Source organism: Artibeus jamaicensis, unplaced genomic scaffold, assembly GCF_021234435.1.
Source record: "Artibeus jamaicensis isolate MK-2021 breed Jamaican fruit bat unplaced genomic scaffold, CSHL_Jam_final contig_47, whole genome shotgun sequence".
Lineage (NCBI taxonomy): Eukaryota > Metazoa > Chordata > Mammalia > Chiroptera > Phyllostomidae > Artibeus > Artibeus jamaicensis.
In genome coordinates, this window is record NW_026521848.1 from 1,674,625 (window position 1) to 1,744,553 (window position 69,929).

Consider the following 69,929-nt stretch of genomic DNA (forward strand, 5'->3'; position numbering starts at 1 on the left):
TCCATGTTCCCTTTCCTGTGGTTTGGCAAGGAAGGGGGTTCAGCCTGGGCTGCAGTAATCACAGGTGCCCAGTTTCCAGTCCACAACCTCAGAGCACTGTGCTGCCTGCAGCCTCCACTCCACACAGTTGCTCTGGGCTGGTGCTGATAAACCACCTCACTCTGCACCCCTTTGATCAATCTGTGAGGTGCACTGAGTGGGAGCACATCACGCCCACAATCCTCCCTCCTTGATGGCCAGGCAGATACGTATCCATGGTCCTTGCCCAGTGCCCCTTTTGAAAAAAGTCTCTGGGTGCTGCTGCTGCTCCGAGCCACTGTCCAGCTTTCCACACACTCCAACTCTCTGGCAAGCCCAGGGTCTATCTCAGTCATGGCCAGTCACGGCTGACCTCTTCTCCCAGCTCCCAGTGCTGCCAGGATCCCCCCTGCTCTTTGGCACTGTCCCAGCCAACGACCTCTGCCCCAGCTTGGGTGCGCCACCAGCTGTGTTTGTGCCTGTGTACTTCCCCCTGCCCTGACCTGTGACTTTACATGTTCAAATCTCTCCTGGCATAGGTCTGGGACTTGCCTGCTCTGGGAGGGGATGGAGCCATTAGGATGCTATCACTGACCCGGCTGTGCTCTGATGCTGTCCCCACAGCAGCCATGGTTTCTGGGTCGGGGAGGTTCTTTCCACATTTGCCTATAAAACCTCCTTACTGTCTGTTTTGAAGCTCCTTCTGCATATTTTGGCTTCCAGACTTCATATCGGCTAAGATTCTGTTGACTGTTCACTTTGTTCTTCAGAAGTTCACCTAAGTGTCCCAGTTGGGCACACGAGCAAGTGGGCTCAGCTCCCACCTGCTCCGCTGCCATCTTCTCTCCAGTCAATGACGTGTTCATCAGCTTTTCTACATGTGTCCTTTCAGGGTTCTGGTCTCTGCTGATGGATGGGCAGCACCAGGGTAGCAGGTCATTGGCCACTGCAACTAGTCCTGATGTCAGCCATGGTGTCACTTATCTGGTTTTGCTGCTTTTCTGGACCTGGAGCTGAGACACAGCTAAGGCCTAGGTGTTATCTCTAGTGTGACCAAAATTCTCTCTGTACTTAACAGAACTGAGACGTGGTCCTTAAGGTCATTGGGCCCTGGCAGGTGTGGCTCAGTAGACTGAGTGCTGGCCTGTGAACCAAGATGTTGCCGGTTTGATTCCCAGTCAGGGCACATGCCTGGGTTACAGGCTGGGTCGCTGGTTTGGGGGTGTGTGAGGGGCAACTGATTAATATATCTCACACCTCTCATACACTGATGTTTCCCTCTCTTTCTCTCTCTCTTTCACTCTCCCTTAAAATAAATTAAATCTTTTTTTTAAGAGTTATTTGAGCCCTGACTGGTTTAGCTCAGTGCATTGAGTACTGGCCTGCAAACCAAGGGATCGCAGGTTGAATTCCCAGTCAGGGCACATGCCTGGGTTGTGGGGCAGGTCCCCAGTAGGGAACACATGAGAGGCAAACACACACTGATGTTTCTCTCCCTCTCTTTCTCCTTCCCCTCCCGTCTGTCTAAAAACAAATAAATAAAGTATTTAAAAGAAGGATTGTTTGAAGTGTTTCAGAACCTCATTGTCCTAAGGGCTTACTGATTAAGGGAGTGGTTGTTCAAGGGCTTACATGGGAGTCATATGAGGCTGTTCTCTGGCCCCCTTCTTTCTCCTCTAACAATATGCCAGGGGACGAAAGGTCACCCTGGGGGTGAGGTTCCAGCCCAGCTTTGCCCACTGCTAAGTACCCAGGGCTTTCCACTCTTGTGACCATTTCTATTCTGCTTGTCTAACTGCCTAATGTATATATAATTCACACACACACATACACTCACAGTGGTACCTTGGTACTCATAAATTTGTTCCAATGAGTGGCAAGCAAGTGACAACTGATGAAGCATTTTCTCTTGCAGGGTGGTGTAGTGGTTCATACAAGTTCTAAAAAGTGTGATGAGTGGTGAGCAAGCATCAGGTGCTGAAACAGATTTTTCTTGTAAAAATGTGACGAGTACCAGGTTTGATGAGTTCTGCAGCCAACAAGTACTGAGGTACCACTGTGTATGTATATGTGTGTACATGTACATGCATATAAAATATATATTTGTATATAAAAAGAGAGATTAAATATATAATTCTTTTGTTTCCTGGGTTCAGAGGCATGGGAGCAGTAGAGTAAAAATGGCCACATAGGATCCTTGGTGGGTAGGGATTAGAGGGGATAGAGCCCCAACCATGGTTTGGGGAACCTGTGAGCTGGGCTGTGTGTCTGAAGTGGCCAAGTGGGGATGGGAGCATGGTCATCTCAGGGAAATCATGGCAGCTGGCCTTCCCCAGAGTGAGAGTCTCAAGAGAACCAAGCAGAAGCTGCCTCAACCTTCTCTGATTCAGGTTCAGAGGTCAAGTAGCACCTAGAGTTACACATGACCCACTAAGGCCAGCCCAGATTCAAGGGAAGGGGACAGACCCACTTCTCAGTGTGGAAAGTGTCAGACTTTGAAAACTTATTGTTAAGTTACAGTTTACCCTCTGGCCACACAATATTTGCATTTCTTTCACATGCAGAATTCACTCATCTTTTCCCTTAATCTCAAAAGTCTTATCTATTTTGCACCAGGCTCACTGTCAAGGTTCCCGACCACATCACCTCAATCAGATCCTTGTGTTGAGGAGGCTGTGCTGTTGGGGGCAGATACAAGAACTGTCCAGCACTTCCGGAGACAGGGAAGCAGGTGCCACCACGTGGGAGAGCAATAGATGAGTACTCAGACCTGCGCTGCCCTTTCCGGTAGCCACCGGCCACACATAACCATTCACTTAAAGGAGAATGAAAGAAACTGAACATTCAGTTCCTCCATTGCACTACCAAATTTTAAGCACTCAACAACCCACATGGTTGGTGACTACTGCACTGGACAGCACAAATGTAGAACACTCCCATCATCGCAGGAAGTTCTGTTGAACAGCACTGACTAGACAGTACAAGTGCAGGTTTGCCCCGTGGCCCAGAAATCCTCTCCTGAATATACATGTATATCTTAGTTTGGGGTCTCCCAAGAGCATGACTTGAGCCAAGGATACCAGTGGTTTCTTTGGGAGGTGACCCCAGAAAGCAGAAGTGAGTGGGGAAATTGGGATTGGGAGAGAAAAAAGCCAAAAATAGTGCAGAGTCTGGAATAGAGGGAGGCAGGTGAGGTACTTAAGGCACTTGCCTGAACCTGAAAGTGAGGGCCTCCTCAGGTTTTAAACCCAGACACCTCAGCTTTCCTGCCCTAGTCCCTGCCCTCAAAGGCCACTGCTGTGAGGAACTAGATTGAGTAATCCATACAGGGGCTCTCCAAGGACTTGAGGAATCATGGAGAACACACCTCAGAACCGACACACTGAGGAAAAGGGGAGCAGAGTTTGTTTCCTGGCTCCCTACCCACATCAGATGTGAATTGCCTTTGAGGAATTAATCCTGGTGCTTCCGACCTGTTCTGCATGCAGACAGAAGAAAGAATTCGAAGGAGAAGCAAAACAACACCAGAATACGAGGTGTGTGGGAACTACCTACCATGTCTACATGCAAGTGAAAAAAAACAAGCTGAGTGAATGTGGTGGGGGGCACCAGCTGGGGTGCTCTGATATACCCTAGAAAATTCCCCACAGAGAAGACGTGTGTGAGCCTTATTCTAATGGGGAGCTGAAGACAACTGAAGTGTGCCTCACTGGGGGACTAGATGAGAACAAATAAAACTTGGGTTGACCAAAAAGTTCATTTGTGTTTTTTCACAAAATGAAAGACCCATTTTTTATTTTCACCAATAACTTTATTGGTTTGCATATTTTGAGTATGTTGGCTGCCACCTGCATAGTATAGCATTGATTGTTCTCAATTAATGTCTATATTTGATCGCTATCAACTTCCACTGGTCTACCTGACCACGGAGCATCGTCCAGTGAGAAATCTCCAGCACGAAAGTTCACAAACCACTTTTGACACCTTTGATCGGCCACAGCACCTTCTCCATACACTGCACAAAACTTTCTGCATTTCACTTGCATTTTTACCTTTCTTTAAATAATAAAGCATACTATGTAGAAAATGTTGCACTTCTTCCACCTTCAATATTAAAATACCTACACAAAAATTCACCAATTTTAATAAATTTCTAATGTGTGCTTATATGACAGCTGTCACAATACAATCTAACAGAATTGTTCTGAGTGAAGTTAAAGACAACTAAGTGCTACTAGAGCCAACGTATGGGAAAAAACAAACAAACTTCTTGGCCAACCCAATGAGAGTGCTCTGGGGACACTGTGGGACACAGTGCAGTGGTGGGAGGCAGAGAACTCGGTGCACACAGCTATATAACATCTGAGAAATGTACTGCTAAGGTTTTCTTTTTTAAGAAAGAAGTAGCTCTGGCTGGTGTAGCTCAGTGGATTGAGTGCAGGGTGCAAATCAAAGGTTCAATTCCTGGTCAGGGCACATGCCTGGGTTGCAGGCCAAGTCTCCAGTGGGGGCTACGTGAGAGGCAACCACACGCAGATGTTTCTCTCCCCTTCCTTCTCTCTCACTTCCCCTCTCTCTAAAAATAAATTTAAAAGAAAGAAAGAAATGAAATGAAATTTATAACACAATCCCATTTATGTAAATTGGAAACATATACATGCACAAAATTGCAAATTATAAAAATACAACTTTGTAGCTGTATATCAAGTGCATTAAGGTGGGTGCCTGTGAGGGGAAAGAGTGGGAGTGGGGATTGGGCATGGTGGTGGGGGGGCAGGTAAAAACCTAGACGGTACCTCATGGGCCTGTTTGTGATGCTGTTATATCTGAAGAGTTTGATTAATACTCTTCTGCACCGAAGAGCCAAGAAAGAAATACAGTAATGAAACATAGAAATGCCCACATAAGAAGAGCAATTCCCTACCTGCTACACAAATATTATTACTGTGGGGGGGCTCGTAGGGGGGACAGGGGCTGATAGCAAAGCAACCAGACTCTGCCTGCCTTCTGCAAACCCTCCTCAGGGTCTTTGCCCCAGACAACCACTCCCATCCCAACCAAGCACTCCTAACCCCCGTGAATGAGGAGCTCCCCACCCTGTCATGCCACCCAGAGGGAAGGAAAAGAGAGTTAGCTGTCTGTGACTCCCAGGGGTCCCCAGCTTCTACTCTGACCATGTGCAGAATAGGGGGTATACACATGGGACTCCATTCAAAGCCCAGCTCTGCCATGAACCACCTGGGGGATCTCAGGCAAGTCACTTTGCCTTCCTGTTCCTCAGTTTCCTCACCAGTAAAATGGGGGATAATTTTGCAAATAATTACAGTGGTCCTCTAATAACATTTCATTCAGTCATTTTGTCATAATGGTTGTCAATTAAAAACAAAATTGAGCCCCCACTGGGGACACTGTCTCTGGGGACACTGCAGGTTCTCCCCACGTCTGCACGGGTTTTCTCCAGGGTCTGGGATTTGCTCCCACAGCCCACAGATGTGCTTACCAGGTGAACAGTCGTGTCCCATCTGAGTGGGAGTGGGTGTGTGTGAGAGGCCCTGCGATGCAGCGCTGCTGTCTTGGGGGGGCGCTGTCCTGGGGGGCACTGTCCTCTGCCCCAAGGGGTCAAATGGGCTCTGGCCATGCCACCCAGGACAGAAGAGTCTGAAAAGATGTTATCTGGCCTGTTTTTATGAATCTTTCTTAAACGATGTACAGCTCACATTTTATTTCAGTGTTTAATATTAGAAATGCTTTGGGTCTTCATTTAGAACTTTGGGGATGTCTTGTGACCAGAAACTTGCTGTAGGAACTTAACTCCCATTTATGTCAATCAGCCAGTGGTCAGATAGGTTTTGTTACACAAGTTACAAGAACCTATTGAGGACATGAGTGAGGACTTCCTGCACTCAGGAATGTTCGGAGCATAAAGTGAGTTAACAAAACACGCTTAAACCAGTGGGGGAAGCTCCCTGGCTGGCACTCAGTCATCCTCACCACCGTCCCTGCCCTGCTGGACAGCTGCCCATCCTTCTTCTGGTCACAGAATCAGTTAGGGGCTCCCCGAAGTCCCAGGAACTCTTAAACTAGGCTCGGGGATTTCTCAGGGTCCCACTTGGGATTGATTTCAGTTTCTGTTTCCTCCTCTTAGAGCACTGGACTCACCTGGCGCTGCCCACACCTGTGAGCTCACCTGGCTCAGCAGCGGGCCCCACCCACTCATGCCTTTTGAAATTGCAGTTTCCATTTGCACATTACACACATCAGCCACGATTGCTCATTTAGTGTGCTTAAAAAGCGGAGCCATGCAGCAGGGGAAGCAGTCGCAGGTGGGCCATGGCTGCAGCGTGGTTCCTGGTGATGGTGGCCTCGGGCCTGGGCTTGGCCAGAGCAGGTCCTGTCCCCACCCCCAAGCCCCATTCAACAGGGAGGGGCTGTGACATTGGCAAGTTCGAATATCTGCTACCAACGGAGTGGAATGCCCTCAAGAAAGCCAAGGATGCCTTGGTGAGTACCTATTGGTTTTCTTTTTCTTAATGGAGGTACAAATGATACACAACATTATATTAATTTGAGGTGTACAACATAATGATTTGATAATTGTATATGTTGCTAAATAATCATCACAATGCCTAGTTAACACCCATCACTGTACATAGTTACAGAATATTTGTTCTTGTGATGAGAACTTTTTTTTTGGCTTGAAGCTAATCCTCTTGTTAAATTCCCTTATTAATGCTAATAGTTTGCCATAAATTATTTTAGTTTTTCCCCACGTAGAGATATTTAAATGCAAATAACTATTTCATTCTTCATTCTTTTCTTTATACCTCTTATTTATCTTACCTTATTAAACAGACTGTAAGTCCAAGGTGTGTTGAATCGAAGTGTTAGTAGTGAACTTCTTTGTCTTATTCCCAAACTGAGAGAGAAAAGTGTTATTTCGCTATCCATTCATCTATTGGCAGGCACCTAGGTTGCCTCCATATCCTGGTTATTATAAGTAATGCTGAGGTGAACACAGCGGTGCATACGTCTTTTTAAATTAGTATTTTGGTTTTCTTCAGGTAAATACCAGATATGAAATTGCTGGATTGTGTGCAAGTTTTATTTTTAATTTATTGAGGAAATTCCATACTGTTTTCCATACCGGCTGCACTAATTTACAATTCACTAACAGTGCACTAGGGTTCCCTTTTCTCTGTATCCTCACCAGCACTTGTTGTTTGTTAACTTACTGATGATAGCCATTCTGTGTGGGGATATCTCATTGTGGTTTTAATTTGCATTTTCCTGATGATTATTAATGTTGAGCATCTTTTCATGTCTGTTGACCATTTGTATGATATCATTTGGAGAAACGTCTGTCCAGACCGGTGTGGCTCAGTTGGTTGGGGTTTGTTCCACAAAGTGAAGGGTCACTGGTTTGATTCCCAGTGAGAACTCATACCTGGGTTGCAGGTTCAGTCCCTGGTCAGGGCACATGCAAGAAGTGACTGGTCGATGTGTCTTGCATCAGTGTTTCCCTCCCTCTCTACTATCTGCCTTCCCCTCTCTCTAAAAATAAATAAAATATTATATTTTTTTAAAAAAGAAAATGTCTATTCTGGTCCTCTACCCTTTTTTAAATTAGATTGTTGTGGTGGGGGTGTTGTTGTTGTAAAGTTGTCTGAGTTTCTTATATATTTTGGATCTTAACCCCTATTAGATGTATCATTTGCAAATATCTTCTCACATTCCATAGATTATCTTTTAATTTTAGAATAGATTAAACATAATAGATTATGTTTAAGGTTTCCTTTGCTACGCAAAACTTTTTAGTTTGGTGTAGTCCCACTATTTTTTTGTCTTTTGTTGCCTTTGTCCAAAGGTGATATAGCCAAAAACATATTGCTACATCGATGTCAATGAGTTTATTGCCTATGTTTCTTCTACTAGTTTTATGGTTTCAGGTTTGCATTTAAGCCTTCAATCAATTTTGAATTTATTTTTGTACGTGGTATAAGAAAGAAGTCAAATTTCATTTTTTTGCATGTATCTGTCCATTTTCCCCAATACCACTTATTGAACAGACTGTTTTTACCCCATTATATATCCTTGCCTCCTTTGTCATAGAATTATTTACCATGCAAGTGAGGATTTATTTCTGGGCCTTGTATTCTATACCACTGATCTCTATATGTCTGATTTTATGCCAAGAACCATTTTCTTTTTTAAAAAATATATTTTATTGATTATGCTGTTACAGTTTTCCCATTTTCCCCTTTCATTCCCTTCCCCCCTGCACACCCACTCCCACCCAAATTCCCCCACTTTAGTTCATGTACATGTGTAATAAGTTCTTCAGCTTCTACATTTCCCATACTATTCTTGCCCTCCCCCCTATCTATTTTCTACCTACCGTCTATGCTACTTATTCTCTGTACCTTCTCCCCCTTTATCCTCCTCCCACTCACCTGTTGCTAACCCTCCATGTGATCTCCATTTCTGTGGTCCTGTTCCTGTTCTAGTTGTTTGCTTAGTTTGTTCCTGTTTTTTGTTTTAGGTGTGGTTGTTAGTAATTGTGAGTTTGCTGTCATTTTACTATACATGTTTTTTATCTTCTTTTTCTTAGACAAGTCCCTTTAATATTTCATAAAATAAGGGCTTGGTGCTGATGAACACCTTTAACTTTACCTTATCTGAGAAATGCTTTCTCTGCCCTTCCATTCTAAATGAAAGCTTTGCTGGATTGAGCAATTTTGGATGTAGGTTCTTGCCTTTCATGACTTGGAATACTTCTTTCCAGCCCCTTCTTGCCTGTAAGGTCTCTTTTGAGACATCAGCTGACAATCTGATGGGAACTCCTTTGTAGGTGACTGTCTCCTTAGCTCTTGCTGCTTCTAGGATTCTCTGTTTCATTTTAATCTTGGCTAATGTAATGATGATGTGCCTTGGTGTGTTCCTTTTTGGGTCCAAATCCTTTGGGACTTTCTGAGCTTCCTGGACTTCCTGGAAGTCTATTGCCTTTGCCGGTTTGGGGAAGTTCTCCTTTATTATTTGTTCGAATAAGTGTTCCACTTGTGGCTGTTCTTCTTCCCCTTCTGGTACTTCTATAATTTGGATGTTGGAGCATTTAAAGATGTCCTGGAGGTTCCTAAGCCTCTCCTCATTTTTTTGAATTCCCGTTTCTTCATTCTTTTCTGTTTGCTCATTTCTTTCTTCCTTCTGGTGCACTCCCTTGATTTGAGTCTCAGCTTCCTTTCCATCACTATTGGTTTTCTGTGCATTTCCCTTCATTTCAATTAGTTTAGCCTTCATATGTTCCTCTAATTTGTAACTAAAATCAACCAGTTCTGTGAGCATCCTGATCACCAGTGTTCTGAGCTGTGCATCTGAAAGGTTAGCTATCTCTTGGTTACTTAGATTTATTGGCTCTGGGGCTTTGAGTTCTTTTTCTGCTTGAGCCATAATATTTTTGGGGAGGGTCTGCGAGGGAACAATGGTGCTTGCTCTGCTCTCTGCCAGATTTCGGTCACTTCCCCCACTTCCCACAAGCAAACTGGGCCTTTCTGGTTCTGATTCCCGTGTGGTGGGCTAGTATACATTCTAGGACCCGGTGGGTCTCTTCAGTAAACTCTCCTGTGAGTCTGGGAGTCTCTGCCTATGCCTCAATCCCCACAGGTGTTTTCAATTGGTGTTTTGAGGCTTTTTTTCCACTGTCTTGCTCCCCAATTTCACCTGGTTTATCTGCACGAGAATGTGGGACCACCTAGTCAGCCAGCCGTCTTGTGTGCAGTGCCTCACTTCACAATTGCCACCTCACTGGGTCTGCCAGTTGCCACCCCAGGCCCTGGGTCTGCCAGCCACCTGGGTCCACCTGCTGCCTTCCACCGCGTGCCTGACATGCCTTTTGCCCAGTGCCACTGCTTTTTGTGCTGCGACCCCTCTCCATCTGGCTGCCCGGCTCTGCCCCGCTGGTCTGGATTAATGTGTCTATTTTATTCCCTTGGTTGTCCAACTTCTATACGGTTCAATTTTCTGCCAGTTCTGGTTGTTATTTTGTTTCTAAATTGTTGTCTTCCTTATTTTGGTTGTGTAAGGAGGCACAGTGTGTGTACCTACGCCTCCGTCTTGGCCGGAAGTCCCCAATACCCATTTGCTTTTGACTATTTTTGTTTTGTAATATGGTTTGAAATTGGGAAGCATAAAATCTCTCACTCTGTTCTTTCTCAAGGTTTCTTTGGCTATTTGAGGTATTTTGTGGTTCCATGTAAATTTTAGGATTAGTTGCTCTAGTTCTGAGAGGAAAGCTATTGGTGTTTTAATAGGAATTGCATTGAATCTGTATATCGCTTTAGTTAGTAAGGATATTTAACAATGTTAATCCTTTCAATCTCTGAGCGTGGCATATCCTTCTATTTACTTGTACCCTCAATCATTTCTCCAATATCTTATAGTTTTCAGTATACAAGTCTTCTACGTCTTTGGTTAAATTTATTCCTATTTATTTTATGCTTTTTGATGCGATTGTAAATGGGATTGTTTTCTTACTTACTCCTGATCATTCATTATTGATGTATAGAAACACAAAAAATTTCTGTGTGTTGATTCATATTTTGCAACTTTATGAAATTTACTTATTATTTCTAATAGTTTTTTGGTGGGTTCTTTAGGGTTTTCTATATATAGCATTATGTCATCTACAAATAATGAGAGTTTTACTTCTTCCTTTCTGATTTGGATGCTCTTTCTTTCTTTCTTTTTTTCTTTCTTTCTTTCTTTTTTCTCTGCTTACTGTGGCTAGGGCTTCAAATACTATGTTGAATAGAAGTGGTGTTAATGGGCTTCCTGGTCTTGTTCCTGATTTTGGCAGGAAAGCTTTCAGCTTTTCACCATTGAGAACAGTAATGGCTATAGGTTTATCATGTATAACCTTTACTTTGGTAAGATATGTTTCTTCTTGTTGAGAGATTTTATCATAAAATACCCCTGGGATAAATTCCACTTGGTAATGGTGTATGATCCTTTACTGTATTGTTGGATTCAGTTTGCTAATATTTTGCTGAGGATTTTTTGTATTTATGCTCATCAAGAATATTGGTCTGTCATTTTTGGGGGGGTAACTACTCTGTCTACATTTTTTTTTATCAAGGCAATGGTGGCCTCATAGAATAAATTTGGAAGCTTTGCTGCCTCTTTGATTTTTTGAAATAGTTTTAAAAGGGTAGGTGTTAGTTCTACTTTAAAAGTTTAGTAGAATTTACCTGCAAAGATTCTGGTCCCAGAATTTTATTTGTTGGGAGATTTTCTATTACTGCTCAATTCTATTGCTACTAATCAGTTTTTTAGATTTTGTATCTTCCTGGTTCAGTCTTGGAAGGTCATATAATTGTAGAAATGTATCCACCTCTTCTAAAGTGCCATATAACCATTCATATTATTATTAATTTTTAATTTTTTTAATTTATTTCTAGAGAGAAAGGAAGAGAGGGAGAAAGAGAGGAAGAGAAACATCAATGTGTGGTTGCCTCTCATGTGCCCCCCCTACTGGGAACCTAGCCCACAAAGAAGGCATGTGCCCTGACTGGGAATTGAACCAGTGACCCTTTGGTTCACAGGTGGGCACTCAGTCCACTGAGCCACACCAGCCAGGGCCTACTGTTGATTTCTTCTAGCATATTTTTTATTTTGGTTACAGTATCCTTCAGCTCTTTTGGGTTCTTTATTATACTTTCTTAGAGTTTGTTGAAGCGCTCCCTAAGTTCTTCTGTTCCATTCTCAAATTAGTGAGCATCTTCATGACCATTTCTTTTTCTTCTTTATCAGGCAAGTTACTTATCTCCATTTATCTTAGGGTTTGGGGGTTATTCTTCTTGTTCCTTTATTTGAAAGACATTCTTCCGTCTTCTCATTTGGTTTTGGTTTCTATGTTTAGATGAATTAGACAAAATAATTATCTTTCTCAGTCTTGATAAAACTGTACAAGAAACCTCAGCACAGGCTGCTGGTTTGGGTAGGCCAGCTTGAACCCAGAAAGTGCCTATGGAGTCCAGGGAGCTAGCCTACTGAGATGGAGCTGCTGCAGGTGGGGAGGACAGGTGCATGTAGTAATGCCCTGTTGATCCTGCTTGCCCACTTTGTTTGGGGAAAATAGGCTCCCTTCAGTGTTCCTTGGAACCTGGGGCAATGAGCCTGCAGGTAGGACAGAGAACCCAAATGGAGCCCCACCGGCCCTATCAGGTTGGAGAGGGACATAACCCATGGTGCTCGCTGGCACCTCCAATCCTGGAGAGTTCCCACAACTCCCAGAGAGCTCCCAGTTTCCCAGCCTTCCCTACTCAGTCTCTTTCTCTAGTTTGTTGTTCAGAAACTGTTCGGTCAGCCATCAGTTGTGTGTCAGGAGTAATTGCTCTCTATACAGGTGTATATTTCAATGTGGTCCCAGGAAGGGGAGAGTTCAGCATGCTCCTGCACTGCCACTGATTGGACCTGTGAGCCCCTACTGTTGTAGACTAGTCCCTAACTCTTCTGCTTCAGCCAAGCTGCAACCCTGCTACTGTGGACTAACCTCTGTTCTACTGCTGTAGTGTGACCTCTAGCTTTTCAGCTATGACTCATCACTACCTTTTCTGTTGTCAGTTAAACTCAAGTTCTTCTGCTAGACCTTCCTCCTTGCTTCGATGGTCCAGCCTCCTACTGAGTTGTGCTCTAACCTCTGCTCTTGCTCTCTAGGAAAACTCACTAAAAAACCAGAGCTGCAGCCTCTGCCTCTTCCCCAGACCCTGGACATTGACACAGCTACATGTGAGTTGGACCTGAGGTGCCCTTACCCTCTCCTGGACCCTCTCCCTGCCTCCTTAAGTGGCCCCTCGCCTCCCGGATCTCACCAGTACTTCCCTCTCTCTTGTCTCTCCTTGCATGTCCCTCTACAAGGGTTCCCCTGGCTCCATTCCTCCCCTGGGTCCCTTTTATCATCTTTTTGCCTGTTCCGCACATGTCCACTCTTACCTACTTTCTTCTTTCTATCCTCCTTTCTCCCTCAGGTCTTTGCCCCTTGCCCTGCCCAGTTTGTCACTGTTGACTCTCAGTAGTGATTCCCTGTTCCCCTCTCACCTGTTCTCCTCACCACCAACTCCCACCTATCCCCCTCGTCATCTTTCTTCCACTGATCTCTTCCCAACCTACACTCCTCCTTCATCTACCCTTCTTACCTATGCATCTAATTGTCCCCTTTTCACTTGCCTCCCTAACCTTTTCTCTTCTAATCTGTCCCAATCCCTTGTCCCTCAAACCTCTCTGACCCCCATGGGTCATCTTTCACTTGTCCCCATTTCACTTTTTCATCTGTCCCCTAACCTGTCTGCTCCCCTATCTTGGTGCCCCACCTGTATTGTTTTCATCTACATCCTTCTTTATGTATTCCCTCTCACCTGACCCACCACTTGTCCCCCTCACATGTACCTTTAGCACTTGCCCTCCTTCCCTGTACTCCCTACCTGAGCCTTCTTGCTTACCTTTCTCACCTTTCCACCTTACCTGCCCCCTCATCTCTACTTTCTCACTCCAGGTGTGGGAGCGCCCTGTGGTCTTGGAGGCTGAGCTGGCCTTAACACTGAAGGTCCTGAAGACTGTGGCTGACTCATCCCTGGAGGACATCCTGGACCAGCCCCTTCACATGCTGCGCTACATCCACACCAAGCTTCAGGCCTGTGTGAGTGCTCAGGGACCCAGGTCATGTCTGTGGTGTATGTCCCCAATTGTCCCAGGCCCTGGTCACATGACACTCTCCTCTGTCCACAGGTGTCAGCTCTGCCCACCTCAGGCTCCAGGCCCCTCCTCCAGCACTGGCTTAACCAGCTCAAGAGAGCCCCAAACAAGGTAGGTTATTGGAGGGGAGGATGGATGCCTGGGATCTGAGTAAGGGGATGCCTGGGATCTGGGTAAGGGTAATGCTTGGGCAATGGGAAACCATGTTCCCATCTCTCACAGGTGTCCCAAGAGTGCCTTGAAGCCACTGTCACATTCAACCTCTTCCGCCTCCTCAAACGGGACTTGAATTGTGTTGCCAGGGGAGATCTGTGCATCTGAGGACGTGGACCCACCCCCAGCTCATCTGGGAGCCCAAAGCTTATTTATACACTAAGTCCCACCCCTGCCTTAAGTTATTTCCATCCATCCCTTATTTATGGAGATGTAGCCCTGACTCAGGTTCAAAAGAAATACTTATTTTTCTACTTTTATACAATATATGTATATGTTCAAGTAAACTATAAGGAATTGGAACATCCATGAGTAGTGAGTCCTTGAGCATGTGTGTGACTGTGTGCCTGTACTGAGTGCAGATGTCTGTGTGGTGCAGGTGAAATTAGTGATGGTTGTGTATATTTATGTGTGCCGGACTTCTGAGACACATCTGTGTGTATATGTATCCAAGTGAGTGTCTGCATGAATCTGAGTCTAACTGAAGGTGCATAATGGCGTATTTATGCCCGTGTCTGTGCAAAAGTGTGTGAGTATATGCACAGGTTTATATATCTCTCTGTCTCTTCCTGATTGTGAACTGAATATCTCTCTTTTCCATGTGGACCTAGGACAGATAAAGGTCTATACCAATCAGGATGCTTTACATATAATAAGAATCAAAAACCAAACTCAAATAACTAGAACAAAAATGAGTTTATTACCACACATAAAATGTCAGTTGGCAGGGAAGTTCTAAGACTCCTTCTTTCACTCACTCAATAATGTCATTGGGACACCAGGTTCTTTTCATTTCTTTTGACTGATTCTTGTTCTGGTTACCTCATGGTCTCAAGATGGCAGCCACAGCTTCAGCTGCCACATATAAACAACACTCTCCAAGTAATAACAGAATACTCCAAACAGTGGAGTAAACAATAACCATCTTATTATCTTCATTGATTCTGTGGGTCACGAATTTGGACAAGGCCCAGTGTGGACAGCTGGCCTCTGCTTCACAAAGTTTAGGGTCATAATTCTTCTGCAGATCCTAGAAGCAAAGAAAACCTTTCACAGAAACTCACTGTTGGGTATACATCCTTGTCTCATTGGCTAGAATTTAGTCATATGCCCAAGCCTAACCCAATCACTGGCAAGGAAGATGTAATTACAAAGATAATGTTAGACTAATCAAGACCCTGCTCAGAGGCTAGGGGAAACGTGTCCCAGGGAGAGTGAGTACTTGAGCAAATTTTAGAGTTTGGTCAGCAAGGAAAAAGTGAGAGATGGACCTAGGAAGCAGCCTAAAATGGCACAGGTGATGAATCTCTTGCGGGACTGAATGCAGTAGCCCTCCCCCCCCCAACAGGAGCACTGTTTTTATTGTTAAAATACTGAAATGCTTCCATAACAGTTGTCAAATAGCTATTTCCTCAATCCCCCTAAGCAAACCTACCTGCCCCCTGAAGCCCCTACACCCCCTCATGATTCAGAAATGAGAGAATTATAACTTCTGGCCAAGATGGAGGTGTAGGTGGAAATACTGTACCTCCTCACACAAACAAATTTAAGGACAACAAAAATCTAGAAACAAAACCACAACCAGAACAGACAGAAAATTGAACTGTACTAAAGTCCAACAACAAGGAACCATTCATACAGATCAATAAGAGGGGCGGAGTCAGCGGCCAGCAGAGAGGGGTCCCAGCAAGAAAAGGTGGTGGTTGGCGACCAGGGTGCTGGGAGGAAACAGGCAAACCCAGTACGGGGCGCAAGGCCATTGGCTGACAGCAGACACACATTTGTACACAGATAAACCGGACAAAAAAAAAAGGGGGGGGGCAGTGAGACAGACTGTGCAACCCAGGGCCCCAGTGACAGGAAATGAAGCCTAAAAGCACCACTTGAAAACACCTGTGGGGGTACAGGTGCCAGGAGAGGCTCCAAGCCTCACAGGAGAGTTTGTTGGAGAGACCCACAGGGTTCTAGAATGTACACAAGCCCACCCACCTGGGAACCAGCACCAGAAGGGCCCAATTTGCTTGTGGGAAGTGGCAGAGGGGACCGAAATCTGAGAGAGCAGAATAAGCACCATTGCTCCCTTTCTGACTCTGCCCCCACATACAGCATCACAACCCAGCTACTGGGTTGACCCACCAAGGTGAACACCTAAGGTGCCCCTCATATGTAACAGGTGCAAACAGACAAAAAAAAAGGCTCAAAAAAAGACTAGATCAAAGCTCCAGAGACAATACTTTTAAGTGACCAAGAAATAGCCAACCTATCAGATGCATAGTTCAAAACACTGGTGATCAGGATGCTCACAGAACTGGTTGATTTTGTTCACAAATTAGATGAAAAAATGAAGGCTACACTAAGTGAAATGAAAGAAATGAACAGGAAACCAATAGTGATAGGAAGAAAACTGGGACTCAAATCAATGGAGTGGACCAGAAGGAAGAAAGAAAGAACCAAACAGAAAAGAATGAATAAACAAGAATTCAAAAAAATGAGGAGAGGCTTAGGAACCTCTAGGACATCTTTAAACATTCCAACATCCAAATTGTAGGACTACCAGAAGGGGAAAATAAAGAGCAACAAGTGGAAAGCATATTTGAACAAATAATAAAGGAGAACTTCCCCAATCTGGCAAAGGAAATAGACTTCCAGGAAATCCAGAAAGCTCAGAGTCCCAAAGAAGTTGGACCCAAGAAGGAACACACCAAGGCACATCATAATTACATTAGCCAAGATTAAAATGAAGGAGAGAATCCTAGAAGCAGCAAGAGCTAAGGAGATAGTCACCTGCAAAGAGTTCTCATCAGACTGTCAGGTGATTGAGAGACTGTAAGGTCTCTCCAAAGAGACCTTACAGGCAAGAAGGGGCTGGAAAGAAGTATTCCATGTCACGAAATACAACTGTAATAGCATAATCAATAAAATGTATTTAAAAAAAGAAATGAGAGAATTATTGCCTGAGAAGGGGTTGGAGGAGGTGTTCCATGATCTGCTCCCATGTGTGGCCAGTGTGCCTTCTGACAACAGTGTAGTTGTTAAATAGTTTGGTGGCATCTCCAGCTCATGCATGGTATGTGTTGTGGTCTTTGAAAACTGGCCACCAAGTCTTTGACATTCCTTCCTTCAAAAGGTAGAGTCAATGCTCTCCTCTCATTGAACCTGAACTTGTGACTTCTTCATTCAGTAGAGTGCAGTGGAAGTCAAGTCATGGGACTTCCATCATCAAGTCCACCTAGCACTCTCGGAACACACATTCTCAGACTGCCCCTGTTGGAACCCACCCTGCCTGCTGCAAGAAACCCAAACCACAGGGAGGGGCCACATGAGCACACTCTGGTTGGCAGTCACAGCTGAACTCAGCTTTGAGGTCACCCCAGCTCGGTAACCAGACACATGAGTGTTGAAGTGTCCATGATTCCAACCATCTCCACTGTGCTGTGATCAAGTTCCTGACCCACAGAATCTGAGAGCACAGGAAAGTAGTTTTCGTTTTATGCCACTAAGTTTGGATTTTTATGAGGCAATAGATAATTGCTAAACTGTGACATCCACCAGCCCATCACCATCCCTCATGAGGTGTGTCACAAGAAATTTATTATCAAGAGTAACCCACTGAGGTTTCTGAATGGTTGAACATCACAGAGGCTTCAGAATCATCCCCATAATTCTATGACTGTCACTCCTTTGCATTCTCATGTTTTCTCAATTAGGGAATAAAGGCTGGAGTACAGCCATACACTGGAAATGACATACAATCCCACAGCCACCCCCACTGCAGTATATGGATTGTAGGTGTCAGAACCCCAGTTTGGTTGTGAGCAGCAAGGTGCCCAGCCCAGGGCATAAAAATATTCCCTCTCCCTCAGCACCTGCTTCCCACACAGACTTTCTTGCAGTTTGGAGTGGTTTTAGGATTAAACAGCTTCAAAATTGAGTTAATATATGTAAAGAATAAAACAATTTTTGAAACAGGTTAAGCCTCATATATGTGTTTACTGCTGTTACTCTTATTATTTTAGACTTGTTTTCTTCTTTGACACAAAGAAAACTTTCACTTGTTCCCTTTCTTCCTATTAGTTCTTTGGTATGAGGATGTGAAGCCTGGGGCTGTGGTGGCCATTTTGTGACCATGAGGCAACAAGCCTAGCATCTGACTCCATCCTCCTCACGAAGGTAAAACTGAAGGGTAGGAAATGGGTCCTTGGTGACGTCAATAAGCCATTACACCAAACCTCCAAATGCTCTAATTCCAAAATTCTTATTAAATAAGAACCAAATGTCTTCAGTCATGTTAATTGGGTTTTCTGTTTGCAGCCAAGTGAATCCTCACAAATCCATCTTTGCATGCCCGGCACTGAATCCAGAGAATGTGGTCAATTAATGCTTGATAAAAAAAAGTTGGGCTCAGTACTTCCGCCAAGATGGAGGCATAGGTGGATATCCGTGCCTTCTCACACAACCAAGTTTAGAGACAACTAAATATTAGCAACAGAAAACACAGCCAGAACACAGAAAATTGAACTTTTCGGAAGTCTGTTAACAACAAATTCTTCAGTCTGACCGATAAGGGATGAAACCAGCAGCTGGTAGAGCGGGGTTGCACAGGAAAACTCGGTCGGACGGACTCAGGTGCGCCGAATCCAGGCGCAGGGTTGGACCTAGTGAGCGACGGAGCGACCAAGCGAGCGACCACAAGGAAACAGCAAGGGAGCAGGGCTGTGGGTTGACTGTGGTCGTGCATTTGTGCGCGGATAGACGAGCGAGGGAGTGGGCGATTGGCTTGGCCAGGGATCCAGCAGGTCCGCGAGGCCAGCGGCACGGAGGGCGCCGCCATTTCCCTGCTCTGACCCCACCTCCACATACAGCGTCATAACCCAGTGACTCTGAGTGGCCCGGCCCTCGTGAACCACCTAAGGTTCTGCTCCACAACCAGCGGTGCAAAACAGCAGAGGGTGCCACCATTTCCCCACTCTGACCACGCCCCCACATACAGTGTCACAACCCAGCGACCTGGGAGTCCAAGGTTCCGCTCCTCACACTTAAAGGGCATGAACAGACCAAAATTGGCTCAAGAAGATCTCCAAGCCCCAGAGCCTATAAATCTAAGCGATGAAGAATTAGCAAAACTCTCAGACGCACAGTTTAAAACACTGGTGATCAGGATCCTCACAGAACTGGTTGATTATAGCCACAAATTAGACAAATATATGAAGGCGAAACTAATTTAAATGAATGGAATTGCACAGGAAACTAATAGCAATGAAAAGGAAACTGGGACTCAAATCAATGGAGTGGACCAGAAGAAAGCAAATAATGGTCAAACAGAAAAGAGTCAAGAAGCAAGAATTCAAAAAAATGAGGAGAGTCTTAGGAACCTCCAGGACATCTTTAAACACTCCAACATCCAAATTATAGGGGTATCAGAAGGGGGAAAGGCACAGCCACCAGTAGAAAACTTATTTGAACAAATAATAAAAGAGAGCTTCCTCGTTCTGGCAAAGAAAATAGACTTCCAGGAAATCCAGGAAGCTCAGAGAGTCCCAAAGAAGTTGGACCCAAGAAGGAACACACCAAGGCACATCATAATTACATTAGCCAAAATTAAAATGAAGGAGAGAATCCTAGAAGCAGCAATAATAAGGGGACAGTCACCTACAAAGGAGTCCCCATCAGACTGTCAGCAGATTTCTCAAAAGAGACCTTACAGGCAAGAAGGGGGTGGAAAGAGGTATTCCAAGTCATAAAATCCAAAGACCTACAACCAAGATTGCTCTATCCAGAAAAACTTTCATTTAGAATGGAAGGACAGATAAGGTGCTTCTCAGATAAGATCAAATTCAAGGAGTTCATCATCACCAAGCCCTTATTATATGAAATGTTAAAGGGACTTATCTAAGAAAAAGAAGTTAAAAAAAACATGAACAGTGAAAGGACAACAAACTCACAGTTATTAACAACCACACCTAAAACAAAAGCAAACTAAAAGGACAGCTCTATCAGGAATGGAAACATAGAAATGAAGATCATGTGGAGGGTTAGCAACAGGGGAGTGGGAGGAGGAGAAGGGGGGAGAAGGTACAGAAAATAAGTAGCATAGACAGTAGATAGAAAATAGATGGGGGGCAAGAATAGCATGGGAAATATAGAATCTAAAGAACTTGAGACACAGGGTGATAAACTAAAGGGGGGGTAATGGTGGGGATGGGGGGTAGGGTGGAGGGGAATGAAGGAGGGGAATAGAACAACTGTAACAGCATAATCAATAAAAAATTTTTTTTAAAAAGTTTGGCTCATATAGGACATATCTGACTTTGGGCAAATGACCCCCTTCAATATGAGTGCTGCAATGGAAATGACATTGCAAATCTCTACATGGAGAAGCAAAGGTCTAGCAAAGAAATTCTGAACTGTATATATTTTGGGTTTTCCTGCTCCGCCTCCATTTCTTCTGCTAAAGCCCCTCTCCCAATCCTTCATTTGGTTGGACAGAGACTCAGGCTTGCTCAGTCAGAGCAGTCCATGGCAGATCACAGCGGCAAGCCTTCCCAGCTCCTCCCTCGTGACCTGGCAGGAGCTGTTTTCCCTGCTTGGAACATGCCCTGCCACTCTCCACCTCCGCCGCGTCTTTACCTGGCTCGTTTCCACTCATCCCCTAAGTCTCAGCTGATATCACCTCCTCTTCCAAACACCCTTCTGAGTGGTCCATTGGATTTCTATGACTTTTACAAGCCCAACAAACTTTCCCATTTGACTTTGCTGGAGAGTTTTGGGATCAACCAAATGAAATTGCCAATAATTTGCCATTTCTGACATACACAACTGGCAATTTCAGATAGTTCACCAATTTTTATTTTAGCCACCCTCCTTCCCCAGACCCCCAACCCAGACACCTGAATACTGAGGGCTCAACCAACCCCTACCTGGCCAATCAAAGGATTCCCTTTTCTTGGATGCTGCAACCAGTGCAAGGGTGGCTGGCCTGTGACACTGATTGGGCCAATCCAAGCCCTTCCCTGGGATTTTTTTTTTTTTTTAGACAGGAGATTTTGCCACTTTCTTACTGAGCTATGGTGCTGGAAGGATTGGGTCTGTGCCTGCAAATAAATGTCCATTTTCCCAGCACATGCAGTTGGACAGATAACAGGCGCCGAGATGGTGAAATGAGTAGGAGAGTGCCTTGGTGGGGTTGAGTCTGAGGTCCAGTCTCTAAGGCCAAGTGCCTTGGAGTTTTACCCTAAATCGTCACCTTTCTACCTACATGAGCCAACAAACGCCTGCTTTTTATGCCTCTTCTGTTAAGCTATGTTCTGTCACTTGCTACAAAAAAGACTCTGACTAACACATGTCCCTGAACCTGCAGGTGGGGTCGGGCAGTTCCTCTGGGCTCCCACAGTCTCCTTTTCTTCCCCCATCACGGCTGTTTTGTCATCTATCTGTCCGGGAGGGCTGGGACTGGGTCCCCAAAGGGCTAAACCGGGGACCGCGTGGGCCCCAAATATGTCCATGGATGGGAGTCATGTTCTGAGATGACAGTTCCTGACTTTGTTGTGAAGGCAGGCGCACCCCACACCCCACCAAATCAGACCATATGTGCTCACAGCTGACAACCCTTCATTGTCTTCCCATAACTCTCAGAAAAGAATCTTCACTCTTCTTTTCTTTCTCTTTCTCCCTGCGGTGTCCACTTCTCCCTAAAATCTCGACTCTTCATCACAGTCCACGAGCTTCTGCACAATCTGCTGCCCCCTCGCCTCTCCCACCCGCTCTCCCCCCACCGTCCCCCACTCCAGTCCAGACTCACCGCCTCCGACACACCAAGCACAGTCCCGTCTCACAGCCTTCGCACATGCTATTTCCATCGCCAGGGATGCCGCTCCCTGGTTCTCCCCACAGTGGAATTCTTCGGCTCCAACATCACCTGTTTTCACCCACCCCCACTAATCTACAGCAGGCCTCTCAGTCGTTCTGTCCCATCAACCTGATTTCACTCCTCCATTCATTTCATGGCGCTGATTTACCACCAGACACTCACGACATACTTACTGCTTGTTTCCTGTCTTCCCTCAAGAGGCAGGGGTTGCCTGTTCTGTCTATTTTGTCCAGTGCTGTATCCCCTGTGCAGGACTAGGTACACAGTACGTGCTCAATAAAGCTTTATCAGGTGACTCAGAGACAACCTAGTCAGACGATTAGGTGTGCAGAATTTGGAGGCAGTAAACTTTCTGGTCACGGCTCTGCCCTCCACTGGCTGTATGATCGTGGGCACGTTCCCTAACCTCTGGACTGTTTCCTCACCTGGAGAAGGTGGGTGCACACACTACGTCTCAGCTGCAGAGTACAAAGGCGATTGTGCTCACTATCTGAGTGGCTTTATTTCATGAGCGTTATGTGCCCAGTGCTGGGTGGCACACTCTCTTTCCACCCATCAGGGAGGGTCTGTGAGCTCAGCGCCTGGCGTGTGGGAAGCCCTCAGGGCCCAGGAGTCCTGATGACTGAGGTAGATAAGTGTGGCTGGGTCACTGGGTGAGGGAGCCTCCTGGCCTGTGATTCTCTGGCGCCTCTGTCCTTGCTGCCTCCCACCCCGTTTGCCCAGATCATTCCCCTCCCTCCTGCTCTGTTTCTATTTCTGTCTTTCTCTCCTCCTCCCCAGGCCACAGGGGGCCTCAGACTGGCATGAAGCCTCTTCCTTCTACTCCAGGATCAGGAAGTTTTTACTGCAGGGCCCCCCAACCAGAGTTCAGGAGCCCCTCAATCAATTTTCCTTCTCCAGCCACTACCTTACCTGAAACTCCCCTCCCCACACCATCCTCTGTGCCTCCAGCAAATCCCTCCCCCACGTATGATCCCTCCTATTCCAGACAGAACAACCGATGAGCTCTGCCCCTCATCCCCTCCCTCCCCAGGCTGGCTCTGGACACTTGAGCTCAGCCTGAGGTCTTCCTCGGGGGCCCTTCCCCAGCCCCACAAGCAACATAGTGTGGTGGTAAGGAACAGGCAGACACTGAGACCAAACTGCCAGCTCCACACTTTCTTGGGGATCTTTGGGCAAGTGACTTCAGTCACTTCTCCCTGGTTCAGATTTCTGCCTGTAAAATGGAACCAGAGATATCCACCTTGGACAGTTGCCCAACCCCAGAGAGATGAGCTGGGCTTAGCACAGAGCCGGAGTGCGGAATGAGCATTCACTAACTGCTCAGCAGTGGCATTCTGTGGTTAAGAGGACAGACTCAGAAGTCAGGCTGCCTGCCTTTTCAAACCCAGTTTTGCCACCTTTGGGTTCTGTGACCTTGGGCATGCTACTTAACGCTTCTGGGTGTCATTTCCTCATCTGTGAAGTGGGATGACTGTAAATGTTCTACGGTGGTTGTGAGGAGTAAATGACTTAAGTGCTTGGCACATGGTGAGCACTCACTAAATGTTAACTATTATCATTGTATTATTAATAGTAGTATTTCCCAGGAAATTGTCTCCAAGTCTCCCTGGTCTCAGTTAGCCATCCTTCCTTCAGTCTCAGTCATTATGCTGCAATGAGGAGTCCCCACTCCCAAGAAACAAGGACACACACAGAGGTCAGCAGAGAGGCTTTTGAAAAGGTTTGTTTATTGATCCATGCTCCCACTCCATCATTCATCCACTTTCCATGGATGGTGTTGGCTGTTGCCTGTTGCTGGCCAGGTATTGGGGATACTGACCCACAGCCCCATCATCAGGGGGCTTCAGAATAGAGAGGGAACCAGACATCAAGGTCCAAAGCACAGACAGGAGGCCCTGTGCTGGGTCCGGAGCTCACGGAGGGGTGCCTGGGAGTGAGGTCACACGGGCAGGCAGACAGCTGCCAGATGCACTGGTATCTGTCAGATCTTTTAATGTTGTTCAGTTTTCCTAGAAGGAGACACAAGGAGTCCTTGCAGGGTTTGAAGCCAGGAAGCAACCTCTCCAATGGGTGAGTCTGAAAGTGCAGGCCTCACTAGAGGAGAGTGGACTGGATGAGGGAGCCTGGGTGTGAGAGGACAGTGAGTTCGGCCTCAGGGAGGCAGAGGTGACAGTGAAGTGTATTTGTGCCTTTAGTGGAATAGTCACAATACATGCAAAACACTTACCATCTCAGCTGACATGTGGAAGTATCCCAGGAACTGTAAGTACACACTGTGGTAGTGGTGGTTAGAAATATAAGTTCTGACGTCAGAGAGACCTTAGAATTTCGATTTCTGCCCAGTCCCCTATAGTTCCCAGTGTCACCTAGTCCCTGAAACTACTGGTGGGCTCGCTGTGGGTGTGGTGACCTGTGTGAGTGCCCTTGTCCGCACTGCCCCCACCTGGGGTGCTCCCCGCCTTCCCCCCACCCCAGGCTTGCTCTGTGCTCTCCAGCCCTACAGTCTGGCCGCCCCTTTCCCTTCAGCAATGGGTGCAGCTCAGTCCCAAACTGGTCCACACAACATTTGGCTTCCTCTCCTTGTTGCCAGACCTGCACTTTGGACTGGGGCCCAGAGGGTCCCTGGCGGAGTTGTTGGGAGGCTCGGTCCATTGTCCCTTGGTTTACCTCCTGCCCCCTTCCACCTCCAGCTGGCCAGGTGGAAAGCCCCTCTGGGTCTGCTCCAAAACAGAGCCGTTAGTGGAGCCGGGGGAAGCCGGTGGACCTCCAGGGGACACCAGAGAGTGGAGATCAGCAGGAGCACAGGGTCCATTGCTGACCAACAAAGGGGAGCTTTACAGGAGGAAGTTGCTGCCAGGCCTCGCTCCGCCTCCGTCTCGGGTTCCAGGACTCGCCTCGATGCCTGGAAACCAGCCTCCTCTCCAGCCTCCTGCACCTGTTCACCTGGGGCCTCGTCTCGGCCCCGCGGAGTCCCCCAGAACCCGCGGGTCTGCAGGGGGCGGCTGCGAGCTCCGCTGTGACCCCTTTTCTGCGTCCGGGTCTCCAGCCGCGGACTCCGAATCTCGGGGGACTCTGCCGCTGCTGGACGGACCTGGACAGTCTGCGACCTGTGCTCCAGCAGCCGCGGGTACTTTTCCAAGGATCAGAACGCGTCTCTCTAGGAAGCGAGGACATTTTGATGGGATGCGTCCCCCTAAGATCTTCAGGGGCCTCCTCTGGCACCAAGAGACTTGCGTCCTGGGTCTACACGGTACACTGACTGCAGGCACCACGGACTGGTCTCTTCTTCTCTGGTCACAGAAGCCCAGAACTCCTTCTCCCATGGAAGGTCCCGCATCCTCATCTCAGCCCTCAGTGTCCACTCTGAGATTCTGTGAATCTGCAACTCTGATCTCCCCACGGGGGAGGCCTCATCCCTAAGGGATCTGGCAGTGGAAGGGCCCACAGTCCTCAGCTGACTGGAGTATTTTGGATTCTGTTACCCAAGTGACATTTGTGTTTGTGAAATCCCTATGTAATTCTCTATTCTGGCTTCTGGTGGTGGCTTATTGCCATTATTAAATATACTTGCATTTACAACGGACGATCCCCTGTGATCATTTGGGGAGCACCTTTCAGTTCAAAATGCTGAACCAGGGAAAGCAGGTGACATCAGTTTCAATTCTGAGTCACCCTCTCAGTCATGGTGTTACCGGGTAATTACTTCTCTCTGAGCCTCAGTTTCCTCATCCACACGATGTCATTCTTGTCCTTTTCTTGCAGATGAGTAATGCACATTGGAGTAGTGTTTCTAAAGCTTCCAGCTGAGACCACAGGATGGTCTTCACTAATGGTCTCTATTAGGTGACCACACACGTTCATACACAGGCAATTGCACTTTTCACGAGTCCAAGGCAGTGGGCTAGCGATCATGGTTGCTAACTGCAGGCCTCTTTGCCAAGGTCACCCAGCTGGGAGGGTCAGAACCAGGTTTCAATCTCAACCACCTCACAGAACTTCCTTCCAAGAAAAACAAGTATGAATTCAGAAATGTTGAGACCTTCTGTGCATTTTTAGAATTCACCTTTGATGCAATGTCTCCTGCCCAGGGTTAAGGTTGATGTCATTGACAGAAACCGACCACAGCCCTGGAAGGTGAAGGGGGCACATTTCCCTTCTTGCCTGTGCAACATTTTTAGGTCTCAGAGCTCAGTATTTCCTAATGAGGATTCCATCCACTCTCTCTGGAATTATGAATCATAGACAAAGGGTTTTCAGCAGTAGTCAAAGCCAAAAAGCAGTGGGCACCTCCCATCCTAAATTTCGTTGTCTCCACGACCAGGGAGGGGATCCAGCTGCACAGAAGCTGGACAGTGTCGTCTTTACTGTCTGGGGTGTCAGGAAAAACTTGTTTAAAATTCTGCCCTCACCACATAATTTTTTTGTGACTTTGGGTTGGTCTCTTAGCATCTGAGTCCCCGTATTTTATTATTTTTATTTATTTAGTTAGTTTTATGATTTGATTATTTCTAAATGCTTTATATTTAGAACAGGTGGCAGCATCCAGCTTCTCCCCCTTCTGCTGGCGTGGCTCCGTATTTACACTGCAGGGCAAGTCCAGGAGGCCCTCGGTGCCCCTGTGGGCTCAGCACTGCAAGTGGCAAAGGCTTTGTGTTGGGGTGAGACACAAAGTGCTGAACAAAGTGGGGGCGTCTGGGTTTTCCTTTTGCACTGACTGCTCCCCGCCCAAGTCTTCACATACCTGCCACCCTCACTTTTAAGTCTTCATTCACATGTGCTTTCTCAGGCCGCCTCATTCACTGCAACCACTGCTTACACCCTGCTGTCTCCCTGCTTTAGTTCTTCCACTTTCTGTTCCTTGAAGTAACGTCCACCTGTGCTTAAGCCCCTCTCCCCTAATCCCTGTCATCCTCCCTAGCAAAAGTTCCTCAAAGGGTGGTTTTATGGGTTTTTTTTTAATACATTATGTCAGGCACCTAGAGATGTGCCTGACAGAAAGTGGGGGCTGCATCATACTGGGTGAATGAATGAAGGCGTTTGTCATGAACTGAGCTGGTTCCCTGAAGTCCTTGGCAACACCAAGATTGCCTAGTAGATTGTCCCATTCCTGTGTCCCTCAGTGTCTGGACAATTAACATGTTAGTGAGGCTCCCCCCTTCTCCCTGTTCTTTCTCTCAGTCCCAGCTGTGGAAGGGGGGAAGAGCTGGTCTCCTTGCTCTATTTTAGGCTGCTTTCCCTTTCTCACACTTCTCCCACCACCCACCCTGCCCTCACCCCCCTGCTGCCTCTCCCTTCCTCTTCTCCCCTCCCCATAATCACTTCTCTTGAACGTTCCCAGTTCTCTCTGGCACTACCCTAGCACTGCTTTCCTCCTCCTCTCCCTGCACAGCAGTGTCCTGACAAAGACAAGTTCCTCTGTCCCCTCCCCATCAGGGCACGGTGACTGCACCTTTGTGGGCTGAGGCCGTGGCCCTACGCCGAGACCCATCTTAGGATCTCACCTCCTGTAGGTGAACCTCAATCTGGGTCAGTTTCTCTTTCCCTCCACCTGCTCACCTGGCTCAAGGCCCCGCCCTGCATGGGCTTCCCCAGCCTGGGGCCTCCCCTAGTGGCCAGTGTGTTTTCACTTTTCCTACATCAGCTGGGATTGCCCATCTCTCCAGGCTAAAAGCTGTACCATGGAGATCAGGCAGCTATTCCATCAGAGCAGAGCTGGAGGTGCAGAGACGCAGACAGAGCAGCAGACTCAGACCCAGCAGAGGAGACTTAGGTCACAGACACCAAACAAGGCTGAGTGAGAGACCCTGGTGACAGCCTCTCAGTGGACACTTAGGTCCCCCTCTGCTGACAGACACCAGAGACAGAGATGAGGATGCAACTGGGTGAGCCCCCACATCATTGCCCATGACCCCCACCTCTCCACAGCCCCTAACCTCAGCCCCTGACACTGTTCGTGCCCTCATCTGTCTGTCCTTCTGTAACACAGACTTGCCTGTGGGTTGCATGCTGGTGCTGATGCTGATGACCATGGTGCTGACCAGGACAAGAGCAGTTCCTGTCCCCACGCCCCTCAGTGCCCTCCCGGGTGCAAGGGGCTGCCCCTTGGCCCAGTTCAAGTCTCTGCCCCCAGAAGACATGAAGGCCTTCAGGAGGGCCAAGGACGCCTTGGTGAGTCTCCGCACTGCCCCACCTACTGTGGATGAACCCCCACCCTCCCTCTGGGGGTTCCCATGCTCCCTGTGGCTCAGGGTGGACCTGTCCCCTCCCCTCCCTGGGCTGCCCTGCACTTTGGCACAGTGGGCTGACTCCTGCTGTTGCTGCATTGGGCTGACTCCTGTTCTGCAGTGGAGACGCCTCCACCCTGCTTTTGGAAGTTAGCCCCCCTCCTCATGTCGTAGTCTCCCTCCAATCCCACTGCAGGGGTCTAACCTCAGTCCTCCAGCTGTGCGCTGACCCTCCCCTTCCTCTCCAGGAGGAGTCACTCCTGCTGAAGAACTGGAGCTGCAGCTCCCACCCACTGCCCAGGACCCGGGACCTGAGGCAGCTGCAGGTGAGTTGGCAGAGGGAGGTCCAGCCCTGCCCTCACCTGGCCCCAGCTCCTGTAGCTGCGTAAATGGGCCCTTCACCTTCTCCTCCTCACTCTTCTTGACTTTTCCTCACCTGCCACATTTGCTGTCCTCTTACATTTCCTGACCTTACCTTTACTGCCCCTTCCTCAGTCCTCCTCACCTGTCTCTGCCCTCCTCAGGTGTGGGAGCGCCCAGTGGCCTTGGAGGCTGAGCTGGCCCTGACACTGAAGGTCCTGGGGACCATGGCTAACTCCACCCTGGGGGACATCCTGGAGCAGCCCCTTCACATGCTGCGCTACATCCACACCAAGCTTCAGGCCTGTGTGAGTGCTCTGGGCCCTTGGGCCACATCTGTGAGCTCTGACTCTCCCCCACCCTCATAGGTCTCCCTCTGTCCAGGCCCTGCCTCACACACCACCCTCCTCTCCTCACAGGTCCCAGCTCAGGCCACAGCAGGCCCCAGACCCCGGGGCTACCTCCACCGCTGGCTGCGCCGCCTCCAGGTGGCTTCAAAGGTGAGTGACCAGGGAGTGACCAGTGTCTGGGGACAAACAACTGGGACCCAGATCAGGGGTAGTCACTGGCCCATCCCGTCTTCCCCACAGGAGTCCCCTGCCTGCCTTGAAGCCTCTGTGACATTCAACCTGTTCCGCCTCCTCACCCATGACCTGAACTGTGTCGCCAGTGGAGACCTGTGTGTCTGACCCTGAGGCCCACCCGCCACCTGCCCCAGCATCTTAGATGTTATTTATGCCTCACTCATTTTTCTTAAGTTATTGTCAGTTATTTATATATTTGTATGTGGGCATTTTCAAACTCACACCCAATCAGGAGATTTTATTTATGCCTCATTCACTTTTTAAGTTATTGTCAGTTATTTATGTATTTATCCATGTGAATTTTCAAACTCACAACCAATTAAGTGTTTATTTTTTTACTTTTTGTCAAATTGTGCAAATAAACAACGAGGAAAAGTTGCTGTTTGTGCTGTGGGGTGTGTGGAGGGATTCAGTGTCCAGGGCTGGTTTGGGAGAGGCCTGAATTCTGGAACCACTTTGGTGCTGACCCCATGGACCATGGACCAGTCTTGTTTCCCCTGAACGCCTCCCTGGATGTTCTGTGAGTCTCTGACTGTTGGCTCTCCCCACTGAGCGGGTCCCATTTCTGAGGGATTTGGAGAGCACCGAGGTCAGCAGGCTCAGTTACAGTCCCCAGCCATGTAACCACCAGGAGTCCTTCTGAGGAATGCGTCCTTAGGGGAACCTGTATTGTGCAGATGTCACAGAGCACTCACACTGACCGCGATGGGGCCGTCACCACACACCTAGGCTGTGTGGTACAGCCTGTGGCTCCTGGACCACAAACCTGTGCAGCAGGTTGAAGTGTATTAGATACTGTCGGCAGGTAGAACACAATAAGTATTTGTGTATCTGGACACATCTAAACACACTACAGGCACAGCGAGGATGTGCTGGAGGAGATACAAATGTCACACCTGCATAGGGCACTCACATGGGTGGAACCAGGGAACTGTAGTCACTCTGGGTGAGGCAGTGAGTGAGTGGCGAGTGAATGTGAAGGCCTACCACATTCTTCCCACTACTATGGACCTTACAAACTCTACATTTGTGCCACCTAAATGTATAAAACAACACAATATTGCACCAAGCACAAGAGAAAATAGTGCAAAGATGCAGTAAACACAAGGTTTATGAGGCTGCTGCCAGCCTAACATACATACTGTCTTACAGTAAACTTTTTATAGAAATAGACAGAGCGCACTCTAAAATAATGATGAGATGCATAGTAAATATATAAAACACTAAGGGAGCCCTTTATGATGAAGTGTTATGTACTGTACACTGCCGTATGTGCTGTACTTGCACGTGACTGGCTGCACTTCAGGGTGTATATCAGGGTCGTGTATGTGGCCCACCATTGACCAAAAGATTATCATGCCACTCATGACTGAGTTGTAATTATTTGGTATCCTGTTACTAATGTGTCCTTACAGTTGTAAGACCCATGTGCTTGTGCTGGTCCTCTTTTCTCCTGGTGTTCATTCATTTTCATGTGTGTGATGGTGTGACCACTGGCTGTGCAATCAATCATTCTGAGGTAGTGTGAATGGTAGAGGTACAACTTTGAAGTCAGAGCTAAATCTGAGGGGACATTTTCCTTCCCATTTACCTTTTGTGGTATACTTGCCTTTTTCTGTTCTTTCTAAAGTATATTTTACTGATTATGGTACTACAGTTGTCCCATATCCCCCCTTTATTCCCCTCGACCACGCACACCCCCCTCCCGCTCGCATTCCCCCCCATTTACTTCATGTTCATGGGTCATACACATAAGATCTTTGGCTTCTACATTTCCTATACTGCTCTTACCCTCCCCCTGTCTATTTTCTACCTACCATTTATGCTACTTATTCTCTGTACCTTTTCCCCCTCTCTCTCCTCCCACTCCCCCTCTGATAACCCTCCATGTAATCTCCATTTCTGTGATTCTCTTCCTCATCTAGTTGTTTGCTTAGTTTGTTTATGTTTTCTTTTGTTTTTTCATTTAGTTTTGTTTTAAGGTTTGGTTGTTAATAGCTGTGAGTTTGTTGTCGTTTTACTATTAATATTTTTTATCTGACTTCACCAAGATGGAGGCATAGGTGGAGTCGTCATGCTTTCTCACACAACCAAGTTGAGAGACGACAAAATATTAGCAACAGAAAACATAGCCAGAACACAGAAAATTGAACTTTTGGAAAGTCTGATAACAACTAATTCTTCAGCCTGACCAGTAAGAGTGGAGAAGCCAGCAGCTGGCAGAGCGGGGTTGCACAGGAAAACTCGGTCAGATGGACCCGGACACACAGATCCCAGGCATGGCGTTGCAACGGGTGGACCCAGTGAGAGACCCAGTTAGCGACCCAACGAGGGCACAGGGCGGCGGGTTGACTGTGCTGGCACATTCCTGTGCAGATAGACCCGTGAGGGAGTGGGCAGTGAGATGTGACTGAGCAGGCCCCAGTGGCGGGAACCAGCAGAAGAGGCCGCCATTTCCCCACTCCCACCCCGCTCCCACTATACAGCGTCACAACCTAGTGACCTGGGCGGCCCCGCCCTAATGAGTACCAAAGCCTCCGCTCCTCATACTGAATGGGCCCCAACAGACCAAAAATGGCTCAAGAAGATCTCAAAGCCCCAGAGCCCATAACTCTAAGCGATGAAGAAATAGCAAAACTTTCAGATGCACAGTTAGTTCAAAACACTGGTGATCAGCATGCTCACAGAACTGGTTGATTTTAGTCACAAATTAGAGGAAAATATGAAGGCTAAACTAATTGAAATGAAGGGAATTACACAGGAAACCAATAGTGATGAAAAGGAAACTGGGACTCAAATCAAGGGACTGAACCATAAGGAAGGAAAAAATGACCAAACAGGAAAATATGAAGAAACAAAAATTCAAAAATTGAGGAGAGACTGAGGAACCTCCAGGACATCTTTAAATGCTCCAACATCCGAATAATAGGGGTACCAGAAGGAGGAAAGGAACAGCCACCAGTGGAAAACTTATTTGAATAAATAGTAAAAGAGAATTTCCCCAATCTGGCAAAGGCAATAGACTTCCAGGAAATCCAGGAAGCTCAGAGAGTCCCAAAGAACTTGGACCCAAGAAGAAACACACCAAGGCACATCATCATTACATTAGCCAAGATTAAAATGAAGGGAAGAATCCTAGAACCAGCAAGAGGTAAAGGGACAGTCACCTGCAAAGGAGTTCCCATCAGACTGTCAGCTGATTTCTCAAAAGACACCCTACAGGCAAGAAGAGGCTGGAAAAAGGTATTCCAAGTCATGAAATCCAAAGACCTACAACCAAGATTACTCTATCCAGCAAAGCTTTCATTTAGAATGGAAGGACAGATAAGGTGCTTCTCAGATAAGATCAAATTCAAGGAGTTCATCATCACCAAACCCTTATTATATGAAATGTTAAAGGGACTTATCTAAGAAAGAGCACATAAAAAAGATGAACAGTGAAAAAACAGCAAACTCACAGATATTAACAACCACACCTAAAACAAAAGCAAACTAAAAGGACAGCTAGATCATGAGCAGAAACATAGAAATGAAGATCTCATGGAGGGTTAGCAACAGGGGAGTGGGAGGAGGAGAAAGTGGTAGAAGGTACAGAAAATAAGTAGCAGAGAGGGTAGGTAGAAAATAGATAGGGGAGGGCAAGAATAGTATGGGAAATATAGAATCTAAAGAACTTGAGACACATGTCATAAACTAAAGGGGGGGAAAGGTTGGGTGGAGGGTGCAGGGTCGAGGGGAATGAAGGGGGGAATAGAAAAACTGTAATGGCATAATCAATCAAATAAAAATTTTAAAATATTTTTTACCTTCTTGTTCTTAGATAAGTCTCTTTAACATTTCATATAATAAGGGCTGGGTGATGATGAACTTTATCTGCCCTTCATTCTAAATGAAAGCTTTGTTGGATAGAGCAATCTTGGATGTAGGTCCTTGCCTTTCATGACTTCAAATACTTCTTTCCAGTCCTTTCTTGCCTGTAAGGATTCTTTTGAGACATCAGCTGAAAATCTAATGGGAACTCCTTTTTAGGTAACTATCTCCTTTGCTCTTGCTGCTTTTAAGATTCTCTCTTTATCTTTAATCTTGGCTAATATGATTATGATGTGCCTTATTGTGTTCCTCCTTCGGTCCACTTTCTTTGGGACTCTGAGCTTCCTGGACTTCCTGGTAGTCTATTTCCTTTGCCAGATTGGGGAAGTTCTTCATTATTTGTTCAAATAAGTTTTCAATCTCTTGCTGTTGTTCTTTTCCTTCTGGCACCCCTATGATTCAGATGTTGAAACATTTAAAGATGTCCTGGAGCTTCCTAAACCTCTCTTTTTTTTTTTTGAATTCTCTTTTCTTTATTCTGTTCTGGTTCAATGTTTCTTTCTTTCTGCTGCTCCAATCCATTGATTTGAGTCCTGGTTTTCTTCCCGCCATTGTTGTCTACCTGTAGATTTTTCTTTATTTCACATAGTGCAACCTTCATTGCTGCCTGGGTCTTTTTATGTTGGTGAAGTGCCCAGTGAGTTCCTGGAGCATCCTGATAACCAGTGTTTTACACTCTGCATCTGATAGGTTGGTTTTCTCTTCATTGCTTAGTTTTGTTTGTTTGTTTGTTTGTTTGTTTGTTTGTTTGTTTGTTTTTTCTGGAGCTTTGAACTGGTTTTTCATTTGGGCCTTTTTTTTTTTTTTTTTTTTGGTCTCTGCGTGCCTGTTATGTAGTAAGGGGCAGAGTCTTAGGTGCTCACCAGGGCAGGGCAACCCATTTGGTTTCTGTAAGGGACCACTCTGCCTGGTTTCAGGAGCTGAAACTTCCCATGGCTAAGGCTGAGGGAGCTACCTTCAGACCATAGGCCACTAAAGAGACAAAGCTTGTCTCTAGCAGCAAGCACTGCTTCTGCTTCATCTCCCTGCCCCCAAAGTATGGTCGGATTGTCAGAGACGAGTGCAACCCCCCCAGAGGGGGGGCCAACCTAAGGCACACCCAATCACTTGGAAGGCCATCATGGAAGGATTTGGGGGGCTGCAACAGAAAGGGGGGTGATGAACCCCTCCTCCCACTTTGATGAGGCCCAAGTGAGTTTATTTCCCAAGGTTTGGTAGCCTTTTAACTGATAGACCCTGACTTAGAAGAAGCCCTAATGGTTCTTTGTACACTATCTACTATTTACTGCCTGACAATGATTAATAAGTTCTACCTGAACTCCTGGGGGAAAAAAAAAACAATAAAAGCCTGTCTAGGCAAGGGTCAGCGCTCTCTCTCCCCTGGTGAGAGAGTTGCCACCCACTCCAAGTCGCTTTCCCCTTGACAAGGTGGCCAGGCCATTCTGAGGCTGTCCCCCCTTGAGGGAGTAGCCATGCCATTCCTTTTCCTCCACAGGACATGATAGTTTGGGTGAATTTGTCTCATGTGTCATCCATGACACTGCGGGCACTACGAGCCAGTGCACACATCAGGTTGCATTGTGATGCTGTGTGGGGAGGAGGAGTCTGAGAGGGGACAGTTCTGCTTGCTCCACTCTCTGCTAGTTTTCAGTCACTTTCCCCAGCCACCCACAGTCAGATTCAGCCCTTCTGGTGCTGATTCCCAGGTGGCTGGGCTTCTGTACATTCTGGGACCCTGTGAGTCTCTCCCATGAACTCTCCCATGAGGCCAGGAGTTTCTCCCACTGCCACCTCAACACCCACAGGGGTTTTCAGCCAGAGGTTTTAAGGCTTAATTTCCCCGCTAGACCCTGGGTTGTGCATTCTGTCTTGCTCCCTAGTTGTTCCTCCTGGTTTATCTGCACTCGAATGTAGTGGCCTGCCCAGTCTGCAAGCCACCACCTCACCTGATCCATCAGCCACAATGTTGCTGCCAGTTCTTTCAACCCAGCTGCCATCTCTTCCCCTCTTGTCAGTCTGGATGAATATTTCTTCTTTAACTCCTTGGTTGTTGGACTTCCATACAGTTAGACCTTCTGTCAGTTCTGCTTTTTTCTGTTTTTAAATTTGTTTTTGTTCTTCTTTTGGTTGTGTGAGGAGGCAGAGTGTGTCTACCTATGCCTCCATCTTGGCTGGAAGTCCAGATATACGTAATCTACTTGCTTTTTGCTAAACTTTAGTTTTCTCCATTTGCAAATAACTTATTGCTAGTGCCCCTGGAAAAGTTTGTTTATTTGTCCATCCATCCATCCACCTGTCCATTCATTCTCCATGGACTGTGTTGTTAGCTGCAACGGCAGTAGAATGTTTCCAGCAGTTAGAGTGTCCTCAGTTCAGCAATCTCAGCATTTGAGTTCTGGCTAAGAAAGGAATCAGAGGTGAGACTCAAATACAAGCAAAAGTTTATTTACAAAATCACAGAGGTAGAAGGAGTGAGCTGGGGGAAAAGTGAGCCAGCTGGGCTGTGTGGGCTCAGGAAACAAGTTACAGAGACAAAAAAGGGCCCTTGGACCTTAGGCTTAAAAAAGGGCAGAGAGAATGAATGCCCCTGTGGAAAGAGAAGGGGAAAGGTGCAGGCATGTTCAAGAGACAGAACAACCCTGCACTGGGTCCTTCCCCTTGAGGGTTTCACCTGGGGGTCTCAGGGGGAAACCTCCATAGGATATTCGTCAGCTCTCCAGGTATATCTTTTTAGGGTTGTGGTCTCTACTGATGTTCAGCACCAGGACATGGTGTTAGGGTGGTTGATGACATGGGCTATGAAAGAATTCCCAAAGAGAAGAAAGTGTAGAAAATAAAGCTTTCATTCACACTACAGAAAGGAGAGGGGCGTGGTGTGGAGAGTGGCACCAGCACTGAGGGGTGGGGGCTTTGAGCTCTTATTGGTTTACAATTGGATTTGTTCACAGGTGGGAGGGGGTTGCTTTTGTGTGGCCCCTCAGCTGCTGGGGCGTTGCAACTCGAGGCTGCAGTTTGTTCCAATGTTATCTGCTGCCTGTGGCTGCAGGGAGCTGTGAGGTCTCAAAGTTGGTCCAGAAACCAGGCGGACACAGTGAGCCAAGGAGCAGGGATTTTTCGCAGTAATAAGAGGGAAATTGGAGCCATCCCAGGGCGGTTGGGGAGCCAAGCAAGAGAGGTTAGGACTTGCTCAGTTGTTCTTAGAGAAGGGTTTTTAAGCGCAAATCCTGAGAAGGGTATCTGTTTGGGGTGTCAGAGTCTGATTGGCTAGACCTGGTTGCTGGGTGCCATTTCTGCTGACCATTGTTCTTGATGTATCTTGTCAGGCTCAAGTTAAAGCTGCATCTTGTTATGCCAGACAGGCTGACCCCAGACCCCAGTCTTAGTGGGGCATCTCTTTGTCCAGGGTAGGGTTGGCAGGCAGTTTCCCACAGTACAGTTCCTGCCTGGTGATTTTCCATTCCTCCTAGGCCTACCTAGGTCTGGCAGGAAGTGTTAGTTCTGTTCTTGTTTTCCAGTAATTTCCAGTCCTGGGGGCACAAGCTCAGGAGAGTAAAAGGGGCATCATGTTTCACAAGGTCATAGGCCTGCCCGGCAATTGGAGCCATGAAGGCAAGTGGTGCAGTTTTATCATTGTACATGGGGTCATTAGTCATCACACCTTCCCCACTGTGATCCATGGGGTCAGCCAGCCTGGCTGCTTCTCTGGGCTGGAGCTGAAACATAACTGAGGCCTAGATGTTATCTCCAGGGCTTATTCTTAAGGGAGTGGTCATGCAGGGGCTTCTTAGGGAGTCATATGACGCTATTGTCTGACCACACTTTTCTTCCTTTAGGGGGGTCTACCATATGACTAGCATCATGCCAAGGGAGGAAAGGTCAGGGGATGGTCTGAGCTGAATGACCGTTGATAAGACAGGTCAGGGGTCAAAGCTACATGAACAGCAATATGCCAGGACAGGAAAGGCTACCCAGGGTGTTAAGACCCACCATGCAACCATCTGTTGCAAGGCACCCTCAGCTTTCTGCTCTGGGGAATTTCCATATCCTGTCATCCTTGGTCTCCTGAAGTCCAATACTGCCCACTACAGTATTGCCTGAGCCACAGCCCTGTCATCAGGGGGCTTCAGAATAGAGAGGGAACCAGACATCAAGGTCCAAAGCACAGGCAGGAGGCCCTGTGCTGGGTCCAGAGCTCACGGAGGGGTGCCTGGGAGTGAGGTCACACGGGCAGGCAGACAGCTGCCAGATGCACTGGTATCTGTCAGATCTTTTAATGTTGTTCGGTTTTCCTGGAAGGAGATACAAGGAGTCCTTGCAGGGTTTGAAGCCAGGAAGCAACCTCTGCAATGGGTGAGTCTGAAAGTGCAGGCCTCACTAGAGGAGAGTGGACTGGATGAGGGAACCTGGGTGTGAGAGGACAGTGAGTTTGGCCTCAGGGAGGCAGAGGTGAGAGTGAAGTATATTTGTGCCTTTAGTGGAATAGACACAATACATGCAAAGCAATTACCATCTCAGCTGACATGTGGAAGCATCTCAGGAACCCTAATTACACAATGTGGTTGTGGTGGTTAGAAATATAAGTTCTGACGTCAGAGAGACCTTAGAATTTCTATTTCTCCCCAGTCCCCTATTGTTCCCAGTGTCACCTAGTCCCTGAAACTACTGGTGGGCTCACTGTGGGTGTGGTGACCTGTGTGAGTGCCCTTGTCTGCGCTGCCCCCACCTGGGGTGCTCCCCGCCTTCCCCCCACCCCAGGCTTGTTCTGTGCTCTCCAGGCCCACATTTCCCTTCAGCAATGGGTGCAGCTCAGTCCCAAAGTGGTCCAGACAACATTTGGCGTCCTCTCCTTGTTGCCAGACCTGCACTTTGGTCTGGGGCCCAGAGGGTCCCTGGAGGAGTTGTTGGAACACTCCATCCATTGTCCCTTGGTTTACCTCCTGCCCCCTTCCACCTCCAGCTGGCTAGGCCAGGTTCCTCAAGGAAGCCCCTCTGACCACCCTCCCGAACACGGAGCTGTGAGTGGAGCCGGTGGGGAAGCCAGTGGACCTCCGGGGGACACCAGAGAGTGGAGATCAGCAGGAGCACAGGGTCCATTGCTGACCAACAAAGGGGAGCTTTTCAGGAAGAAGTTGCTGCCAGGCCTTGCTCCGCCTCAGTCTCGGGTTCCAGGACTCGCCTCGATGCCTGGAAACCAGCCTTGTCTGCAGCCTCCTGCGCCTGTCACCTGGGGCCTGAGGCTGGTGGCGCACTCGGGGCCTCGTCTCGACCCCGCGGAGCCCCCCAGGACCCGCGGGTCTGCAGGGGGCGGCTGCGAGCTCCGCTGTGACCCTCTTTCCTGCATCCGCGTCTCCAGCCCTGGAATCCGAATCTCGGGGGACTCTGCCGCTGCTGAGTGGACCTGGACAGTCTGCGACCTGTGCTCCAGCAGCCGCGGGTACTTTTCCAAGGACCAGAACGCGTCTCTCTCAGAAGCGAGGACAATTTGATGGGATGCGTCCCCCTAAGATCTTCAGGGGCCTCCTCTGGCACCAAGAGACTTGCGTCCTGGGTCTACACGGTACACTGACTGCAGGCACCACGGACTGGTCTCTTCTTCTCTGGTCACAGAAGCCCAGAACTCCTTCTCCCATGGAAGGTCCCGCATCCTCATCTCAGCCCTCAGTGTCCACTCTGAGATTCTGTGAATCTGCGACTCTGATCTCCCCAGGGGGGAGGCCTCATCCCCTAAGGGATCTGGCAGTGGAAGGGCCCACAGCCCTCAGCTGACTGGAGTATTTTGGATTCTGTTACCCAAGTGACATTTGTGTTTGTGAAATCCCTATGTAATTCTCTTCTGGCTTCTGATGGTAATTCATTGCCATTATTAAATATACTTGCATTTGCATCGGTTGATCCCCTGTGATCATTTGGGGGGCACCTTTCAGTTCAAAATGCTGAACCAGGGAAAGCAGGTGACATCAGTTTCAATTCTGAGTCACCCTCTCAGTCATGGTGTTACTGGGTAATTACTTCTCTCTGAGCCTCAGTTTCCTCATCCACACGATGTCATTCTTGTCCTTTTCTTGCAGATGAGTAATGCACATTGGAGTAGTGTTTCTAAAACTTCCAGCTGAGGCCATAGGATGGTCTTCACTAATGGTCTCTATCAGGTGACCACACACGTACATACACAGGCAATTGCACTTTTCACGAGTCCAAGGCAGTGGGCTGGCGATCATGGTTGCTAACTGCAGGCCTCTTTGCCAAGGTCGCCCAGCTGGGAGGGTCAGAGCCAGGTTTCAATCTCAACCACCTCACAGAACTTCCTTCCAAGAAAAACAAGTATGAATTCAGAAATGTTGAGACCTTCTGTGCATTTTCAGAATTCACTATTGACAATGTCTCCTGCCCAGGGTTAAGGTTGATGTCATTGACAGAAACCGACCAGAGCCCTGGAAGGTGAAGGGGGCACATTTCCCTTCTTGCCTGTGCAACATTTTTAGGTCTCAGAGCTCAGTATTTCCTAGTGAGGATTCCATCCACTCTCTCTGGAATTATGAATCATAGACAAAGGGTTTTCAGCAGTAGTCAAAGCCAAAAAGCAGTGGGCACCTCCCATCCTAAATTTCATTGTCTCCACGACCAGGGAGGGGATCCAGCTGCACAGAAGCTGGACAGTGTCGTCTTTACTCTCTGGGGTGTCAGGGAAAACTTGTTTAAAATTCTGCCCTCACCACTTAATTCTTTTGTGACCTGGGGTCGGTCTCTTAGCATCTGAGTCCCCGTATTTTATTATTTTTATTTAGTTAGTTTTATGATTTGATTATTTCTATATGCTTTATACTTAGAACAGGTGGCAGCATCCAGCTTCTCCCCCTTCTGCTGGCGTGGCTCCGTATTTACACTGCAGGGCAAGTCCAGGAGGCCCTCGGTGCCCCTGTGGGCTCAGCACTGCAAGTGGCAAAGGCTTTGTGTTGGGGTGAGACACAAAGTGCTGAACAAAGTGGGGGCGTCTGTGTTTTCCTTTTGCACTGACTGCTCCCCGCCCAAGTCTTCACATACCTGCCACCCTCACTTTTAAGTCTTCATTCACATGTGCTTTCTCAGGCCGCCTCATTCACTGCAACCACTGCTTACACCCTGCTGTCTCCCTGCTTTAGTTCTTCCACTTTCTGTTCCTTGAAGTAACGTCCACCTGTGCTTAACCCCCTCTCCCCTAATCCCTGTCATTCCTCCCTAGTAAAAGTTCCTCAAAGGGTGGTTTTGTGGGTGTTTTTTTAATACATTATGTCAGGCACCTAGAGCTGTGCCTGACAGAAAGTGGGGGCTGAATCATACTGGGTGAATGAATGAAGGCGTTTGTCACGAACTGAGCTGGTTCCCTGAAGTCCTTGGCAACACCAAGATTGCCTAGTAGATTGTCCCATTCCTGTGTCCCTCAGTGTCTGGACAATTAACATGTTAGTGAGGCTCCCCCTTCTCCCTGTTCTTTCTCTCGGTCCCAGCTGTTGAAGGGAGGGAAGAGCTGGTCTCCTTGCTCCATTTTAGGCTGCTCTCCCTTTCTCACACTCTTCTCCTGGCCCCCAGCCCTCTCCCCCTGCAGCCTCTCCCTTCCTCTTCTCCCCTCCCCATAATCACTTCTCTTGAACGTTCCCAGTTCTCTCTGGCACTACCCTAGCACTGCTTTCCTCCTCCTCTCCCTGCACAGCAGTGTCCTGACAAAGACAAGTTCCTCTGTCCCCTCCCCATCATGGCACCGTTACTGCACCTTTGTGGGCTGAGGCTGTGCCCCTACACTGAGACTCACCTTAGAACCTCACCTCCTGTAGGTGAACCTCAATCTGGGTCAGTTTCTCTTTCCCTCCACCTGCTCACCTGGCTCAAGGCCCCGCCCTGCCAGGGCTTCCCCAGCCTGGGGCCTCCCCTAGTGGCCAGTGTGTTTTCACTTTTCCTACATCAGCTGGGATTGCCCATCTCTCCAGGCTAAAAGCTATACCATGGGGCTCAGGCAGCTGTTCCATCTGAGCAGAGCTGGAGGTGCAGAGACGCAGACAGAGCAGCAGACTCAGACCCAGCAGAGGAGACTGAGGTCACAGACACCAAACAAGGCTCAGTGAGAGACCCTGGTGACAGCCTCTTAGTGGACACTTAGGTCCCCCTCTGCTGACAGACACCAGAGACAGAGATGAGGATGCAACTGGGTGAGCCCCCACATCATTGCCCATGACCCCCACCTCTCCACAGCCCCCACCCTCAGCCCCTGACACTCTGGGTGCCCTCATCTGTCTGTCCTTCTGTAACACAGACTTGCCTGTGGGTTGCATGCTGGTGCTCATGCTGATGACCACAGTGCTGAGAAGGACGGGAGCAGTTCCTGTCCCCACGCCCCCTCAGTGCCCTCCCGGGTGTAAGGGACTGCCCCATGGCCCAGTTCAAGTCTCTGCCCCCACAAGACATGAAGGCCTTCAGGAGGGCCAAGGACGCCTTGGTGAGTCTCCCCACTGCCCCACCTGCTGTGGGCCAACCCCCACCCTCCCTCAGGGGGTTCCTATGCTCCCTGTGGCTCAGGGTGGACCTGTCTCCTGCCCCAGCCCCAGTCTGCCCTACACTTTGGCACAGTGGGCTGACTCCTGCTGTTGCTGCCATGGGCTGACTCCTGTTCTGCAGTGGAGATGCGTCCACCCTGCTTTTGGAAGTTAGCCCCCCTCCTTATGTTGTAGTCTCCCTCCAATCCCACTGCAGGGGTCTAACCTCAGCCCTCCAGCTGTGCGCTGACCCTCCCCTTCCTCTCCAGGAGGAGTCACTCCTGCTGAAGAACTGGAGCTGCAGCTCCCACCCACTGCCCAGGACCCGGGACCTGAGGCAGCTGCAGGTGAGTTGGCAGAGGGAGGTCCAGCCCTGCCCTCACCTGGCCCCAGCTCCTGTAGCTGCGTAAATGGGCCCTTCACCTTCTCCTCCTCACTCTTCTTGACTTTTCCTCACCTGCCACATTTGCTGAGTCCTCTTACCTTTCCTGACCTTACCTTTACTGCCCCTTCCTCAGTCCTCCTCACCTGTCTCTTCCCTCCTCAGGTATGGGAGCGCCCCGTGGCCTTGGAGGCTGAGCTGGCCCTGACACTGAAGGTCCTGGGGACCATGGCTAACTCCACCCTGGGGGACATCCTGGAGCAGCCCCCTTCACATGCTGCGCTACATCCACACCAAGCTTCAGGCCTGTGTGAGTGCTCTGGGCCCCTGGGCCACATCTCTGGGCTCTGACTCTCCCCCACCCCCATAGGTCTCCCTCTGTCCAGGCCCTGCCTCACACACCACCCTCCTCTCCTCACAGGTCCCAGCTCAGGCCACAGCAGGCCCCAGACCCCGGGGCTACCTCCACCGCTGGCTGCGCCGCCTCCAGGTGGCTTCAAAGGTGAGTGACCAGGGAGTGACCAGTGTCTGGGGACAAACAACTGGGACCCAGATCAGGGGTAGTCACTGGCCCATCCCGTCTTCCCCACAGGAGTCCCCTGCCTGCCTTGAAGCCTCTGTGACATTCAACCTGTTCCGCCTCCTCACCCATGACCTGAACTGTGTCGCCAGTGGAGACCTGTGTGTCTGACCCTGAGGCCCACCCACCACCTGCCCCAGCATCTTAGATGTTATTTATGCCTCACTCATTTTTCTTAAGTTATTGTCAGTTATTTATATATTTGTATGTGGGCATTTTCAAACTCACACCCAATCAGGAGATTTTATTTATGCCTCATTCACTTTTTAAGTTATTGTCAGTTATTTATATATTTATCCATGTGAATTTTCAAACTCACAACCAATTAAGTGTTTATTTTTTTACTTTTTGTCAAAATTGTGCAAATAAACAATGAGGAAAAGATGCTGTTTGTGCTGTGGGGTGTGTGGAGGGATTCAGTGTCCAGGGCTGGTTTGGGAGAGGCCTGAATTCTGGAACCACTTTGGTGCTGACCCCATGGACCATGGACCAGTCTTGTTTCCCCTGAACGCCTCCCTGGATGTTCTGTGAGTCTCTGACTGTTGGCTCTCCCCACTGAGCGGGTCCCATTTCTGAGGGATTTGGAGAGCACCGAGGTCAGCAGGCTCAGTTACAGTCCCCTGCCATGTAACCACCAGGAGTCCTTCTGAGGAATGCGTCCTTAGGGGAATCTGTGTTGTGTGGACGTCACAGAGCACACTCACACTGACCGCGATGGGGCCGTCACCACACACCTGGGCTGTGTGGTACAGCCTGTGGCTCCTGGACCACAAACCTGTGCAGCAGGTTGAACTGTATTAGATACTGTCGGCAGGTAGAACACAATAAGTATTTGTGTATCTGGACACATCTAAACACACTACAGGCACAGCGAGGATGTGCTGGAGGAGATACAAATGTCACACCTGCATGGGGCACTCACATGGGTGGAACCAGGGAACTGTAGTCACTCTGGGCTAGGCAGTGAGTGAGTGGCGAGTGAATGTGAAGGCCTACCACATTCTTCCCACTACTATGGACCTTACAGACTCTACATTTGTGCCACCTAAATGTATAAAACAACACAATATTGCACCAAGCACAAGAGAAAATAGTGCAAAGATGCAGTAAACACAAGGTTTATGAGGCTGCTGCCAGCCTAACATACATACTGTCTTACAGTAAACTTTTTTATAGAAATAAGAGCGCATCTAAAATAATGATGAGATGCATGGTAAATATATAAAACACTAAGGGAGCCCTTTATGATGAAGTGTTATGTACTGTACACTGCCGTATGTGCTGTACTTGCACGTGACTGGCTGCACTTCAGGGTGTATATCAGGGTCGTATATGTGTCCCACCATTGACCAAAAGATCATCATGCCACGCATGACTGAGTTGTGATTATTTGGGATCCTGTTACTAATGTGTCCTTACAGTTGTAAGACCCGTGTGCTTGTGCTGGTCCTCTGTTTCTCCTGGTGTTCATTCATTTTCATGTGTGTGATGGTGTGACCACTGGCAGTGCAAGCAATCATTCTGAGGTAGTGTGAATGGTAGAGGTACGACTTTGAAGTCAGAGCTAAATCTGAGGGGACATTTTCCTTCCCATTTACCTTTTGTGGTATACTTGCCTTTTTCTTTTCTTTCTAAAGTATATTTTACTGATTATGGTATTACAGTTGTCCCATATCCCCCTTTATTCCCCTCGACCACGCACACCCTCTCCCGCTCGCATTCCCCCCATTTACTTCATGTTCATGGGTCATACACATAAGATCTTTGGCTTCTACATTTCCTATACTGCTCTTACCCTCCCCCTGTCTATTTTCTACCTACCATTTATGCTACTTATTCTCTGTACCTTTTCCCCCTCTCTCCCCCTCCCACTCCCCCTCTGATAACCCTCCATGTAATCTCCATTTCTGTGATTCTCTTCCTCATCTAGTTGTTTGCTTAGTTTGTTTATGTTTTCTTTTGTTTTTTCATTTAGTTTTGTTTTAAGGTTTGGTTGTTAATAGCTGTGAGTTTGTTGTCGTTTTACTATTAATATTTTTTATCTGACTTCACCAAGATGGAGGCATAGGTGGAGATGCCATGCTTTCTCACACAACCAAGTTGAGAGACGACAAAATATTAGCAACAGAAAACACAGCCAGAACACAGAAAATTGAACTTTTGGAAAGTCTGATAACAACTAATTCTTCAGCCTGACCAGTAAGAGTGGAGAAGCCAGCAGCTGGCAGAGCGGGGTTGCACAGGAAAACTCGGTCAGACGGACCCGGACACACAGATCCCAGGCATGGGGTTGCAACGGGTGGACCCAGTGAGAGACCCAGTGAGCGACCCAACGAGGGCACAGTGGCGGCGGGTTGACTGTGGTGGCACATTCCTGTGCAGACAGACCAGCGAGGGAGTGGGCAGTGAGATGGGACTGAGCAGGCCCCAGCGGCGGGAACCAGCAGAAGAGGCCGCCATTTCCCCACTCCCACCCCGCTCCCACTATACAGCGTCACAACCCAGTGACCTGGGCGGCCTCCTGCCCTAATGAGCACCAAAGCCTCCGCTCCTCATACTGAACGGGCCCCAACAGACCAAAAATGGCTCAAGAAGATCTCAAAGCCCCAGAGCCCATAAATCTAAGCGATGAAGAAATAGCAAAACTTTCAGATGCACAGTAGTTCAAAACACTGGTGATCAGCATGCTCACAGAACTGGTTGATTTTAGTCACAAATTAGAGGAACATATAAAGGCTAAACTAATTGAAATGAAGGGAATTACACAGGAAACCAATAGTGATGAAAAGGAAACTGGGACTCAAATCAAGGGAGTGAACCATAAGGAAGGAAAAAATGACCAAACACGAAAATATGAAGAAACAAAAATTCAAAAAAAATGAGGAGAGACTGAGGAACCTCCAGGACATCTTTAAATGCTCCAACATCCGAATTATAGGGGTACCAGAAGGAGGAAAGGAACAGCCACCAGTGGAAATCTTATCTGAACAAATAGTAAAGGAGAATTTCCCCAATCTGGCAAAGGCAATAGACTTCCAGGAAATCCAGGAAGCTCAGAGAGTCCCAAAGAACTTGGACCCAAGAAGAAACACACCAAGGCACATCATCATTACATTAGCCAAGATTAAAATGAAGGGAAGAATCCTAGAACCAGCAAGAGGTAAAGGGACAGTCACCTGCAAAGGAGTTCCCATCAGACTGTCAGCTGATTTCTCAAAAGACACCCTACAGGCAAGAAGAGGCTGGAAAAAGGTATTCCAAGTCATGAAATCCAAAGACCTACAACCAAGATTACTCTATCCAGCAAAGCTTTCATTTAGAATGGAAGGACAGATAAGGTGCTTCTCAGATAAGACCAAATTCAAGGAGTTCATCATCACCAAACCCTTATTATATGAAATGTTAAAGGGACTTATCTAAGAAAGAGCACATAAAAAAAGATGAACAGTGAAAAAACAGCAAACTCACAGATATTAACAACCACACCTAAAACAAAAGCAAACTAAAAGGACAGCTAGATCATGAGCAGAAACATAGAAATGAAGATGTCATGGAGGGTTAGCAACAGGGGAGTGGGAGGAGGAGAAAGTGGTAGAAGGTACAGAAAATAAGTAGCAGAGAGGGTAGGTAGAAAATAGATAGGGGAGGGCAAGAATAGTATGGGAAATATAGAATCTAAAGAACTTGAGACACATGTCATAAACTAAAGGGGGGAAAGGTTGGGTGGAGGGTGCAGGGTCGAGGGGAATGAAGGGGGGAATAGAAAAACTGTAATGGCATAATCAATCAAATAAAAATTTTAAAATATTTTTTACCTTCTTGTTCTTAGATAAGTCTCTTTAACATTTCATATAATAAGGGCTGGGTGATGATGAACTTTATCTGCCCTTCATTCTAAATGAAAGCTTTGCTGGATAGAGCAATCTTGGATGTAGGTCCTTGCCTTTCATGACTTCAAATACTTCTTTCCAGCCCTTTCTTGCCTGTAAGGATTCTTTTGAGACATCAGCTGAAAATCTAATGGGAACTCCTTTTTTAGGTAACTATCTCCTTTGCTCTTGCTGCTTTTAAGATTCTCTCTTTATCTTTAATCTTGGCTAATATGATTATGATGTGCCTTATTGTGTTCCTCCTTCGGTCCACTTTCTTTGGGACTCTGAGCTTCCTGGACTTCCTGGTAGTCTATTTCCTTTGCCAGATTGGGGAAGTTCTTCATTATTTGTTCAAATAAGTTTTCAATCTCTTGCTGTTGTTCTTTTCCTTCTGGCACCCCTATGATTCAGATGTTGAAACATTTAAAGATGTCCTGGAGCTTCCTAAACCTCTCATTTTTTTTTTTTGAATTCTCTTTTCTTTATTCTGTTCTGGTTCAATGTTTCTTTCTTTCTGCTGCTCCAATCCATTGATTTGAGTCCTGGTTTTCTTCCCCGCCATTGTTGTCTACCTGTAGATTTTTCTTTATTTCACATAGTGCAACCTTCATTGCTGCCTGGGTCTTTTTATGTTGGTGAAGTGCCCAGTGAGTTCCTGGAGCATCCTGATAACCAGTGTTTTACACTCTGCATCTGATAGGTTGGCTTTCTCTTCATTGCTTAGTTTTGTTTGTTGTTTGTTTGTTTGTTTGTTTTTTCTGGAGCTTTGAACTGGTTTTTCATTTGGGCCTTTTTTTTTTTTTTTTTTGGTCTCTGCGTGCCTGTTATGTAGTAAGGGGCAGAGTCTTAGGTGCTCACCAGGGCAGGGCAACCCATTTGGTTTCTGTAAGGGACCACTCTGCCTGGTTTCAGGAGCTGAAACTTCCCATGGCTAAGGCTGAGGGAGCTACCTTCAGACCATAGGCCACTAAAGAGACAAAGCTTGTCTCTAGCAGCAAGCACTGCTTCTGCTTCATCTCCCTGCCCCCAAAGTATGGTCGGATTGTCAGAGACGAGTGCAACCCCCCAGAGGGGGGCCAACCTAAGGCAGACCCAATCACTTGGAAGGCCATCATGGAAGGATTTGGGGGGCTGCAACAGAAAGGGGGTGATGAACCCTCCTCCCACTTTGATGAGGCCCAAGTGAGTTTATTTCCCAAGGTTTGGTAGCCTTTTAACTGATAGACCCTGACTTAGAAGAAGCCCTAATGGTTCTTTGTACACTATCTACTATTTACTGCCTGACAATGATTAATAAGTTCTACCTGAACTCCTGGGGAAAAAAAAAAAACAATAAAAGCCTGTCTAGGCAAGGGTCAGCGCTCTCTCTCCCCTGGTGAGAGAGTTGCCACCCACTCCAAGTCGCTTTCCCCTTGACAAGGTGGCCAGGCCATTCTGAGGCTGTCCCCCCTTGAGGGAGTAGCCATGCCATTCCTTTTCCTCCACAGGACACGATAGTCCATGTGAATTTGTCTCATGTGTCATCCATGACACTGCGGGCACTACGAGCCAGTGCACACATCAGGTTGCATTGTGATGCTGTGTGGGGAGGAGGAGTCTGAGAGGGGACAGTTCTGCTTGCTCCACTCTCTGCTAGTTTTCAGTCACTTTCCCCAGCCACCCACAGTCAGATTCAGCCCTTCTGGTGCTGATTCCCAGGTGGCTGGGCTTCTGTACATTCTGGGACCCTGTGAGTCTCTCCCATGAACTCTCCCATGAGGCCAGGAGTTAATCCTGCTGCCGCCTCAACACCCACAGGGGTTTCCAGCTTGAAGTTTTAAGGCTTTTTTCCTCGCACTGGACCCTGGGTTGTGCATTCTGTCTTGCTCCCTAGTTGTTCCTCCTGGTTTATCTGCACTCGAATGTAGTGGCCTGCCCAGTCTGCAAGCCACCACCTCACCTCATCCATCAGCCACAATGTTGCTGCCAGTTCTTTCAACCCAGCTGCCATCTCTTCCCCTCTTGTCAGTCTGGATGAATATTTCTTCTTTAACTCCTTGGTTGTTGGACTTCCATACAGTTAGACCTTCTGTCAGTTCTGCTTTTTTCTGTTTTTAAATTTGTTTTTGTTCTTCTTTTGGTTGTGTGAGGAGGCAGAGTGTGTCTACCTATGCCTCCATCTTGGCTGGAAGTCCAGATATACGTAATCTACTTGCTTTTTGCTAAACTTTAGTTTTCTCCATTTGCAAATAACTTATTGCTAGTGCCCCTGGAAAAGTTTGTTTATTTGTCCATCCATCCATCCACCTGTCCATTCATTCTCCATGGACTGTGTTGTTAGCTGCAACGGCAGTAGAATGTTTCCAGCAGTTAGAGTGTCCTCAGTTCAGCAATCTCAGCATTTGAGTTCTGGCTAAGAAAGGAATCAGAGGTGAGACTCAAATACAAGCAAAAGTTTATTTACAAAATCACAGAGGTAGAAGGAGTGAGCTGGGGGAAAAGTGAGCCAGCTGGGCTGTGTGGGCTCAGGAAACAAGTTACAGAGACCAAAAAAAGGGCCCTTGGACCTTAGGCTTAAAAAAGGGCAGAGAGAATGAACGCCCCTGTGGAAAGAGAAGGGGAAAGGTGCAGGCATGTTCAAGAGACAGAACAACCCTGCACTGGGTCCTTCCTCTTGAGGGTTTCACCTGGGGGTCTCAGGGGGAAACCTCCATAGGATATTCGTCAGCTCTCCAGGTATATCTTTTTAGGGTTGTGGTCTCTACTGATGTTCAGCACCAGGACATGGTGTTAGGGTGGTTGATGACATGGGCTATGAAAGAATTCCCAAAGAGAAGAAAGTGTAGAAAATAAAGCTTTCATTCACACTACAGAAAGGAGAGGGGCGTGGTGTGGAGAGTGGCACCAGCACTGAGGGGTGGGGGCTTTGAGCTCTTATTGGTTTACAATTGGATTTGTTCACAGGTGGGAGGGGGTTGCTTTTGTGTGGCCCCTCAGCTGCTGGGGTGTGGCAACTCGAGGCTGCAGTTTGTTCCAATGTTATCTGCTGCCTGTGGCTGCAGGGAGCTGTGAGGTCTCAAAGTTGGTCCAGAAACCAGGCGGACACAGTGAGCCAAGGAGCAGGGATTTTTCGCAGTAATAAGAGGGAAATTGGAGCCATCCCAGGGCGGTTGGGGAGCCAAGCAAGAGAGGTTAGGACTTGCTCAGTTGTTCTTAGAGAAGGGTTTTTAAGCGCAAATCCTGAGAAGGGTATCTGTTTGGGGTGTCAGAGTCTGATTGGCTAGACCTGGTTGCTGGGTGCCATTTCTGCTGACCATTGTTCTTGATGTATCTTGTCAGGCTCAAGTTAAAGCTGCATCTTGTTATGCCAGACAGGCTGACCCCAGACCCCAGTCTTAGTGGGGCATCTCTTTGTCCAGGGTAGGGTTGGCAGGCAGTTTCCCACAGTACAGTTCCTGCCTGGTGATTTTCCGTTCCTCCTAGGCCTACCTAGGTCTGGCAGGAAGTGTTAGTTCTGTTCTTGTTTTCCAGTAATTTCCAGTCCTGGGGGCACAAGCTCAGGAGAGTAAAAGGGGCATCATGTTTCACAAGGTCATAGGCCTGCCCGGCAATTGGAGCCATGAAGGCAAGTGGTGCAGTTTTATCATTGTACATGGGGTCATTAGTCATCACACCTTCCCCACTGTGATCCATGGGGTCAGCCAGCCTGGCTGCTTCTCTGGGCTGGAGCTGAAACATAACTGAGGCCTAGATGTTATCTCCAGGGCTTATTCTTAAGGGAGTGGTCATGCAGGGGCTTCTTAGGGAGTCATATGACGCTATTGTCTGACCACACTTTTCTTCCTTTAGGGGGGTCTACCATATGACTAGCATCATGCCAAGGGAGGAAAGGTCAGGGGATGGTCTGAGCTGAATGACCGTTGATAAGACAGGTCAGGGGTCAAAGCTACATGAACAGCAATATGCCAGGACAGGAAAGGCTACCCAGGGTGTTAAGACCCACCATGCAACCATCTGTTGCAAGGCACCCTCAGCTTTCTGCTCTGGGGAATTTCCATATCCTGTCATCCTTGGTCTCCTGAAGTCCAATACTGCCCACTACAGTATTGCCTGAGCCACAGCCCTGTCATCAGGGGGCTTCAGAATAGAGAGGGAACCAGACATCAAGGTCCAAAGCACAGGCAGGAGGCCCTGTGCTGGGTCCAGAGCTCACGGAGGGGTGCCTGGGAGTGAGGTCACACGGGCAGGCAGACAGCTGCCAGGTGCACTGGTATCTGTCAGATCTTTTAATGTTGTTCGGTTTTCCTAGAAGGAGATACAAGGAGTCCTTGCAGGGTTTGAAGCCAGGAAGCAACCTCTGCAATGGGTGAGTCTGAAAGTGCAGGCCTCACTAGAGGAGTGTGGACTGGATGAGGGAACCTGGGTGTGAGAGGACAGTGAGTTTGGCCTCAGGGAGGCAGAGGTGAGAGTGAAGTATATTTGTGCCTTTAGTGGAATAGACACAATACATGCAAAGCAATTACCATCTCAGCTGACATGTGGAAGCATCTCAGGAACCCTAATTACACAATGTGGTTGTGGTGGTTAGAAATATAAGTTCTGACGTCAGAGAGACCTTAGAATTTCTATTTCTCCCCAGTCCCCTATTGTTCCCAGTGTCACCTAGTCCCTGAAACTACTGGTGGGCTCACTGTGGGTGTGGTGACCTGTGTGAGTGCCCTTGTCTGCGCTGCCCCCCACCTGGGGTGCTCCCCCGCCTTCCCCCCACCCCAGGCTTGTTCTGTGCTCTCCAGGCCCACATTTCCCTTCAGCAATGGGTGCAGCTCAGTCCCAAAGTGGTCCAGACAACATTTGGCGTCCTCTCCTTGTTGCCAGACCTGCACTTTGGTCTGGGGCCCAGAGGGTCCCTGGCAGAGTTGTTGGAACACTCCGTCCATTGTCCCTTGGTTTACCTCCTGCCCCCTTCCACCTCCAGCTGGCTAGGCCAGGTTCCTCAAGGAAGCCCCTCTGACCACCCTCCCGAACACGGAGCTGTGAGTGGAGCCGGTGGGGAAGCCAGTGGACCTCCGGGGGACACCAGAGAGTGGAGATCAGCAGGAGCACAGGGTCCATTGCTGACCAACAAAGGGGAGCTTTTCAGGAAGAAGTTGCTGCCAGGCCTTGCTCCGCCTCAGTCTCGGGTTCCAGGACTCGCCTCGATGCCTGGAAACCAGCCTTGTCTGCAGCCTCCTGCGCCTGTCACCTGGGGCCTGAGGCTGGTGGCGCACTCAGGGCCTCGTCTCGACCCCGCGGAGCCCCCCAGGACCCGCGGGTCTGCAGGGGGCGGCTGCGAGCTCCGCTGTGACCCTCTTTCCTGCACCCGCGTCTCCAGCCCTGGAATCCGAATCTCGGGGGACTCTGCCGCTGCTGAGTGGACCTGGACAGTCTGCGACCTGTGCTCCAGCAGCCGCGGGTACTTTTCCAAGGACCAGAACGCGTCTCTCTCGGAAGCGAGGACAATTTGATGGGATGCGTCCCCCCTAAGATCTTCAGGGGCCTCCTCTGGCACCAAGAGACTTGCGTCCTGGGTCTACACGGTACACTGACTGCAGGCACCACGGACTGGTCTCTTCTTCTCTGGTCACAGAAGCCCAGAACTCCTTCTCCCATGGAAGGTCCCGCATCCTCATCTAGGCCTTCAGTGTCCACTCTGAGATTCTGTGAATCTGCGACTCTGATCTCCCCCCGGGGGAGGCCTCATCCCCTAAGGGATCTGGCAGTGGAAGGGCCCACAGTCCTCAGCTGACTGGAGTATTTTGGATTCTGTTACCCAAGTGACATTTGTGTTTGTGAAATCCCTATGTAATTCTCTTCTGGCTTCTGATGGTAATTCATTGCCATTATTAAATATACTTGCATTTGCATCGGTTGATCCCCTGTGATCATTTGGGGGCCACCTTTCAGTTCAAAATGCTGAACCAGGGAAAGCAGGTGACATGAGTTTCAATTCTGAGTCACCCTCTCAGTCATGGTGTTACTGGGTAATTACTTCTCTCTGAGCCTCAGTTTCCTCTTCCACACGATGTCATTCTTGTCCTTTTCTTGCAGATGAGTAATGCACATTGGAGTAGTGTTTCTAAAGCTTCCAGCTGAGGCCATAGGATGGTCTTCACTAATGGTCTCTATCAGGTGACCACACACGTACATACACAGGCAATTGCACTTTTCACGAGTCCAAGGCAGTGGGCTGGCGATCATGGTTGCTAACTGCAGGCCTCTTTGCCAAGGTCACCCAGCTGGGAGGGTCAGAACCAGGTTTCAATCTCAACCACCTCACAGAACTTCCTTCCAAGAAAAACAAGTATGAATTCAGAAATGTTGAGACCTTCTGTGCATTTTCAGAATTCACCTTTGATGCAATGTCTCCTGCCCAGGGTTAAGGTTGATGTCATTGACAGAAACCGACCACAGCCCTGGAAGGTGAAGGGGGCACATTTCCCTTCTTGCCTGTGCAACATTTTTAGGTCTCAGAGCTCAGTATTTCCTAATGAGGATTCCATCCACTCTCTCTGGAATTATGAATCATAGACAAAGGGTTTTCAGCAGTAGTCAAAGCCAAAAAGCAGTGGGCACCTCCCATCCTAAATTTCGTTGTCTCCATGACCAGGGAGGGGATACAGCTGCACAGAAGCTGGACAGTGTCGTCTTTACTGTCTGGGGTGTCAGGAAAAACTTGTTTAAAATTCTGCCCTCACCACATAATTTTTTTGTGACTTTGGGTCGGTCTCTTAGCATCTGAGTCCACGTATTTTATTATTTTTATTTATTTAGTTAGTTTTATGATTTGATTATTTCGATATGCTTTATACTTAGAACAGGTGGCAGCATCCAGCTTCTCCCCCTTCTGCTGGCGTGGCTCCGTATTTACACTGCAGGGCAAGTCCAGGAGGCCCTCGGTGCCCCTGTGGGCTCAGCACTGCAAGTGGCAAAGGCTTTGTGTTGAGGTGAGACACAAAGTGCTGAACAAAGTGGGGGCGTCTGGGTTTTCCTTTTGCACTGACTGCTCCCCGCCCAAGTCTTCACATACCTGCCACCCTCACTTTTAAGTCTTCATTCACATGTGCTTTCTCAGGGCGCCTCATTCACTGCAACCACTGCTTACACCCTGCTGTCTCCCTGCTTTAGTTCTTCCACTTTCTGTTCCTTGAAGTAACGTCCACCTGTGCTTAAGCCCCTCTCCCCTAATCCCTGTCATTCGTCCCTAGTAAAAGTTCCTCAAAGGGTGGTTTTATGGGTTTTTTTTTTTAATACATTATGTCAGGCACCTAGAGATGTGCCTGACAGAAAGTGGGGGCTGCATCATACTGGGTGAATGAATGAAGGCGTTTGTCATGAACTGAGCTGGTTCCCTGAAGTCCTTGGCAACACCAAGATTGCCTAGTAGATTGTCCCATTCCTGTGTCCCTCAGTGTCTGGACAATTAACATGTTAGTGAGGCTCCCCCTTCTCCCTGTTCTTTCTCTCAGTCCCAGCTGTGGAAGGGGGGGAAGAGCTGGTCTCCTTGCTCTATTTTAGGCTGCTTTCCCTTTCTCACACTTCTCCCACCACCCACCCTGCCCTCACCCCCTGCTGCCTCTCCCTTCCTCTTCTCCCCTCCCCATAATCACTTCTCTTGAACGTTCCCAGTTCTCTCTGGCACTACCCTAGCACTGCTTTCCTCCTCCTCTCCCTGCACAGCAGTGTCCTGACAAAGACAAGTTCCTCTGTCCCCTCCCCATCAGGGCACGGTGACTGCACCTTTGTGGGCTGAGGCCGTGGCCCTACACTGAGACCCAGCTTAGGATCTCACCTCCTGTAGGTGAACCTCAATCTGGGTCAGTTTCTCTTTCCCTCCACCTGCTCACCTGGCTCAAGGCCTCGCCCTGCCAGGGCTTCCCCAGCCTGGGGCCTCCCCTAGTGGCCAGTGTGTTTTCACTTTTCCTACATCAGCTGGGATTGCCCATCTCTCCAGGCTAAAAGCTGTACCATGGAGCTCAGGCAGCTATTCCATCCGAGCAGAGCTGGAGGTGCAGAGACGCAGACAGAGCAGCAGACTCAGACCCAGCAGAGGAGACTTAGGTCACGGACACCAAACAAGGCTGAGTGAGAGACCCTGGTGACAGCCTCTCAGTGGACACTTAGGTCCCCCTCTGCTGACAGACACCAGAGACAGAGATGAGGATGCAACTGGGTGAGCCTCCACATCATTGCCCAAGACCCCCACCTCTCCACAGCCCCTGCCCTCAGCCCCTGACACTGTCCGTGCCCTCATCTGTCTGTCCTTCTGTAACACAGACTTGCCTGTGGGTTGCATGCTGGTGCTGATGCTGATGACCATGGTGCTGACCAGGACAAGAGCAGTTCCTGTCCCCACGTCCCTCAGTGCCCTCCCGGGTGCAAGGGGCTGCCCCATGGCCCAGTTCAAGTCTCTGCCCCCACAAGACATGAAGGCCTTCAGGAGGGCCAAGGACGCCTTGGTGAGTCTCCGCACTGCCCCACCTACTGTGGATGAACCCCCACCCTCCCTCTGGGGGTTCCCATGCTCCCTGTGGCTCAGGGTGGACCTGTCCCCTCCCCTCCCTGGGCTGCCCTGCACTTTGGCACAGTAGGCTGACTCCTGCTGTTGCTGCATTGGGCTGACTCCTGTTCTGCAGTGGAGACGCCTCCACCCTGCTTTTGGAAGTTAGCCCCCCTCCTTATGTTGTAGTCTCCCTCCAATCCCACTGCAGGGGTCTAACCTCAGTCCTCCAGCTGTGCACTGACCCTCCCCTTCCTCTCCAGGAGGAGTCACTCCTGCTGAAGAACTGGAGCTGCAGCTCCCACCCACTGCCCAGGACCCGGGACCTGAGGCAGCTGCAGGTGAGTTGGCAGAGGGAGGTCCAGCCCTGCCTTCACCTGGCCCCAGCTCCTGTAGCTGCGTAAATGGGCCCTTCACCTTCTCCTCCTCACTCTTCTTGACTTTTCCTCACCTGCCACATTTGCTGTCCTCTTACATTTCCTGACCTTACCTTTACTGCCCCTTCCTCAGTCCTCCTCACCTGTCTCTGCCCTCCTCAGGTGTGGGAGCGCCCAGTGGCCTTGGAGGCTGAGCTGGCCCTGACACTGAAGGTCCTGGGGACCATGGCTAACTCCACCCTAGGGGACATCCTGGAGCAGCCCCTTCACATGCTGCGCTACATCCACACCAAGCTTCAGGCCTGTGTGAGTGCTCTGGGCCCTTGGGCCACATCTGTGAGCTCTGACTCTCCCCCACCCTCATAGGTCTCCCTCTGTCCAGGCCCTGCCTCACACACCACCCTCCTCTCCTCACAGGTCCCAGCTCAGGCCACAGCAGGCCCCAGACCCCGGGGCTACCTCCACCGCTGGCTGCGCCGCCTCCAGGTGGCTTCAAAGGTGAGTGACCAGGGAGTGACCAGTGTCTGGGGACAAACAACTGGGACCCAGATCAGGGGTAGTCACTGGCCCATCCCGTCTTCCCCACAGGAGTCCCCTGCCTGCCTTGAAGCCTCTGTGACATTCAACCTGTTCCGCCTTCTCACCCATGACCTGAACTGTGTCGCCAGTGGAGACCTGTGTGTCTGACCCTGAGGCCCACCCGCCACCTGCCCCAGCATCTTAGATGTTATTTATGCCTCACTCATTTTTCTTAAGTTATTGTCAGTTATTTATATATTTGTATGTGGGCATTTTCAAACTCACACCCAATCAGGAGATTTTATTTATGCCTCATTCACTTTTTAAGTTATTGTCAGTTATTTATATATTTATCCATGTGAATTTTCAAACTCACAACCAATTAAGTGTTTATTTTTTTACTTTTTGTCAAATTGTGCAAATAAACAACGAGGAAAAGATGCTGTTTGTGCTGTGGGGTGTGTGGAGGGATTCAGTGTCCAGGGCTGGTTTGGGAGAGGCCTGAATTCTGGAACCACTTTGGTGCTGACCCCATGGACCATGGACCAGTCTTGTTTCCCCTGAACGCCTCCCTGGATGTTCTGTGAGTCTCTGACTGTTGGCTCTCCCCACTGAGCGGGTCCCATTTCTGAGGGATTTGGAGAGCACCGAGGTCAGCAGGCTCAGTTACAGTCCCCAGCCATGTAACCACCAGGAGTCCTTCTGAGGATTGCGTCCTTAGGGGAACCTGTCGTTGTGCAGACGTCACAGAGCACTCACACTGACCGCGATGGGGCCGTCACCACACACCTAGGCTGTGTGGTACAGCCTGTGGCTCCTGGACCACAAACCTGTGCAGCAGGTTGAAGTGTATTAGATACTGTCGGCAGGTAGAACACAATAAGTATTTGTGTATCTGGACACATCTAAACACACTACAGGCACAGCGAGGATGTGCTGGAGGAGATACAAATGTCACACCTGCATAGGGCACTCACATGGGTGGAACCAGGGAACTGTAGTCACTCTGGGTGAGGCAGTGAGTGAGTGGCGAGTGAATGTGAAGGCCTACCACATTCTTCCCACTACTATGGACCTTACAAACTCTACATTTGTGCCACCTAAATGTATAAAACAACACAATATTGCACCAAGCACAAGAGAAAATAGTGCAAAGATGCAGTAAACACAAGGTTTATGAGGCTGCTGCCAGCCTAACATACATACTGTCTTACAGTAAACTTTTTATAGAAATAGACAGAGCACACTCTAAAATAATGATGAGATGCATAGTAAATATATAAAACACTAAGGGAGCCCTTTATGATGAAGTGTTATGTACTGTACACTGCCGTATGTGCTGTACTTGCACGTGACTGGCTGCACTTCAGGGTGTATATCAGGGTCGTGTATGTGGTCCACCATTGACCAAAAGATCATCATGCCACTCATGACTGAGTTGTAATTATTTGGTATCCTGTTACTAATGTGTCCTTACAGTTGTAAGACCCGTGTGCTTGTGCTGGTCCTCTTTTCTCCTGGTGTTCATTCATTTTCATGTGTGTGATGGTGTGACCACTGGCTGTGCAATCAATCATTCTGAGGTAGTGTGAATGGTGGAGGTACAACTTTGAAGTCAGAGCTAAATCTGAGGGGACATTTTCCTTCCCATTTACCTTTTGTGGTATACTTGCCTTTTTCTGTTCTTTCTAAAGTATATTTTACTGATTATGGTACTACAGTTGTCCCATATCCCCCCTTTATTCCCCTCGACCACGCACACCCCCTCCCGCTCGCATTCCCCCCATTTACTTCATGTTCATGGGTCATACACATAAGATCTTTGGCTTCTACATTTCCTATACTGCTCTTACCCTCCCCCTGTCTATTTTCTACCTACCATTTATGCTACTTATTCTCTGTACCTTTTCCCCCTCTCTCTCCTCCCACTCCCCCTCTGATAACCCTCCATGTAATCTCCATTTCTGTGATTCTCTTCCTCATCCAGTTGTTTGCTTAGTTTGTTTATGTTTTCTTTTGTTTTTTCATTTAGTTTTGTTTTAAGGTTTGGTTGTTAATAGCTGTGAGTTTGTTGTCGTTTTACTATTAATATTTTTTATCTGACTTCACCAAGATGGAGGCATAGGTGGAGTCGTCATGCTTTCTCACACAACCAAGTTGAGAGACGACAAAATATTAGCAACAGAAAACATAGCCAGAACACAGAAAATTGAACTTTTGGAAAGTCTGATAACAACTAATTCTTCAGCCTGACCAGTAAGAGTGGAGAAGCCAGCAGCTGGCAGAGCGGGGTTGCACAGGAAAACTCGGTCAGATGGACCCGGACACACAGATCCCAGGCATGGCGTTGCAACGGGTGGACCCAGTGAGAGACCCAGTTAGCGACCCAACGAGGGCACAGGGCGGCAGGTTGACTGTGCTGGCACATTCCTGTGCAGATAGACCCGTGAGGGAGTGGGCAGTGAGATGTGACTGAGCAGGCCCCAGCGGCGGGAACCAGCAGAAGAGGCCGCCATTTCCCCACTCCCACCCCGCTCCCACTATACAGCGTCACAACCTAGTGACCTGGGCGGCCCCGCCCTAATGAGTACCAAAGCCTCCGCTCCTCATACTGAATGGGCCCCAACAGACCAAAAATGGCTCAAGAAGATCTCAAAGCCCCAGAGCCCATAACTCTAAGCGATGAAGAAATAGCAAAACTTTCAGATGCACAGTTCAAAACACTGGTGATCAGCATGCTCATAGAACTGGTTGATTTTAGTCACAAATTAGAGGAAAATATGAAGGCTAAACTAATTGAAATGAAGGGAATTACACAGGAAACCAATAGTGATGAAAAGGAAACTGGGACTCAAATCAAGGGACTGAACCATAAGGAAGGAAAAAATGACCAAACAGGAAAATATGAAGAAACAAAAATTCAAAAATTGAGGGAGAGACTGAGGAACCTCCAGGACATCTTTAAATGCTCCAACATCCGAATAATAGGGGTACCAGAAGGAGGAAAGGAACAGCCACCAGTGGAAAACTTATTTGAATAAATAGTAAAAGAGAATTTCCCCAATCTGGCAAAGGCAATAGACTTCCAGGAAATCCAGGAAGCTCAGAGAGTCCCAAAGAACTTGGACCCAAGAGGAAACATACCAAGGCACATCATCATTACATTAGCCAAGATTAAAATGAAGGGAAGAATCCTAGAACCAGCAAGAGGTAAAGGGACAGTCACCTGCAAAGGAGTCCCCATCACACTGTCAGCTGATTGCTCAAAAGAGACCTTACAGGCAAGAAGGGGCTGGAAAGAGGTATTCCAAGTCATGAAATCCAAAGACCTACAACCAAGATTACTCTATCCAGCAAAACTTTCATTTAGAATGGAAGGACAGATAAAGTGCTTCTCAGATAAGATCAAATTCAAGGAGTTCATCATCACCAAACCCTTATTATATGAAATGTTAAAGGGACTTATCTAAGAAAGAGCACATAAAAAAGATGAACAGTGAAAAAACAGCAAACTCACAGATATTAACAACCACACCTAAAACAAAAGCAAACTAAAAGGACAGCTAGATCATGAGCAGAAACATAGAAATGAAGATCTCATGGAGGGTTAGCAACAGGGGAGTGGGAGGAGGAGAAAGTGGTAGAAGGTACAGAAAATAAGTAGCAGAGAGGGTAGGTAGAAAATAGATAGGGGAGGGCAAGAATAGTATGGGAAATATAGAATCTAAAGAACTTGAGACACATGTCATAAACTAAAGGGGGGAAAGGTTGGGTGGAGGGTGCAGGGTCGAGGGGAATGAAGGGGGGGAATAGAAAAACTGTAATGGCATAATCAATCAAATAAAAATTTTAAAATATTTTTTTACCTTCTTGTTCTTAGATAAGTCTCTTTAACATTTCATATAATAAGGGCTGGGTGATGATGAACTTTATCTGCCCTTCATTCTAAATGAAAGCTTTGTTGGATAGAGCAATCTTGGATGTAGGTCCTTGCCTTTCATGACTTCAAATACTTCTTTCCAGTCCTTTCTTGCCTGTAAGGATTCTTTTGAGACATCAGCTGAAAATCTAATGGGAACTCCTTTTTTAGGTAACTATCTCCTTTGCTCTTGCTGCTTTTAAGATTCTCTCTTTATCTTTAATCTTGGCTAATATGATTATGATGTGCCTTATTGTGTTCCTCCTTCAGTCCACTTTCTTTGGGACTCTGAGCTTCCTGGACTTCCTGGTAGTCTATTTCCTTTGCCAGATTGGGGAAGTTCTTCATTATTTGTTCAAATAAGTTTTCAATCTCTTGCTGTTGTTCTTTTCCTTCTGGCACCCCTATGATTCAGATGTTGAAACATTTATTTATTTATTTTTTTAATTTTATTTAGTTATTTTTTCAAGTACAGTTTTTTGTCTATTTTTCCCATCCCAGCCTCCCCTGTCCCCTTACTCCCCACCTCCCTCCCATTTCCTCCCCCCCCCCCCTTAGTTCTCGTCCCTGTGTCCTTCCTATTTGTTCCTCCAAATCCCTCCCCCTTTTTCCCCTTAACTTCCCTTCCTTCTCCCCCTCTGGTCACTATCCCCCTTGTTCTCTATTTCAGTGTCTTTGTTTTTTGGGTTTTTTTTTCTGCTTACTTGTTTGTTTTGTTGTTTAGCTTCCTGTTAAAGGTGAGATCATATGGTATTTGTCTTTCAGCACCTGGCCTATTTCACTCAGCATAATGCTTTCCAGTTCCATCCATGTTGTTGCAAAGGGTAGTAGCTCCTTCTTTCTCTCTGCTGCATAGAATTCCATTGTGTATATGTACCACAATTTTTGGATCCATTCATTTACTGATGGGCACCTAGGTTGCTTCCAACTCTTGGCTATTGTAAATTGTGCTGCTATGAACATTGTGGTGCATAGGTTCTTTGATATTGATGTTTTAGGATTCTTAGGATATAATCCTAGCAGTGGAATTGCTGGGTCAAAAGGCAGGTCGATTTTTATTTTTCTGAGAAAAATCCATACTGTTTTCCATAATGGTTGTACCAGTCTGCACTCCCACCAACAGTGAACTAAGGACCCCGTTTCCCCACAACCCCTCCAACATTTGTTGTTTGTTGCTTTGTTTATGATAGCCATCCTGACTGGTGTAAAGTGGTATCTCATTGTGGTTTTAATTTGCATCTCTCTGATAGCTAATGATATTGAGCATCTGTTCATGTGTCTCTGAATGTTCTGTATGTCCTCCTTGGAGAAGTGTTTGTTCAAGTCCTTTTCCCATTTTCTAATTGGGTTGGGTGTCTTCTTAGGAGTGGAGTCGTGTAAGTTCTTTGTATATTTTAGAGATTAAACCTTTGTCTGAGGTATCATTGGCAAATATGTTTTCCCATACAGTTGGTTGTCTTGCTAATTTAATACTGTTTTCTTTAGCCATGCAGAAGCTTTTTATTTTGATGAGATTCCATTTGTTTATTCTTTCCTTTACATTCCTTGCTCTAGGGGACATATCAGTAAAGAAGTTGCTGCATGAAATATCTGAGATTTTCTTGCCAATGTTCTCCTCTAGGACTTTAATGGTGTTATGACTTACATTTAAGTCTTTTATCCACCTTGAATTTATTTTGGTGTATGGTGTAAGTCTGTGCTCAAGTTTCATTTTTTTGCATGTAGCTGTCCAGTTCTCCCAACACCATTTGTTGAAGAGGCTATCTTTACTCCATTTTATGTTACTGCCCCCTTTGTCGAATATTAATTGACTGTAGAGAGTTGGGTTGATTTCTGGGCTCTCTGTTCTGTTCCATTGGTCTAGGTGCCTGTTTTTATGCCAGTACCAGGCTGTTTTGATTACAGTGGCCTTGTAATACAGTTTGATATCAGGTATTGTGATCCCCCCTAGTTTGTTCTTCTTTCTCAAAAGAGCAGCTGCTATTCGAGCTCGTTTATGGTTCCATATAAATTTTCGAAGTGTTTGTTCTATGTCTGTGAAATATGCCATTGGTACTTTAATAGGTATTGCATTGAATCTGTATATTGCTTTGGGTAGTATGGACATTTTGATAATGTTAATTCTTCCAATCCATGAACAAGGTATATGTTTCCATTTGTTTGTGTCTTCCTTGATTTCGTTCTTCAGGGCTGTGTAGTTTTCTGCATACAGGTTTTTTACCTCCTTGGTTAGGTTTATTCCCAGATATTTTATTTTTCTTTTTGCTATATCAAATGGGATTTTTCTCTTTATTTCTGCTTCTGCTGATTCACTGTTGGTATACAAAAATGCCTTTGATTTCTGGATATTGACTTTATAACCAGCTGTTTTGCCAAACTCATCAATTAGTTTGAGGAGTTTTTGGGTAGAGTCTATAGGATTTTCCATGTACACTATCATGTCATCTGCAAACAGTGACAGTTTTGTTTCCTCCTTTCCTATTTGGATGCCTTTTATTTCCTTTTCTTGCCTGATCGCTGTGGCTAAAACTTCCAATACTATATTGAATAGAAGTGGTGAAAGTGGACAACCTTGTCTTGTTCCTGATCTTAGTGGAAAAGCTTTTAGTTTTTCCCGTTGAGTATGATATTGGCTGTAGGTCTCTCATATATGGCCTTTATTATTTTGAGAAATGCTCCCTGTATTCCCACTTTGCTGAGTGTTTTTATCATAAATGGGTGTTGTACCTTATCGAAAGCTTTTTCTGCATCTATTGATATGATCATGTGATTTTTGTCTTTGCTTTTGTGTATATGATGTATTACATTTACTGATTTGCGAATATTGAACCATCCTTGCATTCCTGGGATGAATCCTACTTGATCATGGTGTATGATCTTTTTGATATGTTGTTGGATGCGATTTGCCAATATTTTGTTGAGGATTTTAGCATCTATGTTCATCAGCGATATTGGCCTGAAGTTTTCTTTCTTTGTTGTGTCTCTATCTGGTTTTGGAATTAAGATGATGCTGGCTTCATAAAAAGAATTTGGGAGTTTTCCATTCTTCTGAATTTTTTGAAATAGTCTGTGGAGAATAGGGGTTAGCTCTTCCTTAAATGCTTTGTAGAATTCTCCTGTGAAACCATCTGGTCCGGGGCTTTTGTGTGATGGGAGTTTTTTGATGACTGCTTCAATTTCTTTTGCTGTTATTGGTGAATTTAGATTTTCTGCTTCTTTTTCACTGAGTTTTGGAAGATTGTATTTTTCTAGAAATGTGTCCATTTCCCCTAGGTTTTCAAATTTCTTGGCATACAGTTCTTCATAGTAATTTCTTACAATCTCTTCTATTTCTGTGGTATCAGTTGTAATCTCTCCTTTTTCATTTCTGATTGTGTTTATTTGTGTCCTCTCCCTTCTTTTCTTGATGAGCCTACTTAAAGGCTTGTCTATTTTGTTTATCTTCTCAAAGAACCAACTCCTGGATTCATTGATCCTTAAAATTGTGCTTTTAGTTTCTATGTCATTTAATTCTGCTCTAATCTTGGTTATTTCCTTCCTTCTGCTTGCTCTGGGCTGTCTTTGTTGTTGTTCCTCAAGTTCTTGCAGGTGTAGGGTTAGGTTGCTTGTTTGAAATGTTTCTATATTCTTTAGGTAGGCCTGTATTGCTATAAACTTCCCTCTCAGGACTGCCTTCGCTGTGTCCCATAAGTTTTGGGTTGTTGTGCGATCATTTTCATTTGTTTCCAGAAATGTTTTGATTTCTTCCCTAATTTCATTCTTGACCCATTCATTGTTTAATAGCATACCATTCAGTCTCCATGTTTTTGGGTGCTTTGGGTTTTTTTCTTTGGGGTTGGTTTCTAATTTCAGTGCCTTGTGGTCAGAGAAGATGCTTGGTATGATTTCAATTTTCTTGAATTTGTTGAGGCTCCTTTTGTGTCCTATCATGTGGTCTATCTTTGAGAATGTTCCATGTACATTTGAAAAGAATGTGTATTTAGCTTCTTTGGGATGAAGGGCTCTATATATATCAGTTAAGTCCATTTCATCTAGGGGTGTTGTTTAATGCCACAATATCTTTTTTGATAATTTGTTTGGAAGATCTGTCCATTTTTGATAGTGGGGTGTTCAAATCCCCTACTATGATTGTGTTGCTGTCAATATCTTTCTTGAAGTCCTCTAAGATTTTCTTGATATATTTGGGTGCCCCTATGTTTGGTGCATATATGTTTACAATGTTAATGTCTTCTTGGTGGATTCTTCCCTTGAGTATAATGAAATGACCTTCTGGGTCTCTCTTTACAGCCTTTTTTTTTGAAGTCTATTTTGTCTGATATGAGAATTGCTACCCCCAGCTTTTTTTTCTTGTCCGTTTGCTTGGAAAACTTGTTTCCAGCCTTTCACTTTTAGTCTGTGATGGTCTTTTGTCCTGAGGTGAGTCTCTTGTAGGCAGCATATGTGTGGGTCATGCTTTCTTATCCATTGAGCTATTCTGTGTCTTTTGATTGGAGAATTTAATCCATTTACGTTTAAGGTTATTATTGATAGGTACTTATTCATTGCCATTTTTGTACCTGTGTTCCTCTCTGTCTCCCTCTTATCCTTCCTTCCCTTAAAGCAGTCCTTTTAGTATTTCTTGTAGAGCTGGTTTGGTGGAGGCATATTCTTTTAGACTTCTTTTGTCTTGGAAGCTCTTTATTTGGCCTTCTATCTTGATTGAGAGCCTTGCTGGGTAAAGTAGCCTTGGTTGTAGGCCTCTGGTTCTCATTACTTGAAATATTTCTTGCCATTCTCTTCTTGCTTGAAGTGTTTCCATTGAGAAGTCGGTAGCTAACCTTATTGGGGCTCCCTTGTATGTTATTTCTTTTTTCTCCCTTGCTGCCTTTAAGATTCTCTCTTTGTCTTGGAATTTTGCCATTTTGATGATGATGTGTCTTGAGGTGGGCCTCCTTGGGTTCCTCTTGATTGGGACTCTCTGTGATTCCTGGATTTGTGAGACTTTTTCTCTTATCAAATTAGGAAAATTTTCTCTCATTACTCGTTCAAATACGTTTTCTATCCCTTGTTCTTCTTCTTCTCCTTCTGGTATTCCTATTATTTGTATATTATTACGTTTCATATTGTCTTGCATTTCTCTTAATCCCTCTTCATTCTTTCTGAGCCTCTTTTCATTTTCTTGCTCTTTCTGTGAGATGCTTTCTACCCTGTCCTCCAACTCACTAATCCTATCCTCCGCTTCATCTATCCTACTTTGGAAACTTTCTACTGTGTACTTCAATTCGGAAATTGTATTCTTCATTTCCTCTTGTCTCTTGCTGATGGTTTCCATTTCCTTTTTGATGTTGCTGTAGTTTGCAGAGAGATCATTATAATTTCCCTGTAGTTTCTGGTAGCTCACTGTGAGCTCTTTGAGCTCTTTGAACTTCGTAATAACCAGTGCTTTGAATTCACTGTCTGATAGTTGATCAGCGTCTATTTCATCTAACATTCTTTCTGGAGTTTCTGCTTTTTCTTTCATTTGGGGATTGTTTCTTTGTCTTCCCATTGTTTGAGACTCTTCTTGTTAGTCTCTGCTTCCAAAATTGATCTGTTCTGAAACACTGGTTTTATGGTGTAAACTTCTGTGGTATGTTCCTTTGAAGTTCAGTGGTACAGACTCCTTGAAGTTTCTTGATGTTCTTCGTCTCCACCTACACTCACGCTGGTCCTCGCACTGGTCTCTGCGTTGGTCGCCTACCACTGCTGAATGTCCCGGCTCTAGTAGCCGCCTCCTCAAGCACCCAGGCCCGTTACTAGGGCAGTGGCACAGAGGCTGGGAATGTCCTGGCTCCCGTATCTGGCTCTCTCTGCCGCCCAGGGCCGTCACAGGGGCTTGGAGTGTCCTGGTTTCCGTACCTGACTCACCTGACTCCCCGGCGTCTAGTCCTGTCTCTATGGCAGTGGCACAGAGGCTTAGAAAGTCCCAACTCCCGTACCTGATTCCCCAGTGTCCAATCCCCTTGCTATGGCAGCAGCACAGGGGTTGTGACCCTCCCAGTTCCCGTAGAGGGATCCTCTGCCACCCCGGGCTGTCTCGGGTTTGGAGTGTCCAGGCTTCCGTACCTGACTCCCCGACGTCCAGTCCCGTCGCTATGGCAGTGGCCCAGGATTTGAGAGCTTCCCGGCTCCCGTAGCTGGCTCCTCAGCTGCGTCACAGGGGCTTGGAGAGTCCCGGCTTCCGTACCTGACTCCCCGACGTCCAGTCCCATCGCTATGGCAGCGGCACAGGATTTGAGAGCTTCCCGGCTCCCGTAGCTGGCTCCTCAGCTGCGTCACAGGGGTTTGGAGAGTCCGGGCTTCCGTACCTGGCTCCCCGGCGTCCAGTCTCGTCGCTATGGCAGTGACACAGGATTTGAGAGCTTCCCGGCTCCGGTAGCTGGCTCCTCAGGGTCCAGGCCTGTCTCTGAGGCCCCGGCTCCCAGGCCTGTTGCTCTGGCGGCAGTACAGGGGCCGCGTGAGACCCATCTCCGGTAGCTGACTCTGCCGCCGTCTGGTGTTTCAGCGTCGGTCACAATCTCTGGTCTTTTAATTTCATAAATGCTGGGTAACCGATGGTTTACTGTGCTGTTTCTCCATAGATATGCCAGGATTTTCACCCATGAGTACAGGAGCTAGTATCCGCTCCATCTTACTCCGTCGCCATCTTCCCAGCATCCCCCCAGATGTTGAAACATTTAAAGATGTCCTGGAGCTTCCTAAACCTCTCATTTTTTTTTTTGAATTCTCTTTTCTTTATTCTGTTCTGGTTCAATGTTTCTTTCTTTCTGCTGCTCCAATCCATTGATTTGAGTCCTGGTTTTCTTCCCACCATTGTTGTCTACCTGTAGATTTTTCTTTATTTCACATAGTGCAACCTTCATTGCTGCCTGGGTCTTTTTATGTTGGTGAAATGCCCAGTGAGTTCCTGGAGCATCCTGATAACCAGTGTTTTACACTCTGCATCTGATAGGTTGGTTTTCTCTTCATTGCTTAGTTTTGTTTGTTTGTTTGTTTGTTTGTTTGTTTTTTCTGGAGCTTTGAACTGGTTTTTCATTTGGGCCTTTTTTTTTTTTTTTTTTTTTGGTCTCTGCGTGCCTGTTATGTAGTAAGGGGCAGAGTCTTAGGTGCTCACCAGGGCAGGGCAACCCATTTGGTTTCTGTAAGGGACCACTCTGCCTGGTTTCAGGAGCTGAAACTTCCCATGGCTAAGGCTGAGGGAGCTACCTTCAGACCATAGGCCACTAAAGAGACAAAGATTGTCTCTAGCAGCAAGCACTGCTTCTGCTTCATCTCCCTGCCCCCAAAGTATGGTCGGATTGTCAGAGACGAGTGCAACCCCCCAGAGGGGGGCCAACCTAAGGCACACCCAATCACTTGGAAGGCCATCATGGAAGGATTTGGGGGCTGCAACAGAAAGGGGGTGATGAACCCTCCTCCCACTTTGATGAGGCCCAAGTGAGTTTATTTCCCAAGGTTTGGTAGCCTTTTAACTGATAGACCCTGACTTAGAAGAAGCCCTAATGGTTCTTTGTACACTATCTACTATTTACTGCCTGACAATGATTAATAAGTTCTACCTGAACTCCTGGGGGAAAAAAAAACAATAAAAGCCTGTCTAGGCAACAGTCAGCCCTCTCTCTCCCCTGGTGAGAGAGTTGCCACCCACTCCAAGTCGCTTTCCCCTTGACAAGGTGGCCAGGCCATTCTGAGGCTGTCCCCCCTTGAGGGAGTAGCCATGCCATTCCTTTTCCTCCACAGGACATGATAGTTTGGGTGAATTTGTCTCATGTGTCATCCATGACACTGCGGGCACTACGAGCCAGTGCACACATCAGGTTGCATTGTGATGCTGTGTGGGGAGGAGGAGTCTGAGAGGGGACAGTTCTGCTTGCTCCACTCTCTGCTAGTTTTCAGTCACTTTCCCCAGCCACCCACAGTCAGATTCAGCCCTTCTGGTGCTGATTCCCAGGTGGCTGGGCTTCTGTACATTCTGGGACCCTGTGAGTCTCTCCCATGAACTCTCCCATGAGGCCAGGAGTTTCTCCCACTGCCACCTCAACACCCACAGGGGTTTCCAGCTTGAAGTTTTAAGGCTTTTTTCCTCGCACTGGACCCTGGGTTGTGCATTCTGTCTTGCTCCCTAGTTGTTCCTCCTGGTTTATCTGCACTCGAATGTAGTGGCCTGCCCAGTCTGCAAGCCACCACCTCACCTGATCCATCAGCCACAATGTTGCTGCCAGTTCTTTCAACCCAGCTGCCCATCTCTTCCCCTCTTGTCAGTCTGGATGAATATTTCTTCTTTAACTCCTTGGTTGTTGGACTTCCATACAGTTAGACCTTCTGTCAGTTCTGCTTTTTTCTGTTTTTAAATTTGTTGTGGTTCTTCTTTTGGTTGTGTGAGGAGGCAGAGTGTGTCTACCTATGCCTCCATCTTGGCTGGAAGTCCAGATATACGTAATCTACTTGCTTTTTGCTAAACTTTAGTTTTCTCCATTTGCAAATAACTTATTGCTAGTGCCCCTGGAAAAGTTTGTTTATTTGTCCATCCATCCATCCACCTGTCCATTCATTCTCCATGGACTGTGTTGTTAGCTGCAACGGCAGTAGAATGTTTCCAGCAGTTAGAGTGTCCTCAGTTCAGCAATCTCAGCATTTGAGTTCTGGCTAAGAAAGGAATCAGAGGTGAGACTCAAATACAAGCAAAAGTTTATTTACAAAATCACAGAGGTAGAAGGAGTGAGCTGGGGGAAAAGTGAGCCAGCTGGGCTGTGTGGGCTCAGGAAACAAGTTACAGAGACAAAAAAGGGCCCTTGGACCTTAGGCTTAAAAAAGGGCAGAGAGAATGAATGCCCCTGTGGAAAGAGAAGGGGAAAGGTGCAGGCATGTTCAAGAGACAGAACAACCCTGCACTGGGTCCTTCCTCTTGAGGGTTTCACCTGGGGGTCTCAGGGGGAAACCTCCATAGGATATTCGTCAGCTCTCCAGGTATATCTTTTTAGGGTTGTGGTCTCTACTGATGTTCAGCACCAGGACATGGTGTTAGGGTGGTTGATGACATGGGCTATGAAAGAATTCCCAAAGAGAAGAAAGTGTAGAAAATAAAGCTTTCATTCACACTACAGAAAGGAGAGGGGCGTGGTGTGGAGAGTGGCACCAGCACTGAGGGGTGGGGGCTTTGAGCTCTTATTGGTTTACAATTGGATTTGTTCACAGGTGGGAGGGGGTTGCTTTTGTGTGGCCCCTCAGCTGCTGGGGTGTGGCAACTCGAGGCTGCAGTTTGTTCCAATGTTATCTGCTGCCTGTGGCTGCAGGGAGCTGTGAGGTCTCAGAGTTGGTCCAGAAACCAGGCGGACACAGTGAGCCAAGGAGCAGGGATTTTTCGCAGTAATAAGAGGGAAATTGGAGCCATCCCAGGGCGGTTGGGGAGCCAAGCAAGAGAGGTTAGGACTTGCTCAGTTGTTCTTAGAGAAGGGTTTTTAAGCGCAAATCCTGAGAAGGGTATCTGTTTGGGGTGTCAGAGTCTGATTGGCTAGACCTGGTTGCTGGGTGCCATTTCTGCTGACCATTGTTCTTGATGTATCTTGTCAGGCTCAAGTTAAAGCTGCATCTTGTTATGCCAGACAGGCTGACCCCAGACCCCAGTCTTAGTGGGGCATCTCTTTGTCCAGGGTAGGGTTGGCAGGCAGTTTCCCACAGTACAGTTCCTGCCTGGTGATTTTCCATTCCTCCTAGGCCTACCTAGGTCTGGCAGGAAGTGTTAGTTCTGTTCTTGTTTTCCAGTAATTTCCAGTCCTGGGGGCACAAGCTCAGGAGAGTAAAAGGGGCATCATGTTTCACAAGGTCATAGGCCTGCCCGGCAATTGGAGCCATGAAGGCAAGTGGTGCAGTTTTATCATTGTACATGGGGTCATTAGTCATCACACCTTCCCCACTGTGATCCATGGGGTCAGCCAGCCTGGCTGCTTCTCTGGGCTGGAGCTGAAACATAACTGAGGCCTAGATGTTATCTCCAGGGCTTATTCTTAAGGGAGTGGTCATGCAGGGGCTTCTTAGGGAGTCATATGACGCTATTGTCTGACCACACTTTTCTTCCTTTAGGGGGGGTCTACCATATGACTAGCATCATGCCAAGGGAGGAAAGGTCAGGGGATGGTCTGAGCTGAATGACCGTTGATAAGACAGGTCAGGGGTCAAAGCTACATGAACAGCAATATGCCAGGACAGGAAAGGCTACCCAGGGTGTTAAGACCCACCATGCAACCATCTGTTGCAAGGCACCCTCAGCTTTCTGCTCTGGGGAATTTCCATATCCTGTCATCCTTGGTCTCCTGAAGTCCAATACTGCCCACTACAGTATTGCCTGAGCCACAGCCCTGTCA

General features: G+C 47.5%; 4 protein-coding genes across 4 annotated transcripts; all 4 read left to right on the plus strand.

The window, feature by feature from the left end:
- Window positions 1-6,348: 6,348 nt before the first annotated feature.
- On the plus strand, window positions 6,349-14,082 carry LOC119039941 (interferon lambda-1-like). The gene is made up of 5 exons (XM_053667537.1): window positions 6,349-6,519; window positions 12,727-12,798; window positions 13,562-13,705; window positions 13,795-13,872; window positions 13,984-14,082. Exons 1-5 carry the CDS (start codon window positions 6,349-6,351, stop codon window positions 14,080-14,082), a joined length of 564 nt encoding a protein of 187 aa, XP_053523512.1.
- Window positions 14,083-24,742: 10,660 nt separating this feature from the next.
- On the plus strand, window positions 24,743-29,117 carry LOC119046974 (interferon lambda-3-like). Its single transcript, XM_053667526.1, has 6 exons — window positions 24,743-24,971; window positions 27,831-28,012; window positions 28,317-28,394; window positions 28,593-28,736; window positions 28,848-28,928; window positions 29,019-29,117. Exons 1-6 carry the CDS (start codon window positions 24,743-24,745, stop codon window positions 29,115-29,117), a joined length of 813 nt encoding a protein of 270 aa, XP_053523501.1.
- Window positions 29,118-38,062: 8,945 nt separating this feature from the next.
- On the plus strand, window positions 38,063-42,459 carry LOC128627798 (interferon lambda-3-like). The gene is given in 8 exon segments (XM_053667527.1): window positions 38,063-38,353; window positions 41,106-41,246; window positions 41,248-41,349; window positions 41,656-41,733; window positions 41,934-42,032; window positions 42,034-42,078; window positions 42,190-42,270; window positions 42,361-42,459. Coding segments are annotated over 8 exon segments (936 nt in total).
- Window positions 42,460-51,397: 8,938 nt separating this feature from the next.
- On the plus strand, window positions 51,398-55,799 carry LOC128627799 (interferon lambda-3-like). The gene is made up of 6 exons (XM_053667528.1): window positions 51,398-51,688; window positions 54,452-54,694; window positions 54,999-55,076; window positions 55,275-55,418; window positions 55,530-55,610; window positions 55,701-55,799. Exons 1-6 carry the CDS (start codon window positions 51,398-51,400, stop codon window positions 55,797-55,799), a joined length of 936 nt encoding a protein of 311 aa, XP_053523503.1.
- The last annotated feature ends 14,130 nt before the right edge of the window (window positions 55,800-69,929 follow it).

Bases quoted from the DNA above. Each gene is read 5' to 3' on its own strand.
- LOC119039941 (XM_053667537.1), top strand. From the start codon at position 6,349: ATGGCTGCAGCGTGGTTCCTGGTGATGGTGGCCTCGGGCCTGGGCTTG. The intron at 6,520-12,726 runs GTGAGTACCTAT...CTTGCTCTCTAG, and splicing joins AGAAAGCCAAGGATGCCTTG to GAAAACTCACTAAAAAACCA. The intron at 13,706-13,794 runs GTGAGTGCTCAG...CTCTGTCCACAG, and splicing joins ACACCAAGCTTCAGGCCTGT to GTGTCAGCTCTGCCCACCTC.
- LOC119046974 (XM_053667526.1), top strand. From the start codon at position 24,743: ATGCCTGGAAACCAGCCTCCTCTCCAGCCTCCTGCACCTGTTCACCTG. The intron at 24,972-27,830 runs GTACTTTTCCAA...TCTGTAACACAG, and splicing joins CTGTGCTCCAGCAGCCGCGG to ACTTGCCTGTGGGTTGCATG. The intron at 28,013-28,316 runs GTGAGTCTCCGC...CTTCCTCTCCAG, and splicing joins GGAGGGCCAAGGACGCCTTG to GAGGAGTCACTCCTGCTGAA.
- LOC128627799 (XM_053667528.1), top strand. From the start codon at position 51,398: ATGCCTGGAAACCAGCCTTGTCTGCAGCCTCCTGCGCCTGTCACCTGG. The intron at 55,077-55,274 runs GTGAGTTGGCAG...TGCCCTCCTCAG, and splicing joins GGGACCTGAGGCAGCTGCAG to GTGTGGGAGCGCCCAGTGGC. The intron at 55,419-55,529 runs GTGAGTGCTCTG...CTCTCCTCACAG, and splicing joins ACACCAAGCTTCAGGCCTGT to GTCCCAGCTCAGGCCACAGC.